The sequence below is a fragment of the Anser brachyrhynchus genome (genome assembly GCF_964034855.1).
Source record: "Anser brachyrhynchus genome assembly, chromosome: 2".
Classification (NCBI taxonomy): domain Eukaryota; kingdom Metazoa; phylum Chordata; class Aves; order Anseriformes; family Anatidae; genus Anser; species Anser brachyrhynchus.
Genome location: NC_137695.1, coordinates 146,800,696 through 146,871,132, shown reverse-complemented (window position 1 = coordinate 146,871,132; position 70,437 = coordinate 146,800,696). Strand labels below are relative to the sequence as shown.

Sequence of the window (70,437 nt, the reverse complement as noted above, 5' to 3'; positions counted from 1 at the left end):
GGCAGCCTTGGAAGCAGTGACCATGAAATGGTGTGGTTTAGGATCCTGAGGGCAGTGAGGGGGGGAGCACTGCAAGCTTGCCACCCTGGACTTTGGGAGAAGAGACCTTGGCCCCTTCAGGGATCTGCTTGGTAGAGTACCATGGGACAAAGCCCTGGAAGGAAGAGAAACCAAGAAAGCTGGTCAGTCAGTATTCAAGGATAACATCCTTCAAACTCATGAGTGAAGCATCCCAACAAAAAGGATGTCAGGCAAAAATGCAGGAGGCCTGCATGGATGGACAAGGAGTGCCTGTCCAAACTGGAACAGAAAAAGGAGACCTACAGAGGGTAGGAAGCAAGGACAGATAGACTGGGAGGAATACAGAGACATTGTCCTGAGCAGCCAGGGATCAGGTCAGGAAAACCAAAGCCCTGTTAGAATTAAATTTGGCCAGGGAAGAGAAGGCTCTGGGGAGACCTTACAGCAGCCTTCCAGACCTAAAGGTGGTCTACAGGGGAGTGTCTTTTTGACAGGGAGTGTAGTGATAGGGCAGGGAGTAATGGTTTTAAACTAGAAAAGAGTAGATTTAGATTCAGATATCTGAAAGCAATTCTTCACTCAGAGGGTGGTGAGGCAGTGGAACAGGTTTCCCAGAGAAGCTGTGGATGCCCCATTCCTGTCAGTGTTTAAGGCCAGGCTGGATGGGGCTTTGGGCAACCTGGTCTGGTGGGAGGTGTTCCTGCCCACGGCAGGGGGGTTGGATTTAGATGATCTTTAAGGTCCTTCTATGATTTTATGATTCTCTCCCTTACTTCCCCCATAGATGAAATCTGGCACATACATATTACTTCTTTTTTCCTTCCCCAATGATCATGTTCCAAGAGTCATTTGGCAGAATCAACAAAGTTAATCCCACGGCGCCAGGGTCCTAAATCACCACCACATGCTAGCTTCGTGGTACAAGACACAGCAAAGCCCTAGATTTGCCATATGCCATTGCCTGTCAGTGATGGTTAGATGCAGTGATAAAACAAACAATATTAAGTTATGCGTTCCACATTTTAAATCCCAGAAAATATCCAAGGCAGCAGGACATGCTGCTCTGATCCTGTGAACAAAGCAGTTGCCATCTCCTCTTCATTACAAATGCCAAACCACTCTGCTTACCCATTGAGTCAGTCCTCATGCTACCTGAGGTGCTAGCAATTAAAATCACCACCTTCTGAACTGAAGTTACCTTTCTCTTAGTTCCAGGAAAAATAAGTAAAAAAAGAAAAAAAAAGAGGGAAGGGAGGGGAAGGGGAAGGGGAAGGGGAAGGGGGAAGGGGAAGGGGGAAGGGGAAGGGGAAGGGGAAGGAGAGAGGAGAGGAGAGGAGAGGAGAGGAGAGGAGAGAGAGGAGAGGAGAGGAGAGGAGAGGAGAGGAGAGGAGAGGAGAGGAGAGGAGAGGAGAGGAGAGGAGAGGAGAGGAGAGGAGAGGAGAGGAGAGGAGAGGAGAGGGAGAGGGGAGGGGAGGGGAGGGGAGGGGAGGGGAGGGGAGGGGAGGGGAGGGGAGGGGGAGGGGAGGGGAGAGGGGAGGGGAGGGGAGGGGAGGGGAGGGGAGGGAAGGGAAGGAAGGGAAGGGAAGGGAAGGGAAGGGAAGGGAAGGGAAGGGAAGGAAGGGAAGGGAAGGGGAAGGGAAGGAAGGGAAGGGAAGGGAAGGGAAGGGAAGGGAAGGGAAGGGAAGGGAAGGGAAGGAAGGGGGAAGGGAAGGGAAGGGAAGGGAAGGGAAGGGAAGGGAAGGGAAGGGAAGGGTAGGGAAGGGAAGGGAAGGGAAGGGAAGGGAAGGGAAGGGAAGGGAAGAGGGAAGGGAAGGGAAGGGAAGGGAGGGAAGGGAAGGGGAAGGGAAGGGAAGGGAAGGGAAGGGAAGGGAAGGGAAGGGAAGGGAAGGGAAGGGAAAGGAAGGGAAGGGAAGGAAGGGAAGGGAAGGGAAGGGGAAGGGAAGGGGAAGGGAAGGGAAGGAAGGGAAGGGAAGGGAAGGAAGGGAAGGGAAGGGAAGGGAAGGGAAGGGAAGGGAAGGAAGGGAAGGGAAGGGAAGGGAAGGAGGGAAGGGAGGGAGGGAAGGGAAGGGAAGGGAAGGGAGGGTAGGGAAGGGAAGGGAAGGGAAGGAAGGGAAGGGAAGGAAGGGAAGGGAAGGGAAGGGAAGGGAAGGGAAGGGAAGGGAAGGAAGGGAAGGGAAGGGAAGGAAGGGATGGGAAGGGATGGGAAGGGAAGGGAAGGGGAAGGGTTGGGAAGGGAAGGGAAGGAGGTTGGAAGGGAAGGGAAGGGAAGGGAGGAAGGGAAGGGAAGGGAATGGAGGGAAGGGTAGGGAAGGGAAGGGAAGGGAAGGGAAGGAAGGGAAGGGAAGGGAAGGGAAGGGAAGGAAGGGAAGGGAAGGGAGGGAAGGAAGGGAAGGGAGGGAAGGGAAGGGAAGGGAAGGGAAGGGAAGGGGAAGGGAAGGAAGGGAAGGGAAGGGAAGGGAAGGGAAGGGAGGGAAGGGAAGGGAAGGGAAGGGAAGGGAAGGGAAGGGAAGGGAAGGGAGGAAGGGAAGGGAAGGAAGGGAAGGAAGGAAAGGAAAGGAAGGAACAGAAAGGAAAGGAAACGGAAAGGAAAGGAAAGGAAAGGAAAGGAAAGGAAAGGAAGAAGGAAAGGAAGGAAGGAAAGGAAAGGAAAGGAAAGGAAAGGAAAGGAAAGGAAAGGAAAGAAAGGAAAGGAAAGGAAAGGAAAGGAAAGGAGAAGAAAAAAAAGCAGGACACATGGTGAATCTTTGAGCCAGTCTTTGAATACAAGTACACAGAAAATTCCCCAAGAGGCAAAAAGATTAGTGGAACACTGGAATAACTGAATATAGCTGACAAACTGCAAAAAAAAAAAAATCTAAGATTAAAATACCCTTTTTTTTTTTTCTTTTGAGAAGTGAACTACCTTAACATGGAAACAGAGATTTAAAAAAAGATATTGGGCACCACTTTTTAATTTTGTCAAGCATACTTCCTCCTGGAATGGATACCACGATAGGTAATTTTTTGTTTGAAATTAGGAATCATAATCCAATTTTGTTGTATTCATGAAGGAAAACCGAGTGCATAGAGATGTTCTGAGGCACTGTTGTAATTTAGAGTGCCTCAGAGGAAATCTCTTAAAATGTCCTTAAAATTAAAGAGAAAATATTTTCATAAGTGTTTTTTGTTGCTTTTGTTTGTTTGTTTGTTTTTTTACATACAAGAAGACAAAGGGCATGTTCAAACAGTTCAAATTTACAGGATGTGGTATAAAAGAAAAGGTTATGAAAACCAAATATTAACCAATAGGTATAGTTCAACAAGGGTGAATTAGATGTTTGGTTAGCTCTAACTTATGGCAGAATCTCAGAGAGATAATCTTTACCTACATCCTTTTGTGCTGCTGAGGCTGTAAAACATAATAGTGACCTCACTACATGTAAGATGTACATTGATGAATCTGCTAATTATATTAGTGAGAACAGTCAAAACAGCATCTTCAGAACAGGTACACTTCAAAATTAGCCTTTGCCTTATAAAAGCAGACACAACGTGCATGTTGCATCAGGTGCCTTCTAGTCCCTTCAGTAAAATTTGTGACTGCAAAAGACTCTGCCCTCATCTGTGGATAGATTCCCTCATTTAAGCTTGGAAGAACAGAGATAATGAAGCTCTGTGTGCATGTTGTGTCCCCTGAGTGAGGAAGGCTTATTCACATAAGAGGATTAGAGTAACAACTTCAGTGAATTGATGGGGGTTACATTTATCTTTGTATTAAACTTCATATTAAGGCCCTAATTTCAGCTCCCAATGAGAATTCATTGGAAAGGTTGGTGTTTCTTGGAAGTTTGTACTTTAAATTGACAAACATTCATATTAACTTGTTACGATCTTAGTACTAAGATTGGTATGTCCTGATACAAGACCAAGGAAAGTTGTGATAAGGGACCCCAAAGTTCCTGCTGAAGTTTCATTATTCTTTAATGGATTATTCCTTTGTCCAATTACTTGTTTGTGATTATGATTCCAGGCTTCATAAAACAAAAAAGGCTTTGACAGGCTGGAGCAAGGCAATGGGCAGGCCACCAAGATAGTCAGGGGCTGGAGCACGTGATATAGGAAAAGACACTGAGGATGGGTTTGTTCAGCCAGGTGAATAGATGACTCAAGATTTTACTGCTGTCTGAAAGTGCCTAATGGAAAGGTACTTTGAAGACAGAGCCAGGCCCTGTCTCAGGCACTCAAAGGTGCCTGGATGCACACATCTATGTGCACCTGTGTGCATCTGCCCTGGGTGCACAGGATGAAAGGAAACAGACCCAATAAGAAATTTAGGGAATTCTTGTTTGATATGAGGAGAAATTATTTTACTGTGACAATGGTCAAATATTGGAATTAATTGCTTGGAGAGGTAGTGGAACATTCATCCTTGGAGACATCAAAAATTCAACTGGCATTGAGCGGCCAGCTCTAACTGGGCCTCCACTGAGCAGGAGGTTGAAGTGGGTGACCTCCACAAGTGACTTCCAACCTGAATTATTCTGTGAGTCCATGAGTCCAGACTGATAAGACATTTTGACTGATTCAATGTCTTTTGGTTTCCACACTGAGATAGCGTCTTTCTGGAGTGTCAGCAAAGAGGAAACCAGATGAGGAAGAAAGAAGCCTTGCTTCCAGCTTCTGCTACAGTGGGTACCCACGTAACCTCTTCGGGTCTTTAGAGTCCTGAGCATTACCTGTGGGACCACAATCAGGCAGAAGGAAAAGTCTGAAAGTCATCACCATTGAGGATGGCTAAATCCAACATTTGGAGCATAAAAGCTTTTTCTGTGTCATGCTCCTTAAGGGGCTTGTTTCAAGTGAAGGTCTTGGAGAAGCGTTGTGACATGCTGGGTGTTTCAGCTGCAGCCGCTGGTTCAGGACATTAGGAGGAGAAGGGAACCTGATTATAGTCATTTGGTGCAAACATAATAAAATAAAAACTTATAAAAATTATCCTGTGACCAAGTTTACTTCTTCTGAATTCTGAGGGAAATAGTAAAGTAAATGGGAGTAGATAAAGCCTGGGAGCATTTTGCCTGGGTTTTCCTTTAAGAACTCAGTGCTACTCTGGTTTTCAGGTTAATCTCCCTGCTTCATCTCATTCCACACTGGCATGCTTGCAGCTGAAGGAAAAACACGTACAGAAGAATAATTCACAATGCTCCTTTCCCTCTTATATGAACCTACTCCTTATTTTATTCTTTTTCTCCCCACTCTCTGTACATATTCACCAACCCCAATTGTGTTTGTTACATAAGCTGTCAAGTTATCAGTGTAATGTTGTGTTAGGGATTTAGCTAGAGAAACAAATTCCCTGGGCGTGTGAGTAAGATTAGAACAGCATGTGAATGTGATGGGTTTGTGGACTGAAAACTCATTCAGTTTTAGTTTGGTTATGAAGGCAAGGTTAAATGTGAACACTACTGGCAGAAGTATAGGCCTGGCTCCTCAAAAATCCTCCAACTTTAAAATCTCTACAGAACTATTAGGTGCAGCAACATCCCTTTAAAATTGGCATGTGCTTCCTCTCCAAGTTCTTTTTTCTTCTCTTAAGCAACTAAAATTGCTAAATACTTCAGTAATCAGCTCTTGTAACCACACTTACTTTTCCAAAGCCAAATCTTCTAGATGCCTTTACAAGAAGAGTGCTCCCAGGTTCATGAGCACTTTTTAAAAGATTAGAGGGAGCAAGACAAAATCCTCCCTGTTGCCACAACTCAGTCTGGATGATACCGTTGCCACAGAGATGCACAGAAACACCCCCAGGAGCAGAGATGCTCCGTACTCTGCTATCTGGACATGGCAAAAACACAGGCTGGTGCAAGAGATTATACAGTAGCAGTGAGGTAAGCTAGTGGTAAACATGGCAAAGAAACTTTAAAAATAAATGGAGGGCAAATCTGTGTAGGAAAGTGAGAGATTCTGAAAGTTTTCTGAGGAGTACTGTCAGCCTCCGTGGAAACTACAGATATGTTAAGCCTCTGCAAACTTGTAAAAACTGGTTGGACAGCCTGTGTCAATGGGTTTTGCTAAACAAACAGAACCCAAAATAGCTCCCCAGTTTGTAAAGCACTTCCCAGTCAATTGCTGTTGGGTCTGATGACAGACACATCAGCGTTTATGGTGAACCCACCCAGAGTTTATGGTGAACCCATGCAGTGAGATGCAATACTCTGCCCTGTCCCCATAGTGAAACCATGGGGAACACTATTAAAATCCCAAATCTTCTCAGTCTGAAGCTCACTGAAAATGCCTTTGAGCCTCAGTCTCCTTGCTCTGCCTTCAGAGCAACCATGAAAAAAAAAAAAAAAAAAACCTAGAGAAAACAGGCCTAATGTCACAATTCAGCCATGAGATTTACTACCCAATGAGATCCCTGCACCAAAAGCATCCTCAGCATTGAGAAGGGCACTAGGGCCAGCTGTGAACGAGGGATGTAAGATGGGATGAAACGCACTTCTGATGCAGAAGCAACTTATATTAAGAAAGAGATCAGTGTAATCAATGAGGTTGCCATAATCTATTTTATGGTGTTTTCAGACTCAGAAACAAGTCAGCTAGGCTGGTCGTTGCCATGAGTCTGCTGATGAACCAACTACAAATAGCAGAAAGGCTGGATTCATTTCACTGTAAAAGGAAGTAGGTATGGATTTTAAAGAGACCCTTCTATGGAACCACCGTTGACAAATCCGGTCTGCTGGATGTTGCTACTTCAGTTACTTTCTGCTAGTTGTTCACCTCTAAATAGCAGTATGCATGTCTCTGCTGGAGAGCAACACTACCACTTCAGTGGATTTCAAACATCTTTTGCATATTCCACTGCAAGAAAAATAGGTAAATAAACCAGCGCTTATGACCTGACTGTCCCCCATTGTCTTCACTGAGTGTATTCCTGTTAATGATCAGCAGAATGATGAAAAAGCAATTAGCAAGCAAGCTGAGTCTTGATGACTTGTACCTTCAAGCCTTCTCTCCTAGGTTTCTATGTGAATTAGATGCACAAACTGCATAGAGCTCTTTGGCTGTTGGAGTAAAAGCCAACATCATTTGCAGTTGAGCTTCCAAACACACCAGCCAGAGGAGTCAGGGAATATGTCAAGAATACAGCGAAAGATTAGATCTAATACAACCCTTTTTATCCCCTGGTCTTGTGGTGTAAGGATATGTTTATAAGCTAGAATCGAGCATCGATAGCCCCAAATTTTCTGCCCAGTGTGCTAACTGTTTTGCCTCATTATCTGTATCCTGTGGTGGCAGAGATTTCTCTCTCCCCTATTTGTCAGAAAGTTCAATCTTCTGCAGAGAGAGAAGAAACGAGGTATACTTCAGTGTGGATTTACTTTATTTCATGTCACAAAGCATCATGTTTGTCTGGCCATGGAGGCTAAGGGCAGAGTCACACACATTACATGTTACAGATTGTGCTTAGGAAAAGGAGCTTGGTTGAACACATTATTTTAGCAGATTGCATACAATTTGTGACTACTACAGCTGTTCCACCAAGCGGGGCAAATGCTAAGCAGCAAGGGAGCAAACCCAACCTGAGCTGCACTGAAACAACAGCTTGTCCCTCAGAATCAGTGGGTGCAAGAAATGCAAGTTCTTTCAAGTCCTGTTACACACCTGGGAGATGCTAAAAGCAAGAGAAAGCTCTGCCTGATATCTCAGGTACTGGAAATTGCAAGACAGACAAAATAGATTTCCCAGGTTGTCTCTGACTGAACACTGAAGGGTAGCTTGACACATAACTTGAAGCTTCAGCGTCATCAAAAGTGAAGCTACAGAAACATCACTTTGAGCAACATAGGATCTAGAACCCAGCACTTGCCATCAGTATGACTTCTCCTTTCCAAGTAAAAAACAGAGATGTTTCCTGTTATGAACTCGTTAATGTTTATGCAATGCTGAAATCTCAACATCTATTCAAGGTTTTAGTTGTATAAATCATAACAGATTTGCCGTGATGGTTTTAGTCTCTTCTGGTGCACCCTGTATTCTAGGAAGAGTAGGTGTTGCTGGAATGCAGAGGACTTTTCTCATTAACATTTGTTTCAATATAAAAAACAAAGCCACAGTTCAAGATAAAACTGCAAGTAAAAATAAATCTCCCTTAGTTAACCAAAGGTGCTTCCTCTAGTATTAGTAATGTCATAATCCTGTTCATTCTAAGTGAGTTTATTTTGTAGGTTTTTACAGGGAAAAAAAAATAAAAAATAAAAAAAGGATCAAGATTTACATTTCTAATGTAAAAATAAAACCCAGAGAGAAAAATATATCTGTTTATTCCCTAAAGAAAAAGATACAAAAGCAGACATCTCCCCTTCTGCAAATCCTCTTTGAAACAACACGATGAATTCAAATGATTTAATGGTTCAAACTGAGAATAAATATGTGCTCAGTTACCCTTGTGAATGAACATGTAAAACACAGTTAGTGATAAGGTGAGGTTACGAAGGCACTTTGTACTTACAGAACTTTAGCCTCTACTACTTCATGGACTCCTAAGCAGCTTTGACTTTTCATTGACTTTCCTCACCTTTAATTTAAGACTGCATTGACTTTTCCTGTCACCTTAATCCATTTCTAGCATTAAATTGCTGCACAGCTAGCTATAATGCTACTCGATATTGATTATCTTCTTTCTTCTCAATAATGTTTTGTTACATAAATTGGAAACAAATCAAAGAAACTTCCTAGTGTTTTGCTGCTTTTTGGTAGCTAATAATCCCACTGATTTTTTTAAAAATGTTTTCTTCAGTGTTTAATTATTCACTTAACTCAAAACAGAGATTTGGAGGAGGGTAAGCCGTAAATGAGATGTTGTGCAGTGGCTGGGCAGAATATTTGATCCCTGGGGTTTGATGCAAATGGCAACTGCATGAGGGGGAATCCTTATCAGATCCCAGAGGTGGCTTTCCAAGGAGCCAAAATCTCATCCTCTGGCTGATATCCAAGTCATTTCCAAGTAGGGTTACCACAAAAGGAACAGGGTAATGAGGAGCAATGGCTGCCTTGGTCCTGGGACTTCCCAACTGACAGGGAAAAGCAACACCCAATTGAATTTTGGGTTCGAAATTAAGAGCTTTAAGATCTTAAACAGAAAAAACGGTGACTGTCTGAGCCCCCTCCACAAATTACCAGCTACAGATGAGCTCCTTGGGGATGCAGTGACTTTGCTGAAGTGTGCCATGGTTAAGGTTTGCACAGACCATATGTGGAAAACCAGGACTAATTTCTTCCACGTGCTTGCCCTAAAATGGTGGCAGTATTTTTTCCTCGTGAAGCTGTCCCTTGCAGGGAACATGTTTTTTTACAGCAAAGTGCTCAGCTGGGGGTCATCTCAATTACAATAACCCAAGCCTGATTAAAAAGTGCTTCTATGTTACAAAGGAGTTGGGATTACAGAAATGAAAAGGGAAAAAAAATAGGCAAAGACTACATGGAATAACACTGTGTTAGCTGAGCTTAAAATACATTGGGGAAATTTAAAAGTTGCTTGAAAAATTACGCAAGGAAAGATAAATTTTTTTTTTTTTTTCCTCCCACCCTCAGGATTTGACCTTGAATTTATTGTTCCATGACAGGGTGTCTCCTCTCACCATTTAGTGAATCATAAAATAAAAAATTCATTTTTCTAGTCAAAAAAAGTGATTCATACTTGCAGCCGAGGCTCGGAATATGTGCATGACTAGGTACATCTGCAGCGCTTTTTTTCTTGGTAGAGAAGGAAATACCTGCGATAAATGTGAAAAGTTTTACATATTGTTTGTTTGAAGGCAGATACTGGGTTCATTCCTGACTAACCATGTTGCCATTATCCAGGGTGTCTCCCTTGCTTGGACGTTATGCAGGAGGTATAAAGTAGGGCTCAAGGAAAGCAAATCTTTTCTCCTGTAATACTGCCTTCTCTCCCAAGGCAATTCCTCTATTCCAGGAGAGCAGAACATTTTGGGGACTAGGATTGTCCGTTCCCATACAAACCCGAGCTGGGCCTGGTACAAATCCAGGAGAATGTTTGGCGAATACAAATTAATAACATTAAACCACTGTTGAAAGGCTCTATTGACTCATGTCTTTTATACAGTGTTGAAGCCTGTATGACTCTTAAACCTCTCTGTCACAGTTAATACCAGCTTTCAGTCATATCTTTGCAATGGAAACTCAGCAGGAGACTAATGGACGACCATCTATTTTCTGCTAATACACAGTAGAAATGAATGTGCTAGATCAATTCTAAAAAACACAGTGAAGAAAGTATTCAGAGAAAGTCAAAAATCTATTCTTTGTAAGAGAACTTTTTTTTTTTTTTATGATCCCAGATTCTGCATTTAATTCTGTAAGTGTAGTTTAAAGGGCAGAGGGAGTTGTTAAATTTCACTTCACATTCACACTCTTCTCCTCTTGGCACCTCTGTGGAATTGTTCCTGCTGCTCATGCATTTTGAGGGGGAATGCACCCCTTTGTAGGCCAAATACAGCTTCGCAGCTTGTTCCCCAGCAATTCCCAGATGATTGGCACTGTGATAGCATTGAAACCCACAGGAATTCCCATTTATGTCCTTATCATTTTTTCTTGCTTCCTACAAAGGATCTACTTTTGCAAAAAAAAAAAAGTCTCTATGGCTGGATGCAACATCCTCGTAAGCTCATCAGCAGTTTCTGCTGCTCCTTCAAAGTGCACTGCATCCTTCAAAGCACAGCACATCCTTCAAAGTGTGTCTAGCTGTTGCCTGTCAGCAAATGAGAAAGCAGGGCAGGAGCCAAAAGTTAAAGATTCAGGTTGCATGCTGCTGCTGGGAAGCGCACCGGTTCCAAGCGTTTTGACATCAGAATTGCTGCTAGTCCAGGAGCTAGCCCGGAGTGCTCATGGCTCTTTGAGGATGAGCAGGTTGTGCCATGATTAATGAATTCCTGCTCTTTCTTATTTAGACAGAAGCTACATGAACTGTTCCAGTCAGCTTCAGTCCCTGAGAAGAAAATCAGTGGAGAATATAACTACACAGCAGGAAAAAAATAAAAAATAAAATAAAAATCTCTGCTTCGCCAAAGCCTCAATGGTTGCTCTGCCCATGCAGTTCAGGAGGAGTCCCTATAGCTGAGAAGCTCATAGCTATAGCATGCAAGGAGTCATCTGGCATCTGTCACAGCAGCACACCTTTCTTGCCATGTCGTGGCACTCATAGCTTGGATGTTTTGTTATCCAGATCTCTAGGATAGCTGGATTCTCTTTTTCTGTGGTCTTTAGTAAGGAGAGGCAGCACATCAAGGCAGAGCACGAGGCAGTGCAGTTTGGGAGGCAAAGCTAACGAGCCCTGCTGTAACAGAAGAATGCAAGCCATGGGGTAAAGTGCCTCTGAAGCCACCAGGAACGTTACACAATATAATCTTTTTAACTTTTGTTCATTCCTTTCTTTTTTTTTTCTTTTTTAATCAAAAGTCAAAGCCCAAGATTTTGGCAAACAGCAGCCACTTTTCTCATCAATGTAACACCTGGGATGGAAAATTGTGAGTGTGCATCAATAACCGTGTAAAAACCCTCTGTTGTGTTTCCATCGCAGCCACCTTTCTCGCTGGGCTGCCCTCCGAAGCTTTCCCTGCTGCAGTGCATTCTTGCTAGATACTGACTGTCTGACACGAAGTCCAGGCTGTGAGAAATCCTGCTGAATAACCTCACGAAGGTGGTGATGCCCGAGGTGGTTAAGCAACTGAAAGTCTCTGATTCCTTTCTTGCTTAAACTGTGTGTACTCAGGTGGGAAATGATTTTATTTTTCTTAGCTGAAAGAAGTTATCAGCAGGCTTGAGAATATAAAAGAGTACCTTAAGCTAGAGATACCTCAGGTGATTTGTTTGGATGTGAAACTTCTAAATAATTTTAATACAAACTAAATATATTGCTGTGCTTGACGTGGGCCAATGTGCAATGCCTGGAATGGCCATTGCTCTTTGCTTTTATTAAGATCCCTTTTTAATTGTACTTACAATAGAGTCAAATGAGAAAAAAAAAAAAAGAGAGAGAGATTATTCATTATATCAAGTTTTCAACAAATATAGAGCAAAAGGCAGTTAGTTTCTTTCTGGGGCACTTTTGATCTAACCACACAGGGTGAAGAGAAATGGGAGGGGCTGTAAGCAGAAAAGGTATGTGATAAATATCATGTTGGAGTTGGAATTTGAACAGGCAGATAATTGAGGCATTGCTGAAAAAAGACAAATGGGGAAAAATAGAGGAGAGGGGACTAGAAGGGGACAATAGCCCAAGGGGGTGAAAAGGAAAGGATGGAGGAAAGCACAAGTACTATTGCTGAGGGTACGGCACCAGGAAGGTGTGATGGAGCATGCCAGCATTCACAAGAAAGTAGAAAACAGCTCCAGAATTGCTTGATATAACCTCCTGACATCAGTAGGAAAGACATTGCAGTCCTACACGGCCCTCGTTGCTCAGGCTACGATTTGCTGCCACTGTACCACAGGAAGTCTGGTTTGACCTTCCTTTGGAGATGATGAATTGCTGTCACGCTATCTCACACCAAGTGGGCATTTCATATATCCTGCATTTTGTATCCTGTTCTTACACTCACTGTGCATTTCAGACAGGAGAACAGATGGGGATGGCTATCATCATACAGTAAGGGTCTATTCCAGTGATGCTAAGGACAGATTTGTGCCTTATTTTTTCCAATTCAAGTCACTATAAATATTTCTGTCATTGTTTGGTGGGCACCTCAGCATTATATTGGTACCTAGGTCCTTTGTCATTGCTGAATGAGGAAAGTCCAGCCTCGTGGTTGGTGGTTTCATGGTTTCTACTTCAAAAAGTCCTGAGATCCTACAAATTCCTTATCCTTAGGCTCTGCTCAGAGTGTTAGATTCTGGATGTAGAAAGAGAAATATAGTCTGGAGAATGAAGAACTATATAATTTACAAGCTCCAAAATGGTTACATGAAAATTTAGAGGGAGATGAACATACTTATGGACCTAAAATTTCAGTGCTAACCAGTAAGCCATGTACTTGTTCACGTGAACTGAACTCCACCAAACAACACATAGGCATGGAAAACAGACCACTTTAATGATAAATATTTCTCTTTTTCACACTAGTTCCATGAATGGATTTAAGGAAGCAATTTCTTATCATTTTCTTACAATTATTCTGCAGATGATTGAAAGGATGTAAAGTTAATAAAAGCAGAGAAGTCTAGAAATTGTCTCTGAATTTCCTGGCCCTGGCCTCTCTATATTACAGTAGCATTTCTGCAGAAATCCCTGCCAGCCAGTCAGACAGTATTCTGAAAACAACCTTTTACCAAGAAAATATCCCTGAGGATCAGACTAGAAGGGGATTAAGAAGAAATATATATTTTGTAGTTCATTTATAATGGGAGCATTAAATAGCTAGTTCCTTATAGCAATATTCATAACTGCAGGCAAATATTTGTTCTAAAAGCATGCTCAGTCTCTCATGTTTAGGTAAAATTTCCTTAGGATTACAGATGGCTCTGTGTTACTTCTGCTACATTGCTCTGCTGGAGGAAATTCCACAGCAGAAAGCAGAGACAATTACACTGTCTCTAGCTTTTGCTAGATATGTATTGTTAATTTTTTCTGCCTGAAATACAAGGTGTACTGCTGTTAACAAACTCTTGTCTTTCTCCCTATTCCTGCCCTGAACTTTATATGCACCTTCCCAGGCTATAATTTTGAGGGGCTGTTGAGTTAGCAGCATTACTGTAGATAGCAGCTGCCACCTCATTTTTTCTTTAATTTTTTTTTTTTTTTTACAGCTTTCCCCTACTGCCTTTCAGTAAGGATCAATATTTTGGATTAACTCCTTCCTTCCTCATGTGTCTATATTTCATCACTTTTTTTTTTTTTTTGTCAAAGTTGTAATGAAAGTCTTCCATATCCTTTCAATTCATCTAGACAATATCCTCATCGGTCCTTGTTGTGGCTGCTGAATATCTTTTTTTTTTTTTTCCAGCCCTTCTTGTGTTGCTTCCATCCAGCTTTTCCACAGATCTGCTACCCAATGTAACTTTCTTGGTGGACCAAGTCACTTGTCAGTTTAAACCTTTTCCCACTTGTTTTTAAACTTCTGGTCTTTTTATCCACCTCAACCCAAATCTCAGAACTGAATCTGTGTCCCATACGGGTGCTTCTTTCATCCACTGATTATCTTTTATGTTGTCCTTGACCACTGTGCCCCTAAATTCCTCCTTATGTCCAGGTCCATATCCTTGTCTCATTCAAAACATTTTTCTTTAAAAGCTATACCATTACCTTGTCCTCCCCATCTAATGAAAAGGATGTTTGTGGTATTTAACAAGCACAGCTGTGTTGCTTTTGGTAGGAGGCAACCATGCTAAATTATAGCAGCAGAGAAACTGGCCAAAATCAAAATTAATTTCTTCATTCCTTTTTTTTTTTTTACTCTGCTCTGATTTATCTATGTCTTATCTTCAGGAGTCTCAGTTGATAAGGGCAAGAATTGTCTTTATCACTGTACTGAATACCACTGCTATGTTCTCAGTTCTTATGAGCCAGTAAATAATGAGATACTCATGAAATTCTTAGCGGGTGCTGTGTTTTAATACCTTATCTGATTTCATTGGGAGGTTTAACTAACAAGATCTTCTGGGATGCCTCCACAAAGCAGAGTAATTTCTTGTTCCCCCTACCAGGTAACAAATGGCAGCTTAATATATCAGTCTGTCATCACATAGTTACGTATTATCTATAGCCAAAAGCACCTAATAATAAGTTCTAATCTCTTTAGGATGATAAAGCAGAAAACTAATGTGAACCTATTGTAAATAAAACCCACATTCCCTAAAAAGCAAGGTTTCTTTATACCTTAATAACACAATACACTTTCCAGCTGCCAGCCTGGAAACTCAGTAACACCTGAGTTTATATATAATAATATATATATTTATTTATAATATAACATAATTTATGTTATAAATAACCTGTTAATATAATGAGCCCTACAACTGCAGGAGTGAGAATTGTGGAGTGGGAAAATATCCAGTCCAGTTCTGCGTGGAAAGTGAAGCTGCACTGTTATGGTCAAGGGAAGAATTGAAGTCGTTTCATGAAGAAGAATTTGAGTATGCATTTTCAAGTGCAGCCACTGTTTTTTCTAACAGGTGAAAGTTTAAGTCAGTAGGTTGAACAAAAGTAGAGGCACTGCAGCAAGTCCTGACTCTTGTTTCCAGTTCTGCAGAAACCGTTGTCAGATATGTAGAAGAGGAAGGTTTCCCCCTCCCATTTTCAGGAAATTTGGGAATTTGACACTGCCCAAAGGAGAGGCACGTCCCTTCCCAGTTCAGTAAATAGCTTTGAAATATTCCAAAGGCTTTTTTAGTTATCTGATATAACATCAGGGATGAAGCATTACTGGGTAGCACTCTGCAGATCACACTATGGGCTTTAAACTTTATGTTCATGACGTCTTTCCTTGTCCTAATTACATTTCCATTTTCTAGGAGCACTTGGTATTTTTTAGTGTCACAACCAAGCAGAACCTTGTGACAAGGACTTCCAAGAATCCACTACAGATGTTCCATCACAGTTTGTCATGGTGCAGTGAGACAGGAGTTATGGGTTGTTTGGTAGTGGAGAATACTGCCCATGTCTGGTAGGAAAGAGATTGGCTGAGGGCTAGCTGAGAAATGAATAGGGCTAGCTGTGAAATGAAGAACTCTTTGCCAACTGGGAATGGAATGGATTCCCTTATGATCCATACTGCAGAATATGGTACACATCTCATAATTCACTAATATTCAGGAGGACGAGTGTCCACCAGAAGGTAAGAAAGCACATATCACCATACTGTTCTTTCCCAGATCTCTTCATCCCTCATGCTAGCTTAAATGTTCTTCCTTATCCTGAATAACCGTGGTAAGCTTTGCTAATAGCAAATTTACGTTTCATTACATTTTGTGATAATTAGTCTGTTTGTAATTTGAAGGTTGATTAGTTTTCTGTTACCTGTGATTACAAACAGGGACTCTTAAGTGTTGCTTTGGTGCCAGTCTGTCACTACAGCGAAGAATAATTTAGAGCCTTTCTCTTGTAATTGAAGGTAAGCACTGATGGACAGGTAATCTAGCTGATGGATGGACATAAAACATGTTCTCTCCTGGTAGATAGTACCAACAAACAAAGGTACATGCACTGTTTTTAGTGGCAGGTCTTTTTAGTTCAGTTAATTACCATTTGTTGTTAATCAATTGCATACAACCAGCACATACAGTCTCCAATGACCTGTAAGAGAAGTGGTCATTACTTTGCATAGCATACTGCTTCCTTTAATCCCTGGGCTCCTGGCAGAAGACACAGTCTTGTTTCTGATCCTCTCCTGATTCAATCTGAATGGTGATGGAGTGGAAGCTGTAGTGCTCAAACAGGGCTTGGGTGATGTCTTTCAAAATCTTCTGGCTGTCTTCTGTGTCTGCTATAGAGAGCAAGCAGAAAATAATCAAATTGCTTATAGTGTAATAGTAGTAGTCGAAGAGAAGTGGTTACTGATAGAAACTATTCACAAACAGTCTGGCACTTCTACAAAGAAGATGGTTTTGAGAAGTGTCCCTTGTCCTTTTTATCCTCCTTTCAGGAGCTTGCATATCAGCAAAGGTTTGTTTATTCAAGTATGGTCAGAGGATGGGATTTTGGCAAGAACTGAGCAATGTTTAATCATGAAAGAAATTCAGTTTGGCAGAAGATAAGCTCTAGAAGAAAGCAAGATTACTTAATAAAGATTAGTTCATCCAGTCAGGGAGCAGAAACAGTGCCAAATGATTTGGGTTACTGACAGACCTACTCCTTGTGGGAAGGTGGGACTCCATGGGGGATTTTGCCTATGAAACGTCTCATGGCCAAACACAGGTGAAGTGTTTGCCTTACATAAACCATCACACGTATAAGTTACAAAAAGCAAACAAGAAATCTGATTCGGGTTGTGGACAATTTGTCAACAGGGATAAGGACATTAAAAATAATTTTAAAGATAAACTGTTGTCCTGGAGTCACCTCCATGCTCCAAGCTATGTTTTAAAGATTATTTTGCAGTAGAAGAGGCATCAGGAATGCAGATTTGCCCTATAAGTTTTTGTTATAGCAATCAACAGTTTTCACGTATGACAAAACAACTCCAAAATCTATTTGATATTGTGAGAAAAATCCAGTCCGAGTCTAATTCTTTTAATTTATTTAAAATATCCTGTAGTTTAATTCCTTGTTCCACAGTCTCTGCAGTTTTCAGGTTTTTTTGGCTAAGTACAGGTACTTGTTGTTTTGGCAAGATTTCTGGGAGGAAAATTTGAAAGCTTTTGTTTTTCTATTTTCTTATTATTTTTTTTCCCAGCAGAATGATGACATTTATTTTAACAAGCACCGGCTATACCATCAGTTGTATCCCTATCAGAAGTAACTGACCTTTGCCAGGCAGCTGCTGAATACTTACCCCATGTTTACAGAAATGTACTGACCTGTGGCAACATGAGCAGATAGAATAGTTTGATTCATTGTCAGAGACCAAAGATGAAGGTTGTGAACAGACTCCACTTTCTCGACTGCTAAAATTCTTGCTTTTATTGCATCATAAGTAAGTCCTTTTGCTGCTCCTTAGAAGGAGAAATTGGGAAGAAAAAAAAAAACACATTTTGAAGAGAGAAAAATTGTAATCATTAGGAAAATACATTATGAACCTTTATTCAGTTAGATATACCATTTTATAAAAATATTCTACACCATGGGAAACCTGTCTATTTCAGAGTTCACTGTGAAATTTAATCCTATTCCTTGTTTTATACTTCTCCATGGAGTGAGACTCGTGCATATGTTAGGAGACACTCTAAGGGTCCAGTTTGCACAGGGAGGTGAGCTGTTTAGCCAGATCATGGCTTATATTAGCACCAATGTCTTTTGTAAGTTCATATTTTATGGCATCACCTGAGCACCTGTGAGGGATTCTGTCCTCCATATATGATAGAGAATCATCTGTTTAACAGAGATGGAAAGACAAACAAAGATTAAAATGGCTTGCCCCAGAAATCTTAGAAGAGAGAAGATTAGACTACAGGTCTAGTTAATTAGTAGATCAGTGACTGTTTTCCTAGATGAGCTTTTGCACAAAAGGTGATAATGATGATGATTACCCTCACTCAGAGTAAGGACACTTGTGATAGGGTTACTTCATATATGAAATTCAGAGTTCAATTCAAATTTGCCCAAAGAACTTAATTATGGGTCTTTCCTGGCGTGAGACGTGGGAATTTGGAAGTACAGCTCTGTGCCTACTCGAACAGCTATGCTTGTCATGCTTCACTTGGATCAGTACATTGAAAAAATATTTTAATACCACCAATTATGAGGTATAATCATGATAAGTACAGTATTGGTTAATTGGGTCTTTCATACCATAACTGATAATGAGCCACTGTCAGTACCAGCTCCAAGTCCTCTTTAGAAAATTCTGGGCAGAAATATGCTTCTTAGGATGTAGGAGACTGGCTTCAGAGACCTCCCCAGAAGACAACATGAAAGGGCCTGTTGCAGAGGGGAGCAGAGCATTGCCAATTTTTGCATGTGAGCACTGCTTACAGAAGCTGGCAATCACTGCTCTGAGAAGGAGATCCACGTGCATCAGGGGCTGCCAGGCCTCCTTGCTAGTTCAATTTTTTCTGTAATCAAGAGACCTTCTGATTTGCCAGCAGCCGAGACACAACTAGCTGTTGCCTTCTGTCCAGGTCCACTTCTGCACAAACATATTACTCTCTCTCGATAACTGAAAGTAGAACAACCTTAGAATTAAGCTTTACTGTAAAATAATATTGGAAATTTCCTTTCTTGAAGCAGAAACAGGGACAAAATGAAAGAGAAAAGTAAATAGTCATGCAGATAGTCACAATGAGTAACTCGTATCTGTTCAAAAGCTGTGTTGTTACAGCTGCTTTTCCCCTTAAGCCTGTCTTCATAGCTGAGAAAGAGGTTGCATTATATTATTTAGTGTAAGGGAGGGAAAAGTATGCATCTATGACTGCTCAAGTCATTTGGCCTTGCAAATCAAATGTTCAGGCCCATAGCTGGCAGGATTAAATATTACTGAGCCTAGTTCTTCTTGCTGCCTTCATGCTGATGTGCTGGGAATTGTCTATTTCCTTGTGCTCGGACGTGACTGGAAAGCTCCACTGCCTTGCTTTTCTGGACTGGCGTAACTAAAATCTTTTAAACTTCTGTCTCTTGCACTCATCCTATTTCACAGATACAGTTCAAAGCACAGCCTTTTTCTTTTCTTTGGTCTTTTTGGCAAGAAGTTGTATTTCACATGGGTAAAGGAATTACACAATGAACAAAGTGAGTAGACATCTCATATGCTAAAGGGGGTGATAAAAAGTAATGTTATGGCAAACAACAGCAACTTAGCTATAGCAATACAAAATTTTGGATGTTCGTTAGCAAAACACCTGTACACAGATTTTTACAACACTGAAATGTGTATAAATCTTCTGGTGCAATGGTAGAAAACAGTTTTGATTAAAATTGCAATTAGGATTAAAGTATGATCACAGTTATGAGAATTTTGGAAAATAATACAGAAGTGTGCTATTATACTTTTGTCAGCAAATGTAAGTGTTATGGAGAGACACAGAGAAAGAACAATATAACTATTGATTCTGGAATCAGGTCCTACCTTCCATTAATACAATCAAAATATCCTTTAAAATGGTGATAGTGGTTGCCAAAACAAAGATGGAAAACACAAATGTGCAGATTGGATCAGCTATTTTGTATTCTGGCTAAAAAAAAAAAAAAAAAAAGACATCACTTTGTTGATTTCATTATTAGTTAATCTCAAAGAATAATTCCATTGCATAATATATTCCATTCATCTAGTACAGAATCAACGCCAACCTCCTTTGCCAGTCAGGGATGGTTAGAACAGGGGGTGAAGGTGCTATTGGTGAAGAAGGGGACAGAAATAAAATTATCCTTCTTGCAGTTTAAACAACAAAAAGCAAGTGCGATCCTCTCAATAGTCTTTTAAATTCCCAAGAATTAGCATAATTGTTCTTGACTAAATTACAAACTATATCATTAAAACAGAGAAAATTTTTGCATAATACCTAGTGTCATGGTGCTGTGAAAATAATTGTTATCCTTAATTGCAAGGAAAGCTTGTGAACTAATAAAACTAACCTTAAAGAAGATGATAAGTGCACTAATTAGCACACTAATACTCTGGAATAGATCCCCAATGGCATGCACGAAGGCTGCCCGCAGGCTGGCATTTCTCAGAGCTGGCTTTTCTGGAGGGGCCGACAAGGTTTCTCTGGCTTGTGCCCCATGGCTGTGCCTGTGTCCAGTCTGGTGCAGAATCAGGCTTAGCCTGCAAGAGATGTAAAACTGTGAGGTTATTGTGTCTTTGAAAGCAGTGATATCACACACGTCATTGCCCATCTTGCTTCTGAATGCTGAACAGTAAAATCAGACACATCGGTTAAAAATAGAGTGGCTAAGCAGATAATTCCTAGGTGTTCCAGTGTTTTGCATACAAACAAGGATGTCTGAGAAAAGGGGAATTAATGAGGCCTGATTTTCTACAGAGTTCTTGAATTTTTGTATGTCTAATAAAATGTGAAATAGAGATTAATATTTTTGTAGAGTTTGTGCATTCATAATTACCCCTCCCCATCTGGCAGCTACCAGAAAGAAGAATAGCAACTACAGCCTTCTGTGAGAAGCAGTTACCCCACTCCATATTCTCATGAAACTCATAAACACTTTATATTTTTGAGATTTCTCCATCATCTTTTATTGAAATACACCAGCAGATTCAAGGTTAAAAAGTCATTTGGGGAGGAAAATAAGGTAACTTACAGGATGTTGGCGAGCATGGCACAAGCAGAGGTAATTAGCATCACTGTAGCATCGATATCATAATCAGGGTGTAGGAGCCTCATGCTAGCCAAATACGTCAACACACCAGTCACCATCCAAATGATTACCATAGACATCAAAGCTCCCAGAATCTCTAGGAATTAAAGAAATCTAAGTTTAGCAGGAATCATTAAAGAAACACAAGAAATTTTAATGAATTTGTGCTAATGATTCCAAGTTGGCGAGTTTTATAGTCAGAAGTGTTACTCTTTGTGTGTAGGCAGCTTTGGTGCTCACAAAGAACGGGTCAAAAGGTCAAAACCCTTTCTGGTCATTGGCAAATCCAGTGACTGCCCAGAGTAGCTCTATGCACATGGTGGCCTAACCTTGTTCTACCTCGTCCTTAGAATCACAGAATGGTTTGGGTTGGAAGGACCTTCAAGATCATTTAAATCCAACCCCCCTGCCATGGGCAGGGACACCTCCCACCAGCCCAGGTTGCCCAAAGCCCCATCCAGCTTGGCCTTGAACACTTCCATGGATGGGGCATCCACAGCTTCACTGGGAAACCTGTTCCACTGCCTCACCACCAAGAATCGCTTCTGAATATCTAATATAAATCTACCATTTTTTAGTTTAAAACCATTATTCCCCATCCTATCACTATAGTCCTTGCCAAGGAGACCCTCCCTTGTAGGCCCCCTTTAGGTACTAGAAGGCTGCTGTAAGGTCTCCTCAGAGCCTTCTCTTCTCCAGGCTGAACAACCCCAGCTCCCTCAGCCTGTCTTCATAGGAGAGGTGCTCCAGCCCTCTGATCATTCTTGTGGGCCTCCTCTGGACTCGTTCTAATACTTCCATGTCCCTCTTGTGCTGGGGACCCCTGAGCTGAACGCAGTGCTCCAGGTGGGGTCTCACAAGAGCAGAGAGGGAGAGTCACCTCCCTTGACATGCTGGCCATGCTTCTTTTGTCCCCCTTCCATTGTTGAGATCATGGAGCATTTGGAGAAATCTGGCATACATGCCTGCCTCAGCCAATACGGTGTGAGGGCCCCAGGAACCAGCCCACCTCCCCCAGTGAGATTATCTTGGCCACAAGAATAAAGGTGGGAGGGAAGGAGGAAAACAAGGCTCACTCAAACCTACTGGAAGATATAATCACCCTCCAACATCCACCCTTATTTTTGCCTACCTCTCTTCATTTCACAATTCAGAAAGTCAGTGAGAGCTCCCGACAAGGCCCTGCCAGCAAAACCTCACTTTTCTGTCCCCTGAGACCTGTCCTGCCAAATGCCACCAGTAATGCTAAGGACAAAAGAAGTTATTTTGTCCCTGGGGCAACAAAATTCAATTTTGTCTCTATTGGCTCTGAGCGGGGCTCAAATAAATCCACTGTCCCCAAGGCCACCTTTTATTGCACTGCCATAGGCAAGGTCTGGGGATGTTTGTATGTACGTGCAGAACATTTTTAATAGGTTGTGGGACTAGTAATTGCCATGTGTCTTCAATGGGTAAATGTGTCACTTTACAAACACAACAGACACAACTGCAAGGAAAATGAAAATTCACAGTAGAGTGAAAATTTACAGACCTCCACTATCAATTCATGAAAGCAGCTGAAACTCAGCTTATGATTTTGAATATATTTTCATGATGGTAACAAATTTTGCAGCAGTCCGGACTACAGATGCTTCTAAAAATAATCATTTTGTCTAAAACTGACAAATAATGAATTAAGCTGCACTGATGGGGAAACCTAGTTTTGCTTAAAAGTACATAGAGAAAACTAGAATAAAACATATCTGGTGTTTACATTTTCTGCAATTACAGAATGAAACCCTGCAAACTTGGCCCAGAGTTAAGTGCTGATAGCTGTGAAGGAACCAACAGCTCTTGTGAACACCTGCATGAATGTCTGTGTGCACGTGTGCATGTACTCCACCACTGAAAGTGTTAGAAGTCATCTTTACCTACACAGGTGAAAATACACATTATTTTTGTATGTAGCATCCTAGCAAAACCTTAGTTAATCTTACAGACCAGTTCGATAGTACAAAGTGTTTTACTTAAAAATGTTCTCATTTAAATTTCTTCTGAACTGCTAACACTACCAGAGCACAGCATACAGTGCTAGGATTGCTTGAGAAACTTCGGACCGTAAGAGAGAGAAAGAAAATGAAACTTCAGAGACCTCTTCTCCCTGGAAGAAGGTCTGGCTCAGACATCAATCTCATTCAATACTGTGTTTCTAACCAAGCTGCTGAAAGCAGCTGCTCACCCTAAGGATTGTGTTGAACCACTGTCTTGACTTATTTTGCTGCCTGGCTTAGATGACAGGAGATATTCAGGTGGCTCCCACTAAATCCGAGCCCTGTCATACACAGTTTTGCATGACAAAGCCAAGCTAGCAGTCTGAGAGAAGCAGTAAAATGCAGCTTCCAGTGTCGCAGAAGGCTGTAAGACTTCAACGGTCAGCACACTGTGACTCTGCCACCTATCTGACCGCTCTCAGCTCCCTAAGGCACCCACCTGCATGTTAAACTGGAAATAAAGCTGGGGAAATAAGCAACAGGATAATTATCACAGAATGGATTAAATAGCCACTGACATTTGATGCAGATCTCTCATTGCCACCAGGATAAAAAGACAATAAAGTAAATGATAGGTTTTGAGGTTCCGCATTGCAATGACAGAAACCTGAACAATCTCACACAGACTGAGGGTGAAGTTCCATGAGATGGCTGAACCCGTCTGCCACCTCCCTGTCATTAAGAGAAAAGTCTCTCACTTTCCTTTCCTCCAAGGCTAAGAGAGTACAAACACAAAGAATTATTACGGATGGTAAGTAGTACTTTGCTAAAGCTGCATAATTTAGATGTGTGTTGGCAACATAATACCAGCTACACTTCACTCACACTAAAACTCCATCTCATCCAGCAGCCCATTTCATAGTGTTGGTAGAATGTATTTAGGGAACAATATAAAGACAGGATGAGTATCACAGGATCACAGAATGGTTGAGGTAGGAAGGGACCCCTGGGGTCCATCTGGTCCAACCCCAGCTCAAGCGGGGATGCTCAGAGCAGGGTGCCCTGGACCACTTCCAGGTGGCTTTTGAAGATCTCCAAGGAGGAGGTTCCACAACCTCTCTGGGCAACCTGTACCAGTGTTTGGTCACCTGCACAGTACAGAAGTGCTTCCTGATGTTCATAGGGAACCTACTGTGTTCTAGTTTGTGCCCATTACCTCTTGTCCTGCCCCCAAGCACCACTGAAAAGAGCCTGGCTTCATCCTCTTTGCACCCTCCCTTCAGGTATTGGTAGACACTGATGAGATCCCCCCAAACCTCCTCTTCTCCAGGCTGAGCAGTCCCAGCTCTCAGACACTCCTTGTAGGAGAGGTGCTCCAGTTCCTTCATCATCTTGGTACCCCTCTGTTGGACTCTTTCCAGCATGTCTGTGTCTCTCTTGTACTGGGGGGCTCAGAACTGGACATATGTCCGCATGGCATTTCTTCTCATGTAAGATCTGCAGCTACAAGCAACCTTTCCTTGCAGACATCCTGAGTCAGAAGCTGCTTCTGGAGTGTCATACTGAACATCCTTGAAGCATTCACCATCCTAGTCCTCAGTTCAGGTGTGTAGGTGTCTAGAGCCATTTGAGATATACCAACACCTCCATGTATGGCTTGACACAAAATATATAGATGACCCATAGCATTCTTGATGGGCATTGGAGATCTACGGGACACATTACGGCATTTCAAACAGCACTAATCACTTCCATGTGAGCAACTAAATTAAGGCACAAGACACCCACATGGGATTCATTTAAAGACTGAGGCATGCAAATTAAAACATCTACATGTAGTTGTGTGCTAGGTGCCTAAGACTCCCACTTGGGACTGTTAGGTATGACAAAGGCCCTGTGGAGATCCATTTCCTTTTGGAATAACAGCTGAAGAATACAAAGACTTCTCACATGACACCAGGTGTCAGTGTTCAAATAACTGTCTTGAGGTCTAGATATTTAGTTTATGTAAAATGAATGGTAATTTACCAAGATCCCTGCTCCACTGACTGATTGACAACACATTCCCATTTCCTAACCATAAGTGTCTGGTCACATCTGAGGTGCCTTGGTCTTATTTTTGGCATCCTGTGCAGTTTCTTGTTAATCCCATGTCACAGTTGCTATTACTGTGCAAAAGTCTCAGACAGCCTAGGAATGTTCAGGTACCACTAGACCTCTGTTTAAGCAGCTGAATTGAACCTAAATCTCTTCTGAACATATCAGAAACTTGATCACTGTGCTTACACGTGCTCACCTATTTGTAAGTATTTATATTTATGTGTCCAAATTTTGAACAGAATTACAACCCCAGATTTTTTTATTTCATTTCCCATAGTTAATATTTTGCTGGTACCTTGTATTTTGTAAAACTGCACTTGCCTTGCATTTGATTATCAGGCTTCTGATGTTAGGTGTCATCCATAAATATGTCAATGTTAGTTTAGGACGGAGAATGTTCAAAACCTACCCATGCTTCCAACTGAATAAAAACAATGGAGGTAGAGATGATTTAGAAAACAGTATATATTACTGTCACTTTTATATAAATCTAACATTGTCTTTTCTAAATAAGTTAGTGCTTTTTGTTACCATTTAATAAATGGAGTAAACACTCACTTTTATGGCTATTTCTGCTATTATAGAAACTAGCTTTATAGTAGATTGAGTATTCAGTCCTGCTCACTCTCAAGTCACTAAGGTAACCTACTGTTAACGCAGACAAAGCTAGCACCAACCTAAAACTATACAAAATAATGAACTGGAAGACACATTTGTAGGGAAGCATAAATGGGCTCTTTACTTCTTTGAAGCTCATTGGCTTGCTACTTTTGTGATGTGTCCTGGGGGCTTTGAGAATTTTAGCACACTATCTTTCAATTTCTTCAGACCTTGTTGGACATTAGCACATTTTCCAGTTCCTTGCTATGATGACTTCCCTTTCCCATTTCACATGTTCACACTGTGGCACATTTCCTACCTGCTCGGTGCCACCCGAAAGTTAACTGCTTGGTGGGAGGTTTGGAGGCAAGCCAGAGCGAGACGAGGCTGATGAGGAAGCTTGTCAAGTCCACCAGGATGTGTGCTGCGTCGGTGATCACCGCCAGGCTCCCAGCAATCTGCCCACCTGTGTGAAAAGTGTGTCCGTATCATGGCCCCGGTCAGAAGTTTGAGTCAACTAGATCAAACTTGAGACCTGAGTTGCTACACATCAGAAGGAACATTTAGTTTTCAGTGTTCATGCACATGACTCAAAACTCTTCATAGATTGCTTCATTTCGTACCACATTCATGCAGTGAAAGGCAAGAATTAATAAAAAGAAATATGATGGTTTTCTTTGTCCTAGATACATAATTGAGAGTGTCCTAAGGATAAGAGCTGTGATTCATAAGTGCTGTGTTTATATTACCATTGGGCTATTTTACTATGACAACTTTAATATGTTTCTTGGTGAAAACCAGTCTTGGGCATCACATTTCCTGTATCCTCCCACTATGTCTTCACATTGGTGATATTTTATGTCTGTAAAAAAACTCAGAGCCTTAGCCTATGGAATTAATTCACTATTTGTAAGAGGAAAAGGTGCACTTTCTTCCTGAGTTTTAGATGGCTGGATGCCAGACTGTTTGTCACAGGCAACATTAAAATAGGAGTAAAAGGAAAGGTTCCAATAGAAGAGTTGTGATAAACAACTGGGCATCTTGGTGAGGGCATAGAGAAAAATGTTCTGTTTGCAGGACTAATCTATCATTTTGTATCTGTAATGCATGATTTAATTTTGCTGTTAGAGCTCAAAAATGTGGCTGTATGTCATTTTACTTTGGGGGTTTTGGTTTTACGTGAATTCTGGGGGAAAAAAAAAATAGGCTGTCTGAAACCACATTTCTTTTACCCAGTAAGCCAAATACTATTTTGCCAAGTTCTTCTAACCATGTCTCAGGGCTACAGGCAAATCCAAAGAAACTGAAGATTGCTTTAAACCAACCCCAGCTGCTGGAGGCTGCAAGGGAAGACAAGGATCACAGGCAGGAAGCTGTCCTGCCAACTCGTTATAGCAGGGGAGTCTGTTCATCGCAGTGGAAATGTAGGAAAATGGAAATGTGCAATAATAGACCCAAAGCATCTAGTTTCTGCATTTGGCAGTATCCTTCCACCCTTCTTCAGTCATTTAATTAGTTTCAGCTCACCTGTTTCTCCTGACCACAACCCACATGAAAATCAATGAATCCTGAAAAACATCATAAAATCAAAAATGCCTCGTTCAAAACCTTTGGCAATATACCACTGCCAAAGGGACATGTAGACACAACTCTTGTTTCCTCAGAGATGGAAAGTCTTCACGCCAGCACGATGCACTACCTGTCTGATTTCCTCCCATATTAAAATTTTAGGTTAGAATACCTAATATTGTGTGGTTTGTCACCACACAGGAATGCATATCACACATATAAGCAGCTTTTTTTGTCTGTTTGCTTTGTTTTTATTTTGTTACCTCCCTATAGGTCCCATTGACAGCTGCCTGAAATTCTCTTCCCAAAAGGGAGCAGGCAAGACTGCAAAATTCTGGAGCATCTCATTCCTCGCAGTAAAATGCAAAATTCAACAGAATGGGGATTTCCCAAGACATGAGCAGATGTAAAGGCACATTTACTTTTTGATCATGACACAGCTCCTAGACTTCCACTGTTTGCAGGGCAACTGTTTCCCAAGTAGAAAACAATTTTACATAGCAGAGGGAAGCACTGTATGTCAGTGTACAGATGTTAACAGCCAAGGCTTCAGCTATCTTTCAGCAAACAAATATGTAGAGCACAAGCTGTCTGCAAAGCCCAATTGCATTTTTGATACTGTATTTCCATGTTCTTTGAGACAGCCTTACAAAAGCTTGCTTCTAGCCTGCTGTCTTTGAAAAATGTTGGCAAATGATTACTTTATTTATTGTGACATAGCTGATGCTGTGGGTGAATTTCTGAGATCTCAGTCTGTTTATCTTAGCAACCTGGTCAGGTCTTTATGCTTCTTTTCATTCTGATGAAACATGCTAGGTTTGTCTCTCTTTCCAAAAAGAAATAAAGTACTTTGAAATCCACATTGGGTCATTAGCCACTGAAAATCCTTGGTAAACACTTATATCAGGACTGTATATAGGGTGCCATTGGCTTGACTGATATCTCCAGATCTCTGGAGATTGTGATGGGTCTGCATTAGAAGGAGAGAAAATTATCTTTCTGAGACAGTTAGTGCATCAGGCTCAGGAAACAGTGCCCCTTTTGGGAGAGTAGTGAGGGCCAGCACAGATGGTTAGAGAAAAAAGAAAAAATCACAGAAAAGATCTAGGTATTCAGTGAAACACAACTTTTCAATATATTTGAGAGTGATGCATCTCTTTTTCTTCTGTTTACCATAATAATGCCTACAGAAGCTGTTTGTCCTTAAGAGTGGTAGGAGGGGTCGCATGTTCTTTACTTTCAAGAGTAAAGCTTGTGTAATAGTTACAGGCTTTTACTGCTTTGTATCAATACTCCCAACAAGTGGCCTTTATGATTACTATCACTCGCAATGGCTGTTTATAGCTTTGTATACCACAAAGCAGTAGAAAATGTCAGTCACTCACTGGTCAATCATCAGGCACATGCTGTCTAGCCTGATGATTAAAAAAATTAAATGTGTGGTTCATAATTACAAAAATCTCCATAGACTGCTGCCTGTAACTGCTGTTAATAACTGGTTTGTCAAAGTTTAATGGTCTGAAGCAAAATGGTCTTCAAGGCTGTTACTTAAGCTGTCACTGCAAAAAAGCTGTATGATTCATTAAGCAAAATGAAACATTTAGTTAACATATCATCTGTCCTTCCAATTATCCTCTAGCTCTGCCGCATTCACCAAACTTAGGCCTACTGATTACATGGTTTTGTTAATAATGCTTTACTACTGGCACTGGCAATTACTGCATGGAGATTAGTGGCGTGCACCAATTTGCATGGGCAAAATGCACGTGCCCTACAAACAAGTGGGCTTTATGCAGATGAAACCTGTGGGAGGGAAGAGTTGGAGAAAATCTGACTGGGTTTGGCAGCCAGGAATGAAGGCAGAAATTCAGTGACTCCTTCAGTGCCTCCAATTCTCACCTGTGGGGAAAAAAAAGCCTTTCTATTGCATCTTCACGGGGCTCCAGAGACTCTGATTCTGGGAAACCATGGGTTTCAGAGACCTTCCTCTCTGATTTTTCCTACATCCCCTGGGGTACACGTGGCTAAAGCCTGTGGGATTCCTCATTTCTTACCTTACCTCATCTCAGAGAAGGGGAAATTAAAGAGCCAGGAATTATCAGGTAGGTATAGATATCACAGAAGCCATGCAGAGAGCAGATCAGTGAGACAAAATGAAAGCTAATGTTCTAGGAGGGAGCCAAAAACCTATGTTGGATGTTGTAGGATAGGTCCAGAATTGGAAGCTAATTAGACAGGGGAATAATCTTCCATTGATCCAGAGACATACCAGCAGGCCAATTTAAAAGATAAACGTGCCCTGTTATAAATACATTGACTTAACTGAAGAAAAGCAGATGGTGAGTCTGGCCCCGGATTTCCCTGGATTTTGTAAAGACTTTTGAATTTAATATCAGATCCTGCTGCTAGCTGCCTTCACCAGCGCTGAAGGCTCATTGGCCTGGATAAGCATGAAAAGTCCTTTAATCTTTTCCAAAAAAAACTAACTCAAGTTATTAAAAACCCATTTATGACATGATGCTAAGACATGGTAGCCACTTCTAGCTGAGCTTAAGTACCTGGGAGAACAGACCATTAACTGATCCTCCTATTCCTACCCAGATGCAATCCTCAAATTAATATATGAAAATATGTTAATTTCACTAGGGAAAAAATGTTATTTTAAAAGGATAAAAGGGGGTTATTTTATCCCAGGTGTGTTCATCTCTATGCAATGGGGGTCACTGCAGGCAGAGAGGGTGCAGAAGGGCAGGAATACAGCTGCGCTGGGCACAAAAGTGAGCTCCCTTTGAGCAAACATACTCCCCTGTAATCTCAGCAACCATGAAGAAGATGCAAATTACTGATGCAGCACAGAGCTTCCTCCGGGCTTGATGCTGCTCCCTTTTCCTGTTCTCATAGGCCCGTGAGTAGCCGTGACAGTGATACGCTGGATTAGCTTCAGCATCTCCTGCTTCCTGCTGCTGCCTCTCTTCATTTAAATTCTTCTGATGCCGGCTCATCCTTTGGGATTGAAAGGAACAGAAGGTTAAAAAAAGAAAAACCCTGGTTATTTGAGCATCTAGCCCTGCAGCCCCAGAAAGTTTGTAATTAATGCTTCTGTAGGATAAAAGCAGGATTGGGAACAGCAGTTCATAGGAGAGGCTTGCTCACGCAAGCAGGACTCTGTGGGAGGGAGCTGCACATGAAATGACTTCTCTGGCTGTGTTTCCCAGCTCTTTGGGCACTCCTACATCATTTACCAGTTTATGGAGCACAGGGTGACTTTCTTAGGCTGTGTATATTGTGCACATAATTATAAAGGTTACAGAAATGAAAGGACTCGGACTGCACAGCATGAGGTTTTCAAAAAGTCATACCTCAGGCAAACACTAACCAAGCTTGGCGTAGCTTGGAGATAATTCTGTGGGAATTTTCAGTTTTCTATTCCCAACAGCTTTGTCAGGAAGACAATTTAAAAATAAAAATTCTTACATTTTGCAAATATAATTGATTAAAGATATTTCTCTCCTCTCTCTGCATGCAGAACTGTTTCATCGCAAATTTCCACTTAAGTACAAAGACTATCACTGTTCCAGCAGAGCCTAAGTATGGAAAATGTTAGCCCAAAAGTTTTAAAGGCATTTAAAAAATAATAATAATAAAAAAATCAGTTCTCCAAAGTATGCTGACCTCTTTGTGCCACTGATTTCATAAAAAGGAGACAAGTCCAGCAGAAGTGGGTCTTTGAGTATCACCCAAGGTGATTTCCCATCTAAATCGGATCTGTCACGAAATTTCAGTGCTGTCCTTCTTATCATTTCTGCCTGAGAAATATGGGATGGGAGACAAGGGACCTGGAGTTACACTGCATTGCAAATGCAGGAGCTCATGGATGACCATTGCACCTGGTGCTTTCACTAGAGCAGCCCAAAGTCTACCCAGTTTATTCTGTGAGGCTCCAAGGTGGTTTGGTTAGCAAGGAAGGTCCCTCCTCCGTATCTCCCAACCAAGAAGAGCCCAAATGGGAAGAAAAAAAAAAAAAGAAAAGAAAAAAAGCCCAGCTGAAAACCAGTATGCCACTCCAGCTACACCATTTGTAGCTGCAGCTGCTCCTCCTGTAATACCCCCATGGCAAAACACATCCTGCCACCTACCAAGGCGCATGAGAGTGCACTGTGGTGTGCAAAGGGGAATTCTGCCCAGATGCACATTTGTAACGTTCATACAATCACGTTACAGCTATTCGTGGTCCATGTGTGCAAGGTAGTGGTCTGCGAGCCTGTCCAGGAGTGCAGCAAACTCCACTGCTCTGCTGTTTCAGTCCGAAATCAGCACGGGGGCGTGACAAAAGGCTGGGTTTCACTGCCCCCCTGTAATGACTTCTCCCCATTTTGGGGTAGTGAGGACTTTCCTTTGGGCCAAGAGTTGTTTCATCTATGCACGAAGGAAAGCTGTGCTCTGGGGAAGTGCAAGCATCTTAGTGGCTTTCTGTGGTGTTTCTGCACTGTTTAGGGAAGTGTCAAGATGCCTAAAATCTTGTATGATTTGCTGGAAAGATATCATGCTGCCAATCAGCTGTGGTCAATGTCGAGGGAAAGAAAAGCTGCCCTGAAGTCACAAGTTTTTCCAACTGCTTTTCTGGGCAGCTGGGGTGGGCTGCAGCTGCTCAGTGGGTCCGAGTCCCACCAGGGCACCCCGCAGCCCTCACCCACCCATGGGTGAGAGTCACTGGGTTCATCACCTCCTCGGAGGTCCTGGTGGAAGAAGAGCTGCCCCACCTGTTCACCAGCATTTTCTCCACTTCCTTGGCAGCCGAGCCCTGCAACTGTAGATAATCAGCACGGATTTGGGTTTGTAAATATTTTTGAGATGTTCCAAGGGTTCAGCTTGTTCCCCTGAGTCAGCTTGTTCCCAGCCAGGTCGCCATGTGGTCTCTGTTTGCTCAGCGGAGGCTACTGATTCCCCCTACGTGCCTCCATAGAGCTTGGGAGAAAGAGCAGTGACCGATGCCTGGCGACGCTGAGTTTTCCTAGTCCCTTTGTCCATGTTTTTCCTTATTTTCCTCTCAACGACAAATAAACGGGAGCTGAGCTGCCTGGGGAATGGGCTGCCCATCTGGCAGGCTGGGTGCCTGCAGCTAGTCCTTCTCCAATGCTTGAGTTTTACATCCATCAGGCTCCTCGTGTGCACTGTGTCACTTGCACACAATGTTTTGCTGATGAATTAGACTCGGAAGGTACCACAAACTGATTCCTTCCAGATGGCTGAATAAAATACTTAGTTTTCTCACTTTCCCCTGGAGATCGGGGCATGCGAGTTTTTCTTTCTCATGATCCCTCTCTGGAGTTAACTTCCAATGCTCTGCAGTTTGCATGTAAAATTAATTTCCCTTTAACTCAATTTTCATCAGCTGGCACTGAATGTTAAAATCATCTTAACGACATGAGTCATGATCCGCTCAACAGCCTGTCAGGGCAGGGATGCCAAAATTACCCCTGCTGATTTCTGAGCCACCAAACCCTTTCCTTGCTGCTAACAAAATGGGTCATTTTCTGACCTCCCTCCCTTTTTTAATCTTCAAGTCTCCTCATCAGCAAACAAAACCTTAGAGTACTGTCAAGGGGTAGGAAAGCACTGTCCACAGATTTCATTGAACAGATGCAGAAGCAAACAGAGACAGCATAAACCCACAAATGTCACACTTTTCTATCTAAGGGGTGCCTGAATAAAAGCAGCCCGGTTGTCAGAGGTGGCGAGCATTTGCTGCTCCCTTTGAACTCAGAGAGCAGCATCCAGCCCCATGAGTCAGGAAGGCTCCTGCCAGCTCCTGTGTGCTACCTTTTTTTTTTATTATTATTATTCCAAAAGCAGCCTGCTACTAATTAGAAGAATCCAAGATACGGTTTTATAAATGTGTGAATCAAAAGCTTAAGGTGCAAAGATCATCTCTGTCAAACTATAAACCCCTCCTGAGTGTGTTAGAGCAAGATGTAGCCTTTGAGCATCAGATCTCTTCACCAGCACACCACAAGAAGAGTCCCAGATTAAAAAATAATCTTTTCTCCATTTCAAATTCTCTTTCCTTTAAAAAAGACAGTCAGGGGAAACATCAGAGAAAGGCACTTACTGAGTCATGCCTGGAAGGGGGGAAGGAGAAAATACTAATACATATTGCAGATTCCACACAGATCATTAGCAAGAGTTTTTTATTGCAACTTCCTTTTTTTTGTTTTCACTTGATCTGTTGGGTGCCTTGATCTACAGGCTGATGGGAATAATTGCCGTCCTCCTAGACCATTATGAGACCACAGTGAAAAGAGCAAAATGTGGAGTCAATGCACTTCCCACAGGAAAGCATCTCCTTCCCAAGGGAAAGGAGTAATTTTTGGTGCCTGAAATGATATGAAAGTGCCTTTGCAGAAAAAATTATCTAAGCCAGTCACATCCCTTATGCTGATACCACTCTGATTTCAACTGATGTACCAAACTTGAACATTTCCAAGTCATTTAATACCTTTTTACAGCCTGGCCCTCCAGATACTTCTTTTCCTTACGTGGTATTTTGGACACAAAACAAAGGCAAATACGTACTTGCATACATTTAGATATCTACTAGATGGTAATTGTTCTGATGGTTATTTTATTTAGTCTCATTTTGAGGGTTTGGCCATGTATGCATGAATCTATTTTGAATAAATTTCCTTCTGCATAACAGCATGACAACACTTGTACTCAGAGCAAAGGTGCTTGTAGTATCCAGCCTCCATTGTGAGCATGACGGAATACACAAGGACAAAGTACAAGGAAGGAACATGTCCAGAGGGTGCCTCCCTGGTCCCTTCTTCCAGGCTGCACAAACCTGGCAGTATGGCAGTCTGGGGCAGTACTGGGAGCTGGCTGAACCACAGCTTGTGTTTAACAACCCTTTACTTTTTTTTTTTTTTTTCTGTACAAAACTCAAAAACTCCAGCCACCACTGTATGCTGGGGGCCACCAAGCTGGAAGGCAGCACTGCAGAAAAGGAGCTAGAGTCCTGGTAGACACCCAGCTGAACATGAGTCTTCAGTGTGCCCTTTCTACTAAGAAGGCTAATGGTTTACTTGGCTGCATTAGGCAAAGTGTTACCAGCAGGTCAAGAGAGGTGATCGTTCCCCTCTGCTCAATACTGGTAAGGCTGCACCTGTAGCACTGTGTCCAGTTCTGGGGGTCCCAGTACAACAGAGACATGGAAGTGCTGGAAAGAGCCCAGCAGAGGGCCACCAGGATGATAAAGGGATTGAAGCACCTCTCCTACAAGGAGTGTCTGAGAGCTGGGACTGTTCAGCCTGGAAAAGAGGAGGCTCAGGGAGATCTCATCAGTGTCTATCAGTACCTGAAGGAAGGGTGCAAAGAGGACAGAGCCAGGCTCTTTTCAGTGGTCCTTGGGGCCAGGACGAGAGGCAATGGGCACAAACTGGAACACAGAAGGTTCCACCTGAACATCAGGGAGCACTTTACTGTGGGTGGCTTACTTTGTGTGGGTGGCTGAGCACTGGCACAGGTTGCCCCAAGAGGTTTTGGTGTCTCCATCCTTGGAGGTTTTCAAAAGCCACCTGGATGTGGCCCTGGGCACCCTGCTCTGGGCGTCCCTTCTTGAGCATGGGTTGGACCAGATGGCCTCTAGGGGTGCCTTCCAACCTCAACCATTCTACAATTCTGTGATTCTGTGAACCTGGCTGATTAAAAATTGGTGAGTTCCACAGTTTAATTATGATTTGTGTAAAAATAATGCATCCTTAAGCTGTCTGCCTTATATCATAATTAGTTCTTGTGTGGTTAGAAATAATGAATGACCACTCCCTGTTTACCTTCATCACATCAATCATGGTTTTATGTATCATTGTTATAAACCTTCCACCATCAATTTTCTGAGACGGAGTTAATTAATTTCTGTTTCATAGCTCTTACTATCTTGGCTCTAATTTTCTTTCTGACATGAAGTGGGCATCACTGTACTATGGAGATGGTGTATGGCAGTGTTAGGCAGACACAGTCCTTTCTACAAGGTCTTCATAATCACCTAACATGAGGCCAAAAGCAATTGGATGGGTTTTGCTGAGTTCTCCGAGATACTGCTTGGTCTTGGTGTCAGCTGGCAAGCCAGTATGAGGGAGACATAACCACAGGGCCCACAACAAAAACCTTTCAGAAGTCACAAGAAGCACTTAAAGTTTTCCTCATCATTGGCTTTCACAAGGTATCAGGAGTAGTGGAAAGCCATTATTTGATGAGGGCTCTTTTGTCCTGTAAGTGTTTTCATATCACCTGCAGGAAGACAGAAAAAGAAGAAAATATTTCCTACACATCTGTAATAGAAAATCAATCTCCACCTGAAGAAATCATTTCCCAAGCACTCTTCAAACTTTTTGCCTCGTGATATGAGCCCAACAGATAAGAATCAAGTACAAGCCTAAGGCTTCACTGATAGACAGGAATAACTACCAGTTAATTTAATGTTAAAAAGTTATGCATGAAGACATGCTCTAATATATTTATATATCTTTCCTGCCTTCAGCACTGCAATTTTTCTTGTCTCTTGTCTCAAAAACTTACTGTTAAGCAGCTGGGCTGGAGTTGGTAACAGTCAGTTCTTCTGTAAGTCATAGGCCCTTAGCAGTAATGTGGGATGTCAGGGTGATTTAGCAGAGAGCTGCAAAACTTTATTTCCACCACATACCTTCAACAGAAGAAGTAAATGTAGGGGCAGTTTTGCCACTTTAACTCTATGCTTTAGACTAAAGGTGATTAAAACTTCGAGTCCATTTGCCTCTGTATATGCTGGTCTTTTCATTTCAGTTACAGTAAAATAAAAACATAAACCTTGAAACAATAAACTTCGGGTTTCACTTGTATGATGGTACTCAAAATCCCACTGTAATGATATATAAAGAATGTAATCATAAATCTGTGCTACATCAAGCCAATATCTAGCTCACAGCGTAGCTGGTACAATCTGATGCAAATCCACTGGTTTATGAGGTGGCATATTGAATATTTCTGGTCAATGTTACATTGATCTATTGCCAGCAAGAAATAACCTGGCCTGTTCAGGAAACCGAATTCATGGAAACTTCAGGAATTTGGTCAAGATATTTCCTGGGCTTTTAAGTGATTATGTAGATCACCTGATAGATAACCAACATATCAAATGATTAACACTCTGAAGAATTTATCCTCCCACACCACCACCATTTACTGTTTCAAAACAATAAAAAACTATCATGGACCTAATTTAAAGAGAGGTGATGAAAGTCTAATATGATTTGACTTACAGACACTTTTTGAATAAGGCAGGAGGTTCTGAGTGCTCAGCTTCAGACACTTGTAAAACTATGGTTCATATCCTTCTGGAAGACTAGTGAAAAGTGGAGCCTCTCACCTATCCTGGGACCAGTCCTGTTTAATATCTTTATCCTTGACCTGGAAGAGGAGGTTGGAGTGCACCCCGATCAAGTTGGCAGATGACTCCAACCCAGGGGTGCAGCTGGGATGACAGAAACCCCGTGAAATTCAGCAAGGATCAATGCACTTGGAACAGACTTTTGAGACCACAGCTAGAATACTGTGTACAGTTTTGGAGCTCCCAGTGCAGGAATGATCAACAAACTAGCATGGGATTAGCAGGGGGCCACCAGGACAGATGAGGACTGGAGCACTTGCGCTGGGGGAACAGGACTTGTCAAGCCTAGGGAAAAGTTGGCTTCAGGGGAACCCAGAAACAGCCTACCAAAATTTTTAGGATGTTATTGAGAAGATGGGGTTTTATTAATGTGCATGTAGGAAGGATGAGGACAATGATCATAAAGTGAAACAAGAGGGGTCTAGACTGAATATAAGGAAAGAAAGAAAAGAAAAAAAAAAAAGAAAAAAAAAGAAAAGAAGACTGTGAGGATGATTCAGTATTGGAGCAGATTCTCCAGAGAGGTTGTGCAATCTATATCCTGGGAGATATTTTCAAGACTAGACTGGATAAAGCCCTGAGCAACCCTGTGTGATCTCTGGGCTGACCTTGCTTTGAGCAGGGAGTCAACCCAGAGACCTGCTGAGGTCCCTTCCAACCTGAATTATTCTGTAAGCCTATGACTGACCTGATTTTCAGGGAGCTCAGCTAAATCCAGGCCCCTTTTAAGAATTTCAAGTTTGGCAGGGGAAGCCTCAATGCATCCAAACCCGCTAGTGACTACTGACAGGCCTGGCATGTGCAAAACACTCTCCCGCACCGCCTGTGTGCAGGGAATGGGGCCTGTATTCAGACTTCCTACTCATATGATTGAGATAAAAACAGTTTTGTTCCCCGTGTATTGTAATAATGGCATTTATTAAAAAGAAAGAGGCTGGGGGCTGGCAAAGAAAGAGGCAATCTGTGTGCAAAATAGATTCTGTTGAAAGCATTGGAGCTGCTCATTAAGCCTACACACAGGGAATGGAAAAATGTGGTAATTTATACCAAAGGCTAAAATGAGCTTATTGCTACTGATCGGCTTAAGACACCTGAAGCTGTGCCCGCAGCTGGTCTGTGCAAGCCCGAGCACAGCACGCTGCCTCCCCACTGCCACGCCAGCTCCCTGGGGTGGGCTGGATGTGTCCTCTATGCCACTGGGCTGTGAGGGCTTCCCCTGTGCAGCCAAATCTTCCCAGGAGGAGGGAGACGGGAGGCTGTGGCTCTCCCTCCCCATTTCTGGAATAATGACGGGGGAGGGAAATGGTAACCATCAGCCCCGTGAGAGAGTGATGGACAGGGCTGCTGAACAGAGGCATGGGGTGACTTGGTAAGGATGGAACACAAAATCAAGAAAATGAGGGTTAAATGTGGTCACCAGCACTTTCATGTAGGTAAGGAGGTTGGTAGAAGGCACCATTATGGTTAAATCCCCCCAAAACCCAACATGCTGGCATGTGTCTATTAAGTGCTTGCACACCAAAGAGTGCAGTATGGGGAATAAACAAGATGAGTTAGAGATGTGCATACAGCTGCAGGGCTATGACCTTGCTGGGGTCACAGAGACATAGTGGGATGTCTCCCGTGACTGGAGGGCTGCAATGGAAGGATACAGGCCCTTTAGGAAGGACAGGCAGGGGAGATGAGGAGGGAGGGTTGCCCTCTGTGTCTACGACTAGATGGAGTCCCCAGGGATGGATGAGGGGCTGATGAAAGTTTATGGATCAGGATTAAAGGGAGGACAGGGACAGGTGACATTATATTGGGTGTCTGCTGCAGGCCACCAGGCCATGAAGACCAAGCAGATGAGTCCCTCTACAGGCAGATAGGGCGGCTTCATGTTCACAGCCCCTGGTTAAGGGGGATTTCACCTGCCCTGGTATCTTCTGGAGGAACAACACAGCAGGGCATAAGCAACCCAAGAGGATCCTGGAATGTGTTGATGATAATGTCTGTGAATGAGTAATTAGATCTTTCTGTTAATAAAACTTAACCTGACAAAAACAAAAACAAAAACAAAAAAAAGGCCAAGAAGAGGCGCAACACAAATGTCAGGTACTTGTATGACATCCTTGTCCTAACAACAAGCCCTGTCTTAGGGCACCCTTCCCTGCACCATATAAAGGCTTTGTCGAGAGATGTCCGTGTGTCCAGAGGGACAAAGAGGCCAAAGGACTTCAACCACTGGAGCTGTGCCCACACCATTGCAAATTATCAAAAAGGCTCTGAGATTCTTCAGTAACAAAAATGAATTGCAGAATCATGTGACATCTTTTAAAAATATAAATATTACCACAAAAGTCCTCTTGGACAGTGCCATGTATATTTATGGAGCCATGTAATAATATTTAAATAATAATCCAGACATTGAAATGACTAAAATACGATGGCAGTGACCCCAGTATAGGAACATGGGGAGACAGATTTCCATTAGAACTGACAGTGTTTATGCCAAGTTTCTGTCCTACGCTTTTTAAGGGAGCCAAGCAATAAATAACCTGAAAACCAATGAGATAATGGAAATGTCAAGAGGTGCTAAGCTGTAACTGAGCAGCTATTTTCTTTTAAAAATACTTGCTGGTCTGAGTCAAGAGGAAGAATGAAAATAAGTTCAGCTGTAAAACTATTTTGTGATAGACATTTATACTCATTTTTGAAGTCAAGCTACAACACATCATATGTTTTCAGAGGGTCTTTCTTCACTCAAGCAAACATTTACTCATTGGACCTCTGGCACATCAGCTTCAAGCCTAATAGACTATTCACATAAGTAAAGCTTTGAAAGATCAAGTCCTTTGCAGTATCACTTTTCTTTCACATCAGATAGATTATTTAGACATTCAGGCATGAAAGAGCCTTGAATCAAACATGGTGTCAATAGCACTATTATAATTCAGCCTAAAATTGCAGCATAATCCATGAGGTTCTGCATCCTACAATAAATCTACTAAGCTTATAAAATGGGTATCAGGAGACACTTGCTTCAGCAGCAGATTAGTTCAATCCATCACAGATGCAGATATATCAGGCTGCTGTCTAGTAAATGTATCTAACATCTACTAAGAAAGTTTGAAAGGGAAAAAATATCAGACAAAACATTTGGGAAGTAGTGAAAGATGTTCCCTGTATACACTGTGAAACTCCCTGTACTTCAGCTTTGGCAGCTCATCTGTAGGTCAGCGATCTCATGTTGCTCGCAAAGACAAAGCAATGGCAGAGAAGGAAGCACAGAGCTGTGTTACCTGTCTAGGCCTAAGGAGTACTTCTTGGTGTATCTCTCGCTCACAAGGCACGCTCGTTCAAGACCCTTTTTGGCAGCCATGAGGACAGTCGGTGGAGTTTTGTTTGTTTCTTTCCCCCCTCAAATGCTCCTTGCTCCGTTGGAAGTGGATGCAGGCAAAAACGTCCCCACAACTTATTCAGAAGTCTCTGCCAAATGTTTTTCAATGAAAAGGTTTTAATAATCTTCTCAATAAACCCACGGCAAGAGAAAGCGGCTTTCCTGTTGCTGGTGGCGTCACTAACATGCCAAACACTAACTCGCTGAGCCTGCGAGATTGGAGGGTTTGGGCCTCCTTCTCTCTTTGTCTCTTTTTTTTTCTTCTTTTTTTTTCTTTTTTTTTCCCCTCCCTTTTTGATGCCGTGATATGATTTTTGTCATGTGGTGAGCGAGTGCTCCCACACTTGCTGACTCAGGGTCAAGCTCAGCTGTGTGCACACTGATTTACACACACCAAAATGGACTGAAGCAGACCCATTTGCCTGGAAACAGTCAAAACACCATTTGCCTTTCTGCTTCCTCAGCTTAGAAGGAACACGCAGCTCCCTCACCCAGCTCGGCACAAGCCTTCTTCATCTAAATGATCGCTCTGAAGACTTATTCCTATCCCTGGCACGTTTACTCCTAACATTTCAAACCAAAAGGGACTGCTTATTATTGCCGTTTGTGACGCAGGTTATTGAAATCTTCATTTCGCCAGAAAGGAACGTGGGTTGTTATTGCTGCTTTATTCGGTTTGCTAGTCCCGGCTACAGCTGCCTGCAAACACCATCCTGGGGGACGAAGAAGGCCTCAGCCTCACCTCACTCACAGCCTGGCCTCAGACGTGCCCTTCAGAGCTAACGGGGAATTTTGCACTAGCACTGCTGCTGTCTTACCCCATTATAAATTAATAGATTTGAGATTAGAAATAGGCAATGGGAAAATGATGGGTGCGGCATTTAAAAACTGGCTTTTATTGTCATGAGAAGTGTAATATGGACACAACAAGCTGGAATCTCCCCTCCCTCAGCTTGAAGGACATGTAGACATGTACCCTGCCTGAGATTCACATGTTAAGGAGGCATTTCTACATCACATAGATGCAAAAACTTGTGGTTTTTTTTTGACATCCACATGTTGCCTCCCACACGTCAGCTGTGCTAACACTTTCCTGGAGTCTGTAAGCCAAGGAGCTGATGTTATCTCAAACATGTTTGTGAGCAGCCACTGACAAATGGTAGAAATACGTGATTTTTTTTCACAGTGCCCCTCACTGCCCCTCTATTGTCCTTTTCTCAAGAACATTTTCCCAGGTGCTTATAAAAAACCTACACACCCTTAAAGCCCCTTTGTTGGAAGAGATTGATTTTCTGACACATTTCTGGGGCTTCCTGGCTTCTTGTGGACATTTGAAAGTTGCTCTTTATTTTTATTTTATTTTATTTTATTTTATTTTATTTTATTTTATTTTATTTTATTTTATTTTATTTTATTTTATTTTATTTTATTTTATTTTATTATTTTATTTTATTTTATTTTATTTTATTTTATTTTATTTTATTTTATTTTATTTTATTTTATTATTTTATTTTATTTTATTTTATTTTATTTTATTTTGTTTTGTTTTGTTTTATTTTATTTTTTCCAATGGCAGTCACATACCGGGGCCTGACACCTAATATGGCTGGCTGGCAAGACTGGCTTTGAGAAGAATATCAGCTCCCAGGATGAATACTTTGGACCCAGGGCATCTGCAGAAATGTTACAAAACAAAAGTGCCACATTACTTACCACCCCTGAAATGCCATTAAATAACAATTTCATTCTGCAGCCAAGAGGGAAGAAGGAAGGAAAAGGAAAGCAGCCTTTCCAGCTGTCTGCCCTGGAACCTGACACAGGCTCATAATTCATACCCAACAAGAGCTTCTGCTGGCTTCCAATCCCATAAATGCCACCATTATTGCAGTGTCACTCCGTGCTTCTCAACTCATCTTTCCTGTAGAAATTACCAGACACCACCATCATGTCACTGATTAGGGATGTCTGAAAAATAAACCTGGGCTGGTATCTGATTTACACTGAATCTCGGTATTTCTAAGGTGCTAAGCCAAAGTATTAGGTCTAAGCATCCTCAGTTTAAGGAAAATTTAAAATCCACCTCAGAAGATTGCAGATAAAGCCTCCTTCTGTTTCAAATCACTGGAAGCATGTAACTTTTGTTAGTGAGATAGATGGCCTTCCACCATTTTGCAAAAGGGTCTTGAGCCTCAGGTGCATTCCAGCAAAACAAAGCCATAGATCATCCCCAGCATTTAATCCAGACCTTTGTTTTGTGTTTATTGTTGTCAGTGCTGAAGGTTGTGCTTCTCCGGAGACCGGCTGTGAGGCAGGATAGAAAGAAATCTCTTCAGAGTTTTCCACAAAGACTTGGGTTTCCTCTTTATGCAGACTCTGAAACTCATTAAGGGAGAGACAGCAGCTGTCTGTGGAATTTCTGCTTCAGAGAAATTATTCAGACCGTCTCAATAAATTCATCTTCTGCTTTCAGTAATAATGCAGTTTGCTTCTGAGTCTACATTAAAAATGTCACATAACCAATCATACTGGTTCTAATGACCCTAGTCAAGGACATTTCTCCAAATTTGCATCCAATGCAGACATGTGAGGCATCACACTGGCTTTTGCAAATGCAAGTCCCTTATCACTGTTATCCAAAATCTCCATCTGTAAAAAAAATAAAAAAATTATAAAAAGCATATCCTTGATCCCATTTCAACCCTAATCAGCTACACTTTAGAAATGAAAAAATAAAAATGCTCATCCTGTCATTATGGCAGTAGATACTGACAGCTTAAATGTAAAGAGGGAAATTCAGTACATCTATTAATTGAAAATGCTACTGAAGTCAGTCAATTTTACCAGGCATGAGACATCTTAGAGAACATTACAAAGTTTTTCTTCACCTTTCTCTGGCGTTAATTCAAGTAGCTCTGCACTTCATTGCCTGCAACCCGGAGATCCAGGCATTTGTGATTTTGGGGCTTCATTATTAGAATTTTTGTATTTATAGTGAGAAAACACTTTTTCACCCACATGGAGCTCTACTGTCTTTGGCTGGAACCTCTCCATGCATATGTTGGTTTGCGATCCAAGGCTGGGGGCTTTCTCTCAAGACAAACAGAGAAAAAGCACTTTCTTCTTGTGAAACTAGTAATGCAGTAACCTTTTATAAGTGACTGTCAAAAGGAAAATATCTACCCTGATTTAGAGCCAATATAAAAATCATTAAAAGGAAGTTAATGTTCAATATTTTAAAATACTGAATTTTTAAGCATCAATATTTTTATCTTGGGTTTGATTGCAATATTTCAAAAGAATAGAGACTTTTGATAGCCACTGACTATGTCACTACCGAGGGGTAGTTGTCCTCTGCAATGTCTTAGGTGGGTGTTTCCAATTGCACAAAGTTGCTGAAGAGAAAAAGACTTTACTTTTCAGACCCTTGTCAAAAAGATTAGAGGTTGTACTGGGAGTGGGGCTCTAGAAGAGAATAGCCTAGTACCGTTTTGTGGTGTACACCACTACCTCCACAAGTAAAAGTCTACTCTGCTACCAAACCAAATAGGAATTCTTCCACGGAGGCTGGAGTCTCAGGTCAGGAGCATCAGACACCTTCTTCCCACAAAAGGAAGTGTTTAAGCTTTTAGGCTCCTGGTGAAGCCAATGGTGTGAGACAGTCCCTCCAGAGCTTACCCAGGCATCTCTAGAGAAGCTCAAGGCCTTGCTATGGATAATGGGAGTCCCCAGGGTGCCCAGGCTCGGCAGGGAGCACAAAACAAATATGTGAGGAGATGTGGAATGTATCTAGACCACAGGGTAGAGGTCCTGAAGGACATCACAGATACAAACCTTGTACAAATGTCTTATGGCTGATGCCAGGCCTCTTGAAGGTGTTGTGTGGTTTGTTGTGTTTTTTTTTTCCCTCCCAGGTGTCATATGAATATGGGTCTAATCTAGACAGTCACAGAAAAAAAATAAGGCTCAGCACTTTCTGTCCTTTTTATCTTAGTTATTTGAGCTTTCTATTTTATCTTATTTTCCTAGGGCCAACATTTCAAAAGTGCTCTGGATAAGCTTCCCCGCGTATCAGCTCTCATGGTTGAATCCACATTGCCCAAATAACCCAGCTCTCATTAAGCTCCTCGGGCAGACCAGACCTTGAGAAGTAAGCAATGCCAAAAAAATGTTATTTTGATACGGCTGCTTTGCTTTTCTGAGACTCTGGCAAGCTACATTGGTGTTGGAGTGTCCCAAAAGTCCTGTTCAGTAGTAGCAAATAGGCTACCCTTAGAAAAGGTTTTTCATTCTACTCCGTAGTTTAAAAGAAAAGGACAGTAGAGTTGAAAAACAAATGCTAATGACTCCTCAAATGTTATTGTCAAAGCGTGCGTCAGCCTTTGTTATAAAAATATATTATTATCTCTCTCTGAACACTAAGTGTTTTTCTCTCTCTCTTTTCCATTGCTATTGCAAAAGGCTTCTGCTTGTTTTTGTTTTTATGATGTCTGAAGTTGGTTGGGGAATTAAGCCTGTAATTGCATTGCTAACAAGTATTTCTTAGATACATTTATTTTTCCTTGGGGAAAGAGACTGTTAGGAAGAGAGTACACATATTTTGGCAGCAAAAGAGACAGCTATGACATTTGGTTCCTAAGTTACTACCTGGATATCATTTTAATTGTTTTCTTCTCGTAATAAAATATAAGAACTTCACTGCATTAGTTCCTTTATTATACTTGCAACATACATTTTGTTGTCATGCTCTTCCTAAGTGATTTGGGTCATGGAGGTACATTACAATATATATTGAGAGCCAGTTTGTTAAAGACACAAGGAGATCTACATTATTTCTCACCGGTGCAAAACTAATTGGTTTTTCCTAGCTATTGCATATATACATTTATTTCCAATTTTATCATCCCTGTAATTGCAGCTTGAATTATGAAAAGGACAGAGCAACCTGGTAAAAGCATTTCCAGGGACATCCTACATAAAGGCATCCCAGCAACCAGGATTTCTCAAGCCTGCCAAACAATGATGGTTTTCAAACAGTGCCCATGTCCTACTTTCTTGTGCCATGCAGGCACTTACCATTGCTCCAGCACTTTTTCATTCCTGGTGGACTTCTAAAATTTTCTTTGCAAAAATATGTAATGTGAGATCCACAGGCTGCTTTTATCCACACCCAGCGTGAATTGAAGGCTACTATTACCACTGCAATCAATGGGTTTTATGGAGATTTAGCTACATAGCTGACATGCAGTCTGGTGAGGAGTGACAGCCAGACTGGCTGTAAGCCAGGTCAAAAGGAGTCTGCCACACTTGCCTCAAGGAGCAGCAGGCAGCTGTGTCTACAGACCAAAGGACGATGTCCAAGGTAGTCATGCAAGCTTTGAACTCGATTCTGGCACTTTGGAGAGCAAATGGAAGATCTAAATATGCTGTTCCTCCTGTTCCTGGTGGAGGATGAAAGGCCAAGAGCAGTGCCCAAACTGGGAGGTCAGGAAACCAGGGCTGGGAATTCAAACGTTCAAGAACTGTGAGACTTTGAAAAAATGAGTTGTTTTTGTTTACTCCCTTTCCAATTTCTGAGAGTGTTCAACGTGCACAGAGCCGGCAACACCCCAGCTGGAGAGCGAGGGCTCCCCAGCCACATGCGTCTGCATCATTTCCCTGGGACGTCATGGCTAAAACCTGTTGGTGAATTACAGCCCACATAGCTCTGTCTCCTGAAAATTGTTGCCTGGCTAAGATTTTCTCCACAGCCACAGATTTTTCTCTTCCCCTTTCTGCTAAAGAAAAAGTGGAAAGGCCAGTATGACTCCAGGGCTGGGACCCCAAAGACTGTCAGTCTTGCACTGCATTGCAAGATGTACCCCATGCAGTGATGCACCCACGCAGGTGTCCTGGTGGGTCTTATCGGCTGGGTTTCGAGGCAGACAGCACCACAGGATCTAGGATCCAGCACTTCAGAGGTGCAGCACATACATGATCCCCAGGGCAGCCCATGCCCGGCCACCTGGGAGAGACAAAGGGATGTCAACCCTAGAGCCCGAAGCCCATGGAAATAGTTGAAAGACTTCTAGTTTAGGGAAGCAAAGCACAATAGACAAGCCATAATTTTAATGGTATTTTCCACACATGCTTACCTCTGAGTTGCCTACCATAAGCCTGTTTCCTGCCTGAGTTCTCTGGATGCCTTTTATATGGTGCATATACAGCATCTGGAAATTAAATGAAGAGTTAAATAATGGCTCTCTTGTGTATGGAGCACAGTAAAAATTACACAGGGAGTTTTTATAACTTTTTTTAATATAATAAAGTTAAAGAGACTGAATGCTGGTTTTATGATATGAGATTTCCAGATTGCTCCCAAGCCAGCAACAAGCTATTCATAATCTTTTATTATAGCATTGTCATGATGACTATAATCAAGTCCCTGAGCTACCTGATGATACCAAGGATAGCGTGAAGCTGGTAAATACTGATAAGTTTGCATTTAATATGACATTTATAGAATCTGGTGCTTGCCTCTTCTAATATTAAAATCCTGTTGATATATTTGGATCTGTTTTCCTCTTTTCGAAGGATCCAGGTTCTGTAGATATCTTTAGGATACCAACATATGAAATGATTTGGCAAAATACGTGTTGGTGTCCCTACTTAAAAAAAAAAAAAACCTTATTCACCAGCCTCTTTCTTCACTTCCCCACTGCCCAGAATTTTCAAACACTAATTAAAAATAATGTTTTAAGCAAAGTCTGGCAGGACAATATCATGCTTGCTATTACAAAGGTAAGATCAGGTAAGATCATGCTTGTTATTACAAAGATTGGTTGCATTTCCTTGCTAGATCAAAGATTTTTCCTGCATACCAGTACATTGGAGATTCATCTGGGTCCAGATTCCTGCATAGCCTCTGGGCTAACCTCATACCTAGGGGTGAATCGGAGAGTTTGATGTGATGCCATGTCCCCTGAGTTCCTAGTGTTTTGAGGTGTCATCTATCAAAATAGGCCTTCTGCTGGCGACTGCATACATCAATAAATGAAGTACTTGCTCCAGGTCAACTGTGTTCTAGTGCTACACAGATAAGAGCTTCTCACAGACATGAGGTTTGCACATAGAAAACATCAATCCTCTCTATTCGCTAGCAACAAAATCAGAACTGTTATTTCTCCCTTTCAGCAGGACTGTTCATTTCTGTATGGCTTACTTGTACTCTTCTAGCCTCTTCTTAAAACCCTCCAAGGTGGATATTCTTCATGCAGTCTATTTCTGTGCTTAATTACTCTTACTATTAGAAAGCTTTTCCCAGTGCCTAACGTAAAGCTAGCTGTAATTTAAGCTATTATTTCATAACGGAGAATTAATTCCTTCACCCTCCGCAGCTACCTTTAATGCTCTGGAAGCGGTAATTGTGTCTGTGTTCCTTCCCTTTCAGCAAGCAGCTCCGATTCCTCCAGGCTGTGGTTTTGGACCATTCCCACTGCTCTCCCCTGGACGCTCACCAGCGGCTGCATCGCACCAGAGCCGCTGTGACCGGGAGCATGCTCCAGCTGGGGCCATGCCAGTGCTGGAAGAAGGAAGGTTTCCACCATGTGTGTCATAGACAAAATCCTGCTTATATATCTCATGGCAGTAGATACCTCTCTGGAAACAGGATAATGTTATTGACTTTGGTTCACCTTCTGATTTACTACGTGTTCCCCCACTGAGCCAAATCTTCTCCTGTTATTCTGGTGCTTACCTGATGTTGACTGTTGCATATATGAGTAGATGATTGCCTCTACCTGTGTATAAAAACCTTTCACTTGCTCAGATTGAATTGCATCTTCTTTTTTTTTGTTTGTTTTAATCATTTATCCAATTTGTCAAAAGTATTCTGAATTCTAATCCCATTTTCCAGTCCTCCAGGTAACACTTTCCAGATGGAGGTCATCTGAAAAATTAATAAACATATTCTGTATGCCACTGTCCATAGTAATACTGCAAATGCTAAATAGTGCTGGTGCAGGACAGACCACAATGAAACACTGACTTAATGAACTAAAGTGATTTAAGGTACACAATTTGCAACTGATGTTGAACTATTAACCTAGAACTCACAGACATGGTTACCTACCTAAGGCTATGGCAATGCAGTAATGTGATAATATATGGCACTACAATGCAGCATCCGAAAAGCTAAGATGCTGCAATTCTGGCAATAGCAGTGGTAGCAGAGTGAAAAATTCTGGAAATGACAAATTAGTCCTTATTTTCTGTCAGATGTATAAACGCTTTCTTGAACCACTCTATGACCAGGATAATAGACGGTATCCTGGAAAATGTCCTCAGGATTTTCTTTAACACTCAGGAACATGGGGAAATTTCTAGTCTGCATCTGAAGTTTTTCTGAAAGTTGGCCTTTCACATTTGCCATGTGATGAGGATTTATGACAAGGCTTCATTTCGGTTTCAGTGGCTGCATCTCCCCATCAGTACCCTGCCTGGTACCGAGCACACATTCCTGCTCATGTTGCTCTGCAGATGCCCCATTTACATCAGGCTTTCTTCCACCTTGAAACACAGCATCCTTCAGCTTTTTTACAAGGCCTGCAGTAGTATATTTGTATCCCCAAAAAATATACCTTAAGCAGACATTAAAAATCCATTGCTTATTTCTACATATTGTGAATTAGGCAAAGCAGGGGGAAAAAAATATCCCCTATGCACTTAAGAATCTTTTCTGTTGAAAAGAATGTAAGTAAAAAAAAAAAAGGAAGAAGAAAAAGAAAATTTGTTCTGAAATCCACTTCATTTTGTTTGCAAGGTTATTTCTCTTTAGAAAATAAAAGATGTTTCAGATAAAATTTTCAAGTGGTTTTATTCAATGTCATATCATCTGCCTGTGAAATCCCTGTAATGACCTTTGCTGTGGCAGTTCTTGATCAGCCGACAGCATATAATGGCTTAATACATGAACTGAAGCAGGATGAAAATCAAAGAGCAATCATCTTTGGAAGGCAAAATGTCACATGAAAGGCATCAATCAACTGTAGTGAGTTCAGCTGAGGGCCACCAAGATGCTCAGGGCAGGAGCACTTGCTCTGCAAGAAGGGGCTGAGGGAGCTGGTCTGGTTCAGCTGGAAAAGGGACAGCCCTGGGGGGACCTAACAGCAGCCCCCATCCCTAGAAAGAGGTCCATCTACAGATGGAGCCAGGCTCTTCACAGCTGTGCCTGGTGGGTGGATGAGAGACTATAGACATAAAATGAAAAAAAAAAAAAAGAGAGAAAAATAAATAAATAAAAAACAGAGAGAAATTGAAGCTGGATATAAGGAGAAGCTTTTTCCCCATGAGCACAGTTGTGCATTGGAACAGATTGCCCAGGAAGGCTGTACTATTTCCTTCCTGGAAAGGTTTAAACCTCCAATCTACCTCATCTTGGGTAGCAGACCCTGCTTTGGGCAGGAGGCTGAGCTAGAGACCCTAGAAGGCCCTGTGCACCATGAATTTTCCCATGGTCCTGTGATTCTTGCACTAACCAGGAAAGGCCATGGCACTGATTTTAACTTCCATTTCGAATGTTCCCATCCCTTTAGCTCTGGATTGCACGTGTTCACATAGATTATTTAGTATTTCTGATGATGTAAATAAGCTGAACAGCACCTATGTCACCCAGTGAGGAGATACCGATTGTAAAGTAACAGTAAACAGTCTGCTTTAAGAGAGAGAAATATGCAATGCAGTCTGAGGAAACATCTACCATTAAAGTAATTGCCGTGCTAGAACATGGCACTTAATCAGGAAGATCAGTAGATAGATAGAAATAGTCATAACGTATCATTTTCCTAGCACCAAATCTACAGTAGTTTTATACTGCAGATTTGCAGTTTTATTACTTTTGAGTGCAGTGAGAGATGATTTATCTGGTCTATATGATACAGTTCAAATGCTCTGTGATAAAAATGAGCTATTGATCTCAGGAGATTCTAATTTAGATCAGTTCACTTAAAAAGAGTAATAAACTGAAACAGTCTGAGAAGCTTATGTTTCGAATGACTTATCAAGGAGTTAAAAAATTTAGTAACTTGAGCCAGCAGTAACTTTAACAGTAGCCAGAGTCCCAGATTTTACTGAGCCAAACTTTTCTGAACTATTCCCACAAATATGTGCATAACATCTATTTCTATTACACTGATGCCCAGAGAGATGCTCATTTGTAGTAGATCTTATAAATATAAATAAAGAGTGAAAGACATTCTGGAGAGCTCAAAATATAACCTTAGCAGTGATTCTGAGTAATAGCTGTTTGGGTACAAATACTAGTAAGTAAAGTATGAGAAGGTCAGTCCTATTTTCTCTTAGATTTCCCATCACTAAAACTTGAGATTTTGCCAAAGATTTGAGGAGATTTCTAGAAAAAGCTTTATTAATGCTTTATTGCTGAAAATCTGAGTAAATGGGTAATTTGGCAGTCCAGTTTCTCACAACCATAGTTTGGGTTTAACTGCCTGGCCCCTATGTTTTAATGAGGTCTATGAAATAAGCATTAATTGAATGTATTAAAAGGTAAATGCGCAAATTGTTGTAAGATTGCACTCCATTATCAGTAACTGGCCGTGTCCCGCAGAATTAGGTGTTCTGTTCAATATCCCTGTTAATGACCTGGATAATGGAACAGAATGGATGTCCTCAAACGTGAAAATAATGAGCAAAGGGGGACCGAAAGTGTTTGAGAGGGTTAGAATCTAAAACAATAAATTGGAGAAATGATTTAAAGTCAGGAAGATGAAACACATCGCAGATGAGCGGGAGAAGTGCTTCACTTGGAAGGAGGAACAAATCAAAAAAAGGTAAGCGAACCAGGCAGCAGCATGGCATAAGAGATGGTTACAGTGAATCATAATCTAAATAGGATATAACTGATGTCATGCTGTTGCCAGAATGGCAGCTTTTATTCTGGAAAACAGTCAGTAGTTCTCTCATCAGCAGTTCTGAAGCTTGACAAGAGGTACCATACACGGGTTTAAATGACTCATATCCGCGGAGATGAAGACCCTTTGCTTGGTGTTAAGAAAAGTGGCACTTAGAAAATATTTTCTGTAGGGGATGACTAAATAACGTGGGTTTGACTTAGCTTAGCAGACTGGTTGGAAAGCTGAAGGAAGGTGATATCACAGAGGTTGTACAGAGGGGTGGAGGACATGGACAGGAAGTGGATGAGGATAACTTGTAGCAAAGCAGAAAGCTGGGCAAGAAACCTGTCTAGTTAGAAGAACTGTTAACCATTTGTTAGGAACATATTACCTAAGGTACAAAACCTCTATCACCAAAGGTTTTGGGAAGTGCTTACAATAGGTAAGAATTTCTCCTTCAAAATGCTCCCTTTGGAGGGAGCCATGAGCTACTAGCTCTTAGGTAAACTCCCAGAAGTAGGCGAGGGGAGTCCCAAGCAAAATGGCAGAGGAGGTCACAGGGGGTCTTACTCAAAGAGGAGTAGTTACAATAGACACCTTGGATGTGGGTGACCAGTGTTTAACTATCCATAAAGAAAATTGATTCAATTCTTCCTGTTAGGAGTCCATCTAATCACCAGATTATACCTATAACGTGGCAGAAGATCCTTGTTAAAGACACCACGCTCTCAGCAAAATAATAAAATGTCCGTTAACACAAGAGCTGAAGTCCAAATGAGGAGTTTTAAGAGTAAGAAACAGGATGTTTGCTTTCTTCACCAAAGGGCGACTGTTCCAGTGCAAGTCAAGTCGTGTTTCTTTTTCCTGTGTTTTGCATGCATTGGTGGCGGCTAAGCACATCCTGTCAGTGCCCCAGGAGCTCTGCACCAACAGCACATTCGTTGCAGGCACTCATAGACAGAGCATTTAATAAAAAACAGTTGATTTTGGAGGGTTCTTTGCATAAAGGTCCTGCAACAACATCTTCACCTGGACCTGGTGAGACTCCCCACACCACTGCTCAGTTGTTAGGATCCAGCTGGGCTGTGGTTCTGCATGACTACTCCAGCGCATGCATGATCTGTCCCTGTTGATCATATTTTATTATGCACAACATGTCTCTTAACTGTCATGACTGGGTAGAGGACGTGCCCAGGGTGTGCTTATGCTTGTCTGACACTTTACCTGGAGAGCACCTGCAGCAGCTGCCCAACAGCTCAGCTGTGTAGGGGCTGGAAGCTCGGGCAATCACCTCGCAGCAAGGCAGCCTCTTGTCTAGGCTTAATCCCTTGTTTCATGTATGCAGAGACCAGCTGGGAGCTCTGGGACCACCCAGGAATTAGGGACTAAGCGTTGTGGGTGCACACACAGGCACAGCCCTGATCCCCAGCTACACCACAGCTACAGCTGTAGGACAACCTGAATTTCAACTGTTGATCTCGCAGCTGAGATTGTACAGCTTTTGCTAAGCTCCAGAGTGGATACCTGCCTTAGCCAAGTATCCTCCATACCAGTTATTGCCCTATTAGTTTCCATGGCAGTGCTTTTACTCTCTCCCAAAGGATTCCTTCCTCTGTACTTTCACTACTTGTCATCGTGCAAAAGAAGCTCTTTGTTAAAAGCTTCTCTTGCTGGGCAAATTTAGAAGCACATAAGCCTGATGAGATAGCAAATTAATAATGGCCTGCCTGCATCAGGCACTAATACAGATGTAGTTTAAATTACTGTCTCAGGGTTGGTAGATAAGATTCTTTATGTCTGATACGTAAACTAAACTTCCTGACCAAGCAGTGAGGGCTGTCTCCAAAGCCCTGCTGGTATAATTCTCATACGCTTTTCCCAGACTGAGGAACTGTACATTTTACTACATCCCTTTAGGCTTTTTCTCCATGAATGTTCCTACGTATTTAGTGTAGAGAATATAATAATAGTACAAAAATCAGTTCAAAATGCTGCAGCGCTTGCTTTGCAACTCCACCAACCCTCACAAAACCTTTGAAAGTTCTCTTAGCATTACCTGTGAAATTAAATGAAATGCATTTATTCACATATGCATGAAATAGTTACACATTGTGACTTTGGTAGTTTCAAAATAAATGGTTCCAAATTGTTTTGGAAGTTCTGATGGGGGAAATATGAGATGGCAGATATTCCAGTGTGGAAGAGAAAAGGAACATGCCTATTTTATAAACAAATATGGAAATGTCTGTTCCAAAGATTCTCACTCTGGAGGCAGTGATAAATTTTTGGGTCTCTGATCACCCTCCTCTTCCAGCTCCTGGCTAGACACAGAGTAGAAGCTCTGAATGGATGAAAGAGATCCATGTTGAGAAAAAATCGAAGAATCAAAGGTCAAGTAAGGCTCTTTAGTCATAAAATAAACCATAACTAATTTCTTCATCATTTTTCCGTAGTTAGACAGCAAGCTAAATAGTCACTATGAATTTCCTGGAATTCATTTTTCACTTACCAACAAGATACAACTCCCCTCTGCTATGTGGTGAACAGATTAAGAGTATGAGGCCAAATATCACAACAACTAGGACATCAGCTGCAGCTCATCTGAAGACACCTAAAGGGATTTACTTCATATACATCCACCGGGAAGTGCCGTGAGACAAAGCTAGGAACTTTTCAAACTGAAATACTGATAGCCCACAGAGATGAAGTCCTGAGGATTTCAGTTTCTCTAGCTATTAAAGTAGAATAATGACACTGGTCTTCTCTGGAAAACATTTTGACATAAAAGGAACTTGATGTCGTTGTAGAAGAACAAACAATTGGGAATCATGAAGCTGCAATACTCAAGTGGATAATCTGTCAATATAAATATCCATTGGCTGCTGAAAAGATGTTTTAAAATAAATGGAAATAATGTCTTTTTTTTGCAGTATTTTTAGGGGGGAAATGCCCTTTTCACCAAACATCCTGACTCTTTATAGGAGCCTAGGGGATTTATACAGCTTTCAGCATCACAGCATCTGAATGAAGGATTATGTTTACAGCCATAAACACAGACAGCCCCACAAGCACGACTTCGCTGCCCACTCAGAACTTCACAGACACAACCAGAGGAGAGCTCCAGAGCCCTCTGGCCGTGACTGTGCTCATTTCAGCTATTTCCATGGCTTCCAAATCAGACCAAAGGAACACAGGCTGTTTGAGATGAAGCAGATCCCTCTTTTGCTATACTCTTATTTGACCCTCACATTTTGGCAAACAACAAATCTCCACTGCTTTAGGCCTCACATGGTGTTACGAATAAAAAATCTGTATGTAGGTCTTTTTTGATGCTATAGCCACAGTGCATGGTTTATAGAGACTTATGGTTCCAATGCGGATGGGTAGAGTAATTGGCTAATGACCTGCATGAAAACATTTGAAGGTAATAATGTGTCTCCAGCCACATAGGCATCTGCCTTTCAGCCCACCAGGAGTGGTCACAGCAGAAATACTCACAACTAAATGTCCTCGGAGACTGAAATGTTGGAATTTTTGAGCTATATTAATCAGCTGTCACTTTTGAGGACTTTCAGAGTATTTTGGACTCCAGGTTTAGAAGTACAGCTTTTTCTGTACATAAGAAACTGCTAGATTTTTAGAAGGAAAAAGTGCAAAATAACAGTGATGCTATTTTCATAGCAGAAAAAGTCATGCTGTTTTCCCCTGCTATCAGATTTTCAGAGGGGAATTAACTCCCTCCTGTACAGCAACAAAATTTCCAGACTTAAGAAGGATTTCAGCCACTTCATGCATCAAGGATACGTGCAGGTGGATCCATGCACTTATGTCTGAGTGTCCAAATTAGCCTTAATTATTGCACGATTCCTTGTACGAGGAGACCCAAATTCAGTATAGAGGTTATTTGAACTATGTTATGTTGAAGCAGATAGCCTGTCCCACTCCCCTGCAACTCCCACCTGCTTGCATCTGTGAGCTGTAGCAAAACCACTCTCTGTTACTTGCTTTGCCATATTTTGTCAAAAAACATTTCCTCTATGCCTTGCTTTCTCGTTACAGACCACATTTACTCTTCCTAACAAAATTCCACTTGCCTGACATCAGGGCAGTAACACAGGTGCAGGAGGAAACTGTCTGTATTTACACTCTGCTGCTGACTGTTTAGACCAAGTAAAGGAACTTGGAAAAGATTAGGCAGTATATCAGCTATTAACTTATGGACTATTTCACACTTCATATGACTTTTTTCTACTTTTAGAACTGTGCTGCTCAGAAAGGCTTGTCAAAGTTTTAGTGAATTTTACAGCTTGTGCTCATGCTGCCTGCATTAGCTCACCAAGTATGGATTTCCAATATCTTTCACATTCCTTCAATTTTTACAATTATTCTTGTCTGCTATCACAATCTGAAATAGCAAGATGTCAGTTTTATTTTGTTCTAATTGCTGTTAATGACTTATTGATGTGAACAATTGCTTCCTGACTCATTGTCTTGGAGGTGTTTATGCATGGGTCTTTAGTGCAGTATCAGGAGAAATATTTCATGGTGACAGCTAGGCTCTGATATTGTTTTCTTGATTTTACTTCAGTACAGATCTAGTGAATACCTCAGGAGGTAGTGGAGGCCAGAATACTTCGAATCACTATGGGCAAGCTTGTAAAGATAAAGAAGCACCTGAAAATGTGCATAGCTTACTAATGACAGTAAAAAAATACCTAGACATCTAAGCTCAACTGAAATCAGTAAGAATGATCTGTGAAATAAATAGCATATACATATATATAAAAAAGTGGCAGACCACAGACAAGATCACACTTCCTGTAAGCTTCTAATTCCAATGCTTACATGTACAAATAACAAAAAATAAGAATTACTATTCCAAGAGATCCAAGAAAAGGACGATTTTAAAACAGAAGATTTTGGAACGATAGCAGTCGTATTTGTGCAGGCAATGTTTTTTCCATCCTGCAAAGCTAAGACTTTGGACATTTTTTCTATTCTGTGAAGCAATAATAGAAAGACTCTGAAACATTTTTCCTGAATAACCAGACAGGTACATTCACTTAGTGTGTTTGTGTTGATAATGGCTAAGCATGTCAGCACTGAATGTGCTATAAACGTTATACTAGTAATATATGCTACTCTATTTATATTTATGACATTCACTGTTGAAGTTCAGTATTAATAACAACATTACACATGAGACAAATGTATAATGAGACCCAGTTTCATGACCACACATGGATCTTATCCGACCACACAGCTCCACTGACTTCACAGAATTCTCCATCTGACCAGATAAGGCAAGAATTGGGTCTGTGATAACTAAAGCCATTTCTATTCAGGTCACTGGTGATTTGTAGAAGGTTGTTATCTTTCACAGAAACGAGTTCCTCAGTATCAGCTGTAAAGAGATTTCCAGAACTTCTCACTACTTGCTCACAGCCTCTCTGCTGGTGCAATTAGCTGCGTGGGAGGTCTTGATTGCAGGATGATGCTTCAGAAAGCTATGATCGGTCTTCTGGAGGACCCAGCACATTACTACAGAAAATCTCATTTAGGCTGTCATAGGAGGAATGAATGCAGAAAGGAAGAATCTGAGGGACCCAGAATAACACTTTGGCTGGCTATACGTACCCAGGAACATTTGGGGTTCTTGTTCTAGAGTGAAGAACAATCTGAAATAATTATCTTGATGAACACAAAGATGACAGGTTGGATAGGGCACAATTTTCTGCTCTTAGAAGGAAGAGCGTTTCTTCTATTTCAGGGATTGTAGTTCTTAGGAAGGAGTTATTTAGTGACATTTCAAGTTATTTGTATGGCACTAGCTTAGAAAGCTGCTTCTAAAGAGCAGTTCTTCTGCAGTTCTTCTAAAGAGCAGTGTTAAAAGCAGTCATTAAATAAGTTAACCTCCATGAGTTGTTAGGAGAGAAAGTAGGGTTTTGGCATGCAGAGTTAGAACTTCCTTAGCTGATTTTGTAAACTATTCAATTTTACACTTATTTGGATTAGTGTCTGGAATTCAGTATCCCATACTACAAACCTTTAATGCAGAATTTGTATTTCAGTCTATTTGAGCTTAATTTTTAGTTTCTGGATGATATTTTCTTCACTATAGTATTTCATTAAATACAAATTCAGGTAACAGCTGTTTTTTTCATGTTGTGTTTAAGGTTTAAATGCTGGTTTAAGCAAGGACAGTTGTGACATCTGTCAAAGAGATGCTGCCAATAAAGCTCTGTTTATTTTGTGCAGCAGACACTATAAAGAACATCTCTTAGTGTAATGTCATTCAGAAACATGGTTGTAAGAGAGGCTTATATCACTGTTTGCTCTCACCTTGAGATTTATCATAATGGAAGTTAGTGTCATAAGACAATTCAAGGTTATTTTCTTCTAAGCACCTCATGCAAATTGTATTGAGCAGCAGGAGAGAGTTGTTTTTAATAGTATAAGAAGCTAGAAGGTGAATTTTAGAAGCATATCAACTATTCTGCCATTCAATATTGTCCCTTTCTGTCAAGCATATGGAAGATATTCCTGACTGAAGCAGAAGGGCACAATCAAGTTCATATTATTTTTAATGCAGTGATGGGTGCTTAAGCCAATTGTGTTAATAAAAGATCAGGACAGCTCTGGAAAAAAAAATGTAATAATTTCTGGACTACAGCTGCTCACTGATATGTGTCTGGGAATTTCTGTAGGAGAGGCACTGTTTAATTTCAGACAGACAAAAGTAAAAGGAGAAAATCGCCCTTTCATAGTCACCTTTACTGTAGACATAGCATCCATTGAAACACTTAAACAGGGAGAGATGAGTGCTGGGTAGTATTTGTATCAGCTGTTCAGAGTATGTGTATCAGAGTTCCTGACAAAGACATATGCAAGGAAGATTCTTTCTGTTTTCACATGTTCTGCCTTCCATTTCTGAATTCATCCTTTGTTATAGCAAAGTCTCCATGGGTCAGTCTCAGTTTGGGAAAAAATGCTTAAAATTAGGTGTCTGCAAGTACGTTTGTGTATGTGAGCTTGGTGCCTAGAGTGCTGTTATACTCTCAGTGGAGCACTGGGTGATCCAGCTGACAACCTGGTGAGTGCTGAATCTCCCTATTGACTGTAAGGGCTATGTTTCCCTTTATCTAATAGCAATTAGTGTTCTATTTGATTCGCAAACGGGGGTGTACACTGTTATTTGAGATAACTCAAGACATCTACAAATCGCTGGCAGATACAGCACAAGACCTACAGGAGAGCCTTGCTCTTATGGACTAGCAGTGGAAGACCAAATGAGCATCTCAAGGATCACAAGGGCATCTCAAAAAGCATTAGGAACCTATGTTCAGGGACCTGAATCAATCCTTATATTTAGATTCCTTGATTTAAGTCTCTCAGCCATGAGCTGAATGCCTGCATTTCATACAAAGGATTTTTGAATCTGAGTTATCTTTAATCACTGAAGAAGTCTGCAGGCATCACATGTTCCTCAGGGGGAGGTAGGGACTCTCCCTGCAGCACCAGATTATGGAGAGGACCTTTATGGATAGTTAATCTTTTCATGTGGAAAGCGTTGCCGTTAAGCTTAAGTGCCTAAAGATATTCAGTTACAGAACTGGGGAATTAGAGTGGCAGTATACAGCATCATCTGCTCATGCAAGGAGAGGATATCGACCATTTCTGTTAAACCTAGGACTAGATAAAATATCAATGTCACAGTTATTTCAAACAGCCTTAATAAAAATAAAATAATAATAATTTGATGAGTCAATAAGTGGGAAAGCAAGTTTCCAGATCACCTTTAGCAGAATACTGTTAGCATAATAATTAATGGTTAACAACCCATGTATTCTCAGTGAATAAAGGTTTACTGGACCAAGACAAATAAAATAGGAAATTTCTATTCAAATTCCAAACAGCCATGGGCTCCCTTTTCCCATAGGAATTGAGAGATAATTAAGAGCATCTCTGAAAATTACTTCATTGATTTTGATGGGCTACATATGGATTTAGGTACTTTACTTCAGCATAGATTGAATATTTTGTTACCTTTAGTAGTTTCCGTTAGATTTGCTACTATGGAAACAGGGATTCCTGGAAGTGGCAAGGTAGAAAATTACTCTGATTAATAAACATTTTGGCAGTGCAGCTCAGTACTTAACCTCTACAGGGTCATGGCTCAGATAGGCAAATAAATACACTGGATTTGTTGAACTGTTATACCATTCTTACTGTTTTAACATTATCTACTTCTCATCTTTAGATTAATTTCTGGTTTTGAGGCTCTGTTGTAAATCTTGCTAAGTCTGCAAAGACAGTGGAGTTCCCAGTCTTAGCCTGCCTGTGGTTACAGACCTCACCCAAGCTCTTTTCTCCACCAGAGCTGAGAAGTTGCAGACAACCAAGCTCTCCATTGGCATGGGTTGTTGAGGTTGTCCTGTCCCGTGTTAGAAGTCACAGTAGTGGCTTCAGCCTTCTCTATTGCCCACCAAAAAGAGAAAGAAAAAGAAGAAGAGCAACTTCGTTCTTTGACGTCAACTTGCTGCTTGATTTTTTTGCGAAGAGCAGCCACAGCCTACAGGAAGAGGACACTGTGGCCACTTGTCCCACACCTCCTGCAGGAAGAAAGGCTGGAGGAAAAGTTTCCCCACACTTTCTTCTCAGAAGGTTATTGTGGTAGGAGCATTGAAGCCAGTATCTCAGCAGCCATCTGACACGGTGTACAAATGAATTTCCAGAGGAAATAGCCTCTCTCCTCTGAGCCTTCTACACAGGCACATTTGTCCCTAAGGTAGTGTTGAGACAATGTGTGCATTTATTGTATAAGGGGATGTCTGTAGGAAAGAAACCTTGCAGCAGTCTGGGGTTGGCAAGTAGCATATCTCCTGTGGAGGACATGGTGGCTCCATGAAACAAGAAAAGTAAGGTCATGCAAAGCTCTCTGCCTTCTTTTCCATCTCCAGAAGATGGAAAGTAGGCAAAGAGATGAAAGACATGTCATGTAGGAGTGTGCAGTGCATTTCTAGGCGGTGTTCACAGGTCTCTTCACAGTGGCATGACTGACGTGAACTCCACACTCCCACATCACAGAGTTATTTTGTTGTCTTTCAGGCATTCATGGGGACCTGCTGAACCCGCCTCGTGCACCTGCTTAGCCCCGATCCTTTCAATGGCAAGGATTTGAAACTTCAGTCATTTTCATAGGCCCAAGAAAACAGCCCATAAAAATTTTTGGAAGTTAAAAAGAATTCAGAGGGAAACTGTAGGAAGGATTTGTGACCTAGAGAGAAGAAACCAAAGGAGATGAACCAATTTAGTGTTTGAAAGTCAAAGAATATTGCAGAATGTTTAAAAATATCTACAAGAGAAAGATATCAGATAATAACAAGCTTTCTAAAGAAATAGCAGGTAATTCTGTAACAGTAATATCGAATGGCTGGAGGCTAAAGTTTGAAAATAAATTGAAGAATTAATTAAACTGCCAGTTAAAATAATTGAAAATAGAGTAATTCCATTTGTTTTCTAAATAAATTACTTTGGGGGGAAAAAAAAAAGTTTTCTCAGTGGAAACTTTAATGTTTTCTAACAAAAAGCATCTAATACTCCAAACCTAAGAGGTCCTTGATTTTCAGCCAAAGACTAATAATTCTCAGCTCAAATGTGCTGTTCACTGCCTATATGATTCTACTTAGTACTGTTGCTCTGCTACCATGAAGATTACATCTCCCATTATGCTCCTTTGCTTAAAGGTCTCGTGATGTGTACAGATTCTCAATAAAAAGGGAAAGACTAGTGTAACAAGAAAAACTTATTTTAAGCAGATCTGATTATGGTGGTGAATTCAAGCAAGCCACAACCCCTGTGTTGGGTTAGTTACTTTCAGAAGCATTCTGAGAAGAGATTATACTGATTTCAGGATTCAAAATAATTAAAGGGGAGGAAAACATTTTCTAAACAGTCCTAGTTGTACATGCTATGATTAAGTACTTGTTGCTCAAACCCTTCTCAATCAAGACCAGTTATCTTTTTAAAATATGCATTTCAATTAAGGAACAAACCAGTGTTTCTTTCATATACATGAAATTCTTGTTGAAACTATAAAGATGCACTTGAAAATGAAGTGAGTAGTCCATCTGGCCTTCCTTTAATTAAATTACAAAAATATTGGAAAGTTGTAGAGTCTGAGAAGTAGAAAACTATTGCACATTTCAGTGGATTTTTTTTTTAAATCTACTTATCCATGCTAACTTTTCTGTCAAACATGCTTCAGTGGATATAATTAAAGAAGATTATATGTTTGATGACATTTCACAAAGGGAAAAACAAAAAAAATGTGATGATAGGTCACTTGAATTTCATGGAGTGCATGGCAATTTGCAATTATTTTTTTTTTAAGAGAGAGAAAGAGAGACAAAAAAAAAAAAAAGAATAAAGAAAAGAAAAAGAAAAGTGGCAAAGAGAGAAGATGTCAGTTATATCAAAACCTGGTTAGATCTCATTTTGTACTCTGCTGAAATTCCATTCCTTGCACTATTTAGGTGCCTTCTTTGACTTAATTCCTAGTAATGCTCTAGGGGAAAGTTACACAGATGGCAGAAATTTGCTACAAGAAGAATTTACTGTCATTCCTCCCATTAATAGATGGAAATGTAATATTCATTAAAAAGATTCCAAACTTCAGTCATCCCCTAATGATCATGCAAATTCCCTCATCAATGAATAATAGAACAAAAGAGATCTGTGCATTAAGAACTACTTCTACCGTGTTCTATGGCATTTCATTAAAATATCTTATTTCAAACAACCCTTTGCAGAAGCTACTTATCAGATTTGCTTATATGATGCATCAGAATATGGAGAAAATGGCAGATGTTTCCCTACAGTTTTGTTTGATTTAGTTTGGTTTTGCCAGACTTGGATGTGCCACAGGTAAAATTCAGCGTAAAAGCTTTGTGCTTGGTGTTGATTTTTATTGCTGCAATACAACTGAAACTCCGCAACCATCTCTCCCTTTGTGATGTGGAGGATTTTGTGAAAATATTTGCAGAATCACAAAGAAGATAAAGCAATAATAAACACTGCTGCTCATGTCCACTCTCTGACATGAATGGTGAGGAGAAACAGTCTTTGACTGGGGTGCTGGTTGATAGTGTTTTCTCTGTCTTTTGGTTGCTTTATGTAGTATCTTCACCCACAACTGCAGTATCTAAAAATATCAGGAATTATTTGCATCTCAAGCCCTGTCATCTGCCAAGAGCTATGGACCATGGTGAGGAAAAATTGCAGTGACTGACTCTCAAAAAGTAAATGTTGACAGCGAGATTTTCTAGTCAGAGTTAAGCTTTCAATGTTAAGTGATTTTAACTGAGAAACTAGGCTGCTGGTAGGAGGGAAGGGTAAGAAGGATGGACATCCTAAATTTAGTCCAATTTAGGTTCCTACTCTGAATTGCTCTCAGGATGCTCTTTCCCTTGATTACCCGGGGAGTCCACAAGTAAACCTTGTAACTTAAGTGAGGTGTCTGAAAACTCTTCACATTGAACGAGACCTCTTCTTTCAAGCAAATTTCAGCTATTACATGCCTAGGAAAGCTGCTGGGATATCAAATATGATTGCAGCTTCCCTTTTGCTAGAAAAGGCTAAAACTTAATTCACCATGAAATAAGACCATGTGCTTAAATGATAGCTAGAATGACTGTGAAGCTGTTCAGGCTTTGTGAGCTCTGAAAAACCATAAAATGCCTGAGGAGATTAGCAAAACATCAGGCCCTTGATGGTGCATCCTTATGGTCAGTGTACCATGGTTAGGAGAGCATCACTTGGGTCACATCACATTGTGAATGACCCACTCCTTAGACAGGGTTCATCTGGTCACTGTAAGATGGTGTCTAGAGCAATTCAGTGAACAGCAATATTTTTTAGGTGAGAAATTCAAGTTAAACCCCTTGACCTTGGTGTGCTTCTTCGCCTTTGAGGATATGAATTCCATTTCCCCTTTGTCTGTGACAGCATGCTGGAGAATAACAAGGCAAGGCTATGGATTCATCTCAGGTGAGATTCATTTACCAGGTCTCAAGTTGCTCTAAAAACAATTCAACTTCTATATAACAGAAAGTCAGTAAGCATTAGATTTTCTCTTAGTTTTCTGCCAAAGTCTGTAAGTACACGAATATTTCAATATCAGGACTTTTCTTTATCTGATGATGACATTATCCAAAAAGAACTGTGATAGAAGGGAGGAATACAAAGTCAAGCCTGAGTAACTTTCATTAATAATAACTTGCTTATTTATAATTTGCTAAAAAACCTCCCAAGTTTCAGCTGCTAGTTCAATGGATTAACAGCATAAGGACACTGACCTGTCATCTCTTTGCAGGAGGAATTTGCTGAGTGGAGAAATGAGGAGCAATGAGTTCCTTATGCATCCTGAGCAGGGGAGGATCAATCCTCCTTCAGAGAAGGAAGACAGAGAGCAACGGATGCAGCAGAATTCATGGAAAAGCTTTTTGGGGAGAGGGAAGAAGGTTATGTTAGGCTCTGCATTAGGTTTGGAAACAGGTCTAGGTGTAAAAAACAGCTTGTACCATTTTAAAGAAAAAACATCACTCTAAAGATTTTCTTCAGCTTGTCAGAAATGTTAGGCAGAAAAGAGGTCACAAATGAACAAGCAATGGATTTAAATCATATCAGATTTGGGGAAAGCAAAGGTCTCTTCAAGAGCTCTCCAAGAAAGAAGATACTTTGCTCAGTAAGAAATTTACTTCCATCCCTGGTTTCACCAACTAATGAGAGAAAGTTTATTTCTACCATCTTCTTGCTGCAGCTTAAATCAGAAACAGATTGTGGCAAGGTGTTCCTGTGGGGCACCAACACACCTCTTGTGGACCAGCACACTCCTATTCTCAGGACCACAAGCTAACATTGAGCAAATAGATTGCACTCGTCCTGGCATTACTGCTGCAGGGCTCAAGGAAGTCAGTCTGTCAGACTTCCATGTGTCCTTCTTTGAATATTAATAACCCTACAAAAATTTAAGCCAGAGAAAGAGTTTGACCAAATCTCTGCAACTCTAACCCAGTTAGGTTGAGGTCAATGGTTGCTACTCCTATTGGCAGGATCAGGCTCCCAGAGTTAGAGCCAGCTGATGGATCAGTTCTTCAACTGGAAAATGCAGTTGTGTTAAATTTTGGAAGTACAGCTTGATTACATTTTTCAAAGCAGGAAAGTCCAGCTGGCTTATTCTGACAGTGTCAAAATGCTCTTTGTATTTATGGACCAATTTTATTCAATAAATGAGAGATTGTGCACTGTAGGCAACATTTTTTTCTAATACATGACATTATCACAGTGAAAAGATTTTGTTGTTTTGAAACAAAATATCCGGACTTTTATTGAATGTGAAGTTTCACTATGTTGGCTCTAAGTTTTTGCTTAGAATTGAGAATAATGACAGGAAAGTTACAATTTCCTAGTGAAAAACAACACAAATGCTTTCTTCAGTCCAGGTCTAACACTGACAATGGTTGGAGAAAAAATGGAGAGAAAATGGAAAAGACTTGGAAAAACTAGGCAATATTCTCAAAGCAATAATATTTATGACATGTTTCTATTATTATGATAGCTCATTCTGCTCTTTCAGATGTTAGGCTGATAATTTACTGGAAACTTGCTGCCTAGTAATGAATAAATTTGCTTATCTAGTATGTACAGATGTTTCCATCCCCTTTGCCTATTTGAGGGTTTATACCAGGATACTCTCTTATCTGAGCAATAACCACACAAATCAAACCTCAATGTGAATTCCCTCATGGAACTGAATGTTGGTGCTCTGCCTATCAGGCTCTCTGTGTAAAGAGTTTGGTTTTGTTCTGCCCTGGCTTTGGCATTCAAAAGTTATACAGCCAAGAGCAGCCTAGTTAGCCTAAGCATTATTGTCAGTGGAGATAAACAGGCTCAAAGGGTCTACCAGAAGTAGACATTTAATGCTCACTTCCATTTCATCAGGAAGATTAAAGTAAGTAAATGGCAATCTACAACTTAAATTTAAAAAAATAAAATAAGAACCAACGAAATGTTCTGTTTTCTTGAGGAAAGTACCAACAGCTTCAGTTTTAAGAAAATACAAATCTCTTTCCAGGATGATATGATATGAAGGCTTGCAAACAGTGCCACTGATTGTCACTCTAAAGGTAGTTTTTACCAAGGTACAAGTATGCAGTGAAGTTTCTGCTCTAAGGAAGGAAACTGTGTGTACTTCCAAAAGACAGGAATTTTGTGCAACAAATGCTACAATGCCATCACTTCCAGGCTGTTACTACAAAGAGCTGTGGATTTATTATTCAATATGCAAAAACGTTATCTACTGAACTCAGCTTCCCTGAGTCTATAAACCAGATCCCCAAACCACAGTTTCAAAGCTCTAGGTTGAACCCTTGCATCTTTTTCACTGTATAAAGCACTGTTACAGAGCTCGGGCCTTCTGCTGAGTCAGACTTTCCTAAGACAGATTTACATGGGGACAGATTGCTCGCACACAACCACCACGTACAGATTTCTTCTGCTTTCTCTATTGCTGTCACTCACAGCACACCTTCCATGGGCTGAAGGTTGTGAGGCTGCTGGCAATGGTCATGATTGCTGGTGATTTTCTGTAGCACAAGAGGGACCCATAGCACCTCTGTGGGCGACAGCTAAGAGAGGCTGAAAGGCAGCCAACAAGCCTTCTCTCTAACACATCTGCCATGATAACAAATGTGATAACGTTACCTCGTTACCCTGCCCTGAGTGCATTTCTTGCAGCTGTATTTCTAGATGCCATTTGGAGCCGGTCCATTCTGTGCTTCTGCAGGATCAGCAGGATGATCCACGTTTCCGAGTGTGTCACATCAAAAAGGAACAAGTGTGTATTTATATTTATCTCACTTTGTATTTATGGATAAAAGCCCTAGACCATTCTTCATGAAGGATAGCTGAAAGTGTACAGGGGAAGCTGGCTGAGGAGATAATGCTGTCCTAACTTTGAAGGTGTGCTCTAGCAGCATCTGGTCCATTGCAGGGCAGGGATGTTCTGGCAGAGTGTGTCCCACTGGTATGTGGTGAAAGACATGCTCTTACAGGGCTCAGGGGAACGAGCAGCAACATCCAAATGGCACATAGGGACTTTCACAAGTATTTGCACTGATGGGACACTGCTGATCAGGAGATATCTCACAGGAAGACAGGAGTCCATATAACCAAGAGGCTTCCCAGGAAAAATGACTTTTGGGTCATCAGAAGTGCTCACCTGCCCATGCTGCCCTGAGGACTGCCTACCTCTGCTCCGATGATTTCCTTATGCTGCTTAATTACAAAATCTTTCTGGCTTCTTGAGCACTCCCACACTAGGGCTTCATTACCCACATCCTCGATTTGTGCAAATTCCCTGCTCTGAGTGGTGCCATGCAAACACACACCGAACGTTCGCAATTGCACCCAAGCTCCCTCCATACCTGAGCCAACACATACCCTATAAAGCAGGCAGACATAAATACAGCACACACAATGTCTAGCTATAAGGGGGAAGTTGTGAAATTGATGTAGTATGAAGGGAAAGGAGAGGAGTTGATTTTATGGGTACATTAGCAGGGAGAAACACCAAAGGAGGAACCCTTCACAGCAGTGACATTTGGAGCCTAAATCAAGATGACATGCGCAAAGAGACAGCAGAGAGAGCTTGCTGTTCTCGTGATTGCTGCTGCTGCTATTAGGACTCCTGCCATTCAGCAAAGCGACTGCTGCTGTCTTTGGGGGCACCAGCTCAGGATCTGCTCCAGTGGCTGTAATTTAATAGTAAAAGGCATCAGAGGTTGAAACCGGGAACTTGGCAGGCATGCCTGGGAGAAGAGGGCTTTTTGTGTGTGAAGCACTAAACCTTCAAATTCCTGCTGCAGTTCTGCTTTTCTCAGTCTTTTTTCTTTTTCTTTTTCTTTTTTTTTTTTTTTTAATTCTTCCAGGAAACATACGGCCCCAGGGTGTCAAAACCAAGCAGCATGTCTAACCATCCAGTGATAAAATCACAGAGGTTTATGCTGAGCAGCAAAGCCAGCTTGAGAAAAGCGGGGAGCAGAGGGGAGCAGAGCCCCCCAGGTCGGGAGGAGCAGAGCCCAGGGGGTTGCAAGCAGTATGGGAAGGGGCTGGATGCTCTACAGGTCCCTGGACAGCAACCTCCTCTTCATTGCCCTGTTCACATCTGATCTGTAGTAGGGATATTTTCGGTTTAGCTATTTTTATAGGTTTGCTGCCCGTGGTAGGTTTAAGCACCAAGAGGGATGCAGGTTGTGACCATGGATCATGGTGATGAGTTTGCACAGGGGGCCAAATTCTCCATTCCAGTAAGCAACCACGTGAATAAATAGCAATGATGATGGTAACTTTTGCTGTGATGTCATTAAGCCCTTGCAATAAAAAGGGACAATGAGAGAGGTTTGAGTATCTGTCTACATCTCTGCCATACATCCTCTTACTGTTTTTATCATTCACCTTGCACAGTTCTGTTTAAAAAATCTTTTTTTTTGCAAGCTTACATTTTCTGAAAATAAAAAAATCTCCTCTAAAAAAAAAAAAAAAGAAAACAAGAAAGAAAGAAAAGAAGAAAAGAAAACAGCAAAACAGGAAAATTAGCTCTCTGACTGATGCTGTGATTTATAGAAGCAGCACAAATTCAGCTCCCTTCTTCCCAATACTGCCTGTGAAATCCACAAAGAGGAGGCATCGTCCTGCAGACAGTTGCTATTCAGTTTACGCAAGCTTTAAAAGAAAAACAAAGTGCCTTCTGGAGGGGCATTACAATGCGATGGTGCCTTCGGCTGATGCGGCACCACACTCTGCTGAGCTTTAGGGAAAAGAAAAGAAAACATGAGTGACTTTGAGCACCACTGCAACTGTAACTGATATTCTATTTGAATTAAACATTTCATTTACCCTGTCACTGTGACTGTGACCTTTTCAACTGCAGTTTAGCTCTAAATTACTGATGTTCTTCACGTTACACACACGACGTGCGGCAGACTTGTTCTGTCAAAGAATGGAAATAGCTCTGCAGGTATTTTGTCTCCCTGTTTTGCAGAGATATAACAGTGAATGCAATAAAAAGTAATGGTGTGGAAACAGCATGCTGCTGCTTTCCAAGGGTCACGTCTGTATGGCTGCTGAGGAGCCCTGGTGTTTCCACCGTTTGCTGAATTAAAAAACACCGGTGGGCAGCAGCAGCCACTGTGAAGGCTGAGGATGAGTCTGCATGACCTCTGCAGTGCCTCGGAAAGCTCAGCTCATCCTCCTCGGGGAGAACTCAGTGCCAGAATAAAGGTGCCATGGGTTGTGCAGGCTGTGGGCTAGATACCCTTAAGCTTTCTTCATCATTCAAGGACTGTTACTTACAGGTGGCTCGAAATCCCATCGTGGGGAAAACAGATGTTATGAATGTGTTGATTTTAGGCTAAAAATAAATTCTGAGTTTAGAAATGTTTTTATTCAGCGGGGGAGGCTCTGTGCATCCAGAGGTGCCAGCTCCATGTGGAAGATGGAGCCCAGTGGCTGGTCCATCTCCTGGCACAGCCCCAGCAGAGGGGTGCATCGCCAGAGCTTGGAGGGAGCTTCAGGGTGTCTGCCCACACTTTGCTTGGCTTATGCCAATGGTTTTATTTCTCTCCTCTCAGAGAACTGAGGCTCCTTCCTCCTTAAATAAATAAATAAATAAATAAGCACATTTTTTAAAGTGTCTCTGCATAGTGAGTCCCAGGGGTTATTAGATTGGTTAGAACAGTGATAAAGCTCATTTTCATATTACACCTTTCTTATTTTCCAGATTATCTCCTTTCCAAAGCACTTTAATGAGAGAAGCAAGGCACCTCTGGATGCTGAACGTCCCTGCTGGGCAGGGGAAGGTGGCACCAGGTGCCTCACCAGGACACACGAGCCCGGAGCAGAGGGGAGAAGAGAGCCATCAGATGGAGAAAAGGGCACAGAAGCTGCCACCGGATGGTTTCTCCAGGATGCCACAGCCTGTGGGCATGAGGGAGGCACATCTCTGATCACCCCCAGCAAAATGCAGCAAAAAGCAGCAAAAAGCAGCCTGCAGAAAGCCAGAGCTGGGCACACCTCTGTGGCTTGGGGATGGGCTCTACACCAAAGCCATGCACAGCCCTTTCCCTGCCCTTTCCCCTCAAACCTTGGCATCTCTTTCCTACTACTGCAACTGCTTTCTCCTTTGTACTGGCAAATATCACCTCTGTGGCCGCACAGTGGAAGCTGGTGGGGAAGCTGAGCTGTCTGAAAAAACTTCCCCCCCCGTTATTTTTTCCCTTGTTACTTTAAAACTGGCCTGGTTCACTGAAGGTCTGCATCAATGTTTGTGTCATCGCAGGGGAGAAGATGATGTGGCGGCAGAAATGGCCGAGTAGGGGTGAGAAGGGATCATACAAGCTCTTTCAGTGCCTCTGCTGGCTTTAAGTGTTTGCTGAACTATAACGTGATATTAACTCCCAGAGATACACCAGGGATCGATCTGCTGGCCAGGAACAAATGACCTGAGAGTGTGCACAGCCCAGTGCAAGGTGAGCATGGAGTTATGTAATCGGCAATAGAAAGATGCTTTACGGTGCCTTGCAACCTTGTGAAATCCCAGCCGGATTTTCCCCAAGAGAAAAAAAAATTGTTTTTAACAGGAGGCCGTTCGCTTTTTTCCAGGTCTGCTGCAGTTTCTGCAAAATGAACCAAGCGGAGAACACTAGCCGAAGAAACACGGTCAGGAACCAGAAATCATTGGGGTTGTTACATTTGATATGACATCCCCAGCCAGTTCAGCCTCAGTGCAGATGGTATCATCCCAAGGATGTTTACAGAGCATCAGCAGACTTGACTGTAACAGTCATGAGACTCGATACTTGCAGGGATAAGCTGGAGAGATGAGAAACTGACGGGGTGGGAGGGCCAGTTCATCGAGACCCCGCAGAGGAACATGAGCCAGACACTGGAGCTGCCAAGAAGAGGATGAGGAGGCTGAAGGCAGCCTTTCACTGCAGCAGTGATGCAGAAAACCAGAGGTCCCTGAACAGATGTAAAAGTCCGGCCATCAAATAGCCACGGTAAAAATGACCACGATGGTATATATTGGCCATATAGCATCGTACACTGGAAACCAGGGGAAAGAAAACTGAGGAAAGCCAGGACCAGGGAACTCACACAGTCACATAGCGGGTTGGTGATGTAGGATCCAGCCAGCCCAACATGGGCCCCAGTTCGTTCTTCGAGAGCCTAGCCTTTCTGAATTCCTAATGGCCTCGTCCTCTGAAGCAAGCACCCAAATTCCTCATCACATGCACAGGGAAGAGCACTCCACAGGTTTCAAAGGGAGACCCAATCTGTCTCAGACATGTACCTAAACCCCTTACTGACTTGGCCATTTACCCGTAACTGACACAAACTCCCAGATATGTCGGCTCCGGGAGGGCCACGAGGGCTTGTGCCAAGAACGACAGCGATCTGGGGCTGGAGGGCAG

The 70,437-nt window shown here is 41.6% G+C and overlaps 1 protein-coding gene across 1 annotated transcript; it reads right to left on the bottom strand.

Moving 5' to 3' along the window:
* Nucleotides 1-13,103: 13,103 nt before the first annotated feature.
* Nucleotides 13,104-40,720, bottom strand: SLC30A8 (solute carrier family 30 member 8). Its single transcript, XM_080581291.1, has 8 exons — nt 39,922-40,720; nt 30,018-30,222; nt 25,970-26,108; nt 20,924-21,077; nt 20,243-20,432; nt 19,737-19,842; nt 17,533-17,667; nt 13,104-16,499 (listed from the first exon to the last, which is right to left on the bottom strand). The coding sequence occupies exons 1-8, from the start codon at nt 39,999-40,001 to the stop codon at nt 16,354-16,356; spliced, it is 1,155 nt and encodes a 384-aa protein (XP_080437417.1). The 5' UTR covers nt 40,002-40,720; the 3' UTR covers nt 13,104-16,353.
* Between the last annotated feature and the right edge of the window lie 29,717 nt (nt 40,721-70,437).

What these genes read in the sequence shown, in the direction of transcription:
- SLC30A8 (XM_080581291.1), bottom strand. Translation starts at nt 40,001, where the DNA reads ATGGCTGCCAAAAAGGGTCTTGAACGAGCGTGCCTTGTGAGCGAGAGA. An exon ending in TACTCCTTAGGCCTAGACAG is followed by an intron (nt 30,223 to 39,921) that starts GTAACACAGCTC and finishes TCAATCCCAAAG; the next exon opens with GATGAGCCGGCATCAGAAGA. An exon ending in GCCATGCTCGCCAACATCCT is followed by an intron (nt 20,433 to 20,923) that starts GTAAGTTACCTT and finishes CATCTCTTGCAG; the next exon opens with GCTAAGCCTGATTCTGCACC.